The sequence below is a fragment of the Hirundo rustica genome, chromosome 1, assembly GCF_015227805.2.
Source record: "Hirundo rustica isolate bHirRus1 chromosome 1, bHirRus1.pri.v3, whole genome shotgun sequence".
Lineage (NCBI taxonomy): Eukaryota > Metazoa > Chordata > Aves > Passeriformes > Hirundinidae > Hirundo > Hirundo rustica.
The window spans coordinates 7,297,874-7,359,994 of NC_053450.1; the positions used below are offsets into that span (position 1 = coordinate 7,297,874).

At 42.5% G+C, this 62,121-nt stretch overlaps 1 protein-coding gene across 1 annotated transcript; it reads left to right on the forward strand.

Annotated features, from left to right (window-relative positions):
- The first annotated feature begins 17,590 nt into the window (after nucleotides 1-17,590).
- Nucleotides 17,591-56,918, forward strand: NDRG1 (N-myc downstream regulated 1). Its single transcript, XM_040059083.2, has 16 exons — nucleotides 17,591-17,646; nucleotides 30,892-30,970; nucleotides 33,590-33,625; nucleotides 40,946-41,051; nucleotides 42,499-42,619; nucleotides 44,876-44,938; nucleotides 46,484-46,544; nucleotides 46,977-47,063; nucleotides 48,258-48,314; nucleotides 49,261-49,364; nucleotides 49,735-49,791; nucleotides 50,572-50,623; nucleotides 51,392-51,439; nucleotides 52,951-52,986; nucleotides 54,308-54,359; nucleotides 55,076-56,918. Exons 2-16 carry the CDS (start codon nucleotides 30,908-30,910, stop codon nucleotides 55,339-55,341), a joined length of 1,209 nt encoding a protein of 402 aa, XP_039915017.1. The 5' UTR covers nucleotides 17,591-17,646; nucleotides 30,892-30,907; the 3' UTR covers nucleotides 55,342-56,918.
- The last annotated feature ends 5,203 nt before the right edge of the window (nucleotides 56,919-62,121 follow it).

The following is a 62,121-nucleotide window of genomic DNA, read 5'->3' on the forward strand; positions in this document are numbered from 1 at the left end:
GGAAGTAAGGAAGAAGAACAAATGCAAGGAACTCAGTTGAATGTGGGAAGCTCTTGGAACAAATTATGAAATGGCCTGTGAGCAGTTGGAAGAAAATACAGTACTCAGAAATGGCCAGCACGGTTTTGTCAAGAGTAAAGCATGTTAATGGAATTTAGTTCCTTCTCTGATGTGGTAACTAACTGTGCAGGGTTCATGTGCTCAGGTTTTGGTAGTACAGGGTTTACAGGGGAGGACTCTGTGAGAAGGTGCCAGAATCTTCCCACATGTCTAACAGAGCCAATGCCAGCCAGCTCCAGGACAGACCCACCACTGGCCAGGCTGAGCCCACCAGCAACAGCACCTCTGGGATAATGAACTAAAGAAGGGGAGAAAAAAACTTGTGTGCAACAGCACCCAGAGGAAAGAAGAGCAAGAATATGTGAAAAAACAGCCCTGAAGAAATCCTTCATCCTGCAGATGAAGAAGGATGGGGAGGCGGTGCTCCAGTCACTGGAGCAAAGAGTCACCAGAGGCTCAGACTTGGTGAGGCACCTCTGCCCCTGCAGCCCTTGGAGGTCTGTGATGGAGCCCAGATCCACCTGCAGCTCATGGAGAGCTGTGATGGACCATGGATCCACCTGCAGCTCTTGGAGGTCTGTGATGGACCATGGATCCACCTGCAGCTCTTGGAGGTCTGTGATGGACCATGGATCCACCTGCAGCTCATGGAGAGCTGTGATGGAGCACGGATCCACCTGCAGCTCATGGAGAGCTGTGATGGAGCATGGATCCACCTGCAGCTCATGGAGAGCTGTGATGGAGCACGGATCAACCTACAGCCCATGGAGAACCCCCCATCAGAGCAAGGGGATGTGTCCTGATGGAAGCTGAAGCCCATAAGGAGCCCAGGCTGGACGTGTGGCCCAGGAAGGGGAGCCCACACTGCAGCAGTCTGACCCTGAAGGGCTGCAGGCTGTAGAACAGAGCCGTGCTGGAGCAGTTCATGAAGGATTGTGTAATTGGAGTCTGTGTTGGAGCTGGAGAAGAGCATAAAGGAAGAAGGTGGCATTAATTGACTACTGCCTCCATTCCCCATCCCTCTGGGCTTCTGAAGGAGCATGAGGTAGAGGAGTCAGCAGTGAAACTGAGCCTGGGAAGGAGGATGGAAGTTCTTCTTTCACTTCTCAGTGTTACTAATTAACAATAAGACAGGTTTGTTTTGCCCTTGGCAGTAATTGGTGAGTGATCTTATTGCTCTTATCCCAGCCCACAAGATTTTCACCTCATTTTCTCCCCTTGTCCTGCTAAGGAGTGAAAGAACAGCTTGATGGATACTTGCCAGCCAGCCAAGATCAATCCACCGCACTTGCTCAGCTGGTGACAGGGAAGCATCTGATGTAATTCATAGCATTAGTAATAAAGCTTTGGGATAGATGGTCTACAAAAAAATACTATCATGTAACCACAAAATTCACTGATATGACTCATAGCAGGGTGCAATAACTGCTACCCAACAGAGATGGCACATAAAACAGCTCCTTTCAGATTGTGATTTATATCACTAAAATAGGAATCCAATTTACATGAGCAACTGGCATCAGCATGTGCAGGCAGGTTCAACACTCAAACTGATCTCATTAAGCAAGAGAAGTGGCCTAAATTAGTGAATTTATTAAAAACATAGAAATGAGAAAACATGGACTAATTAGGAAAAAAGAGAGCCTCTCAAGGCAGCCTTAGCAGAGAACAGGCTCTACAAACTGAATACAAAAGAGGATGTTATTTGGGAAATAAAGCAAACATCGTCCTGGGCCATATTAGCAGGACTACTGTAAGTCAGACACAGGAGGTAAACTTTGCCCTTCATTTATCCCCTTTGAGTAACAAACACAGAGGACCCTTCAGCACCTCTGACTTCCAGATTTCAGTGCCAGTTTTGGATTCCACAAGTTAAAAAAGATGTAAACAAAACAGAGAGTGAAAAACTACGATGCTGGCAAGCTTGTTAAGCAACAGGACTTAAGAGGAAACACTTTAAAAATAAAGTTTGTTGTGCCTTTTGATACTAAAAGAGGAAAAGAACCAGTAGAAACACCACAGAAACACACAGAGGAGGAAAGCCTGGAAACTGCTGGCCTTCCTGTAATTGGAAATGTTATCAAGAATGCTACATATTAGAAGGAAAGCTTGTTCTCCAAGTGCCCTTAGCCTGTGATAAGAAAGAACTAACAGGAAGAAAGAAAGAAAGAAAGATCTTAAATTAATATATCTTAGAAGAACCTAGAGAACCCCCAAATTCTGCCTCTGGAGGATTTTAAAAGAGGTTAAAAAACTGTAGATAAGCAATGGTTACATTTAATTGACCTTTATTCCAATGAGGCACAGATTCCCGTTTTGAGTTCTCTTCAACTTCAGTTTTCTATAATATATGAAAATACACATTTTGTTCTTTCCACTAAGAGCTGCTGGCAGCATTCTCACTCTAAGGGGGAAAAAAGTAGTATTTGGAACTGCTGTGAATTTCTTTCCAGCTCTGGTTTCCTGTCAATAGACTAAAGACTTGATTTTTACTCAAGCCTCAAGGCTAGTAGCCTCTTTTTTCAAGTGTTTACAATAAGTCAGTACTTCCAGTTGTGTGTCCATCTAGTATCTTTTTTTAATCCCTTTTTATGTAGCACTACATTGCTTTTGGTACCCTTTTTTTTCTTTTTTTTATTTTTTCTTTTTTTTTTTTTTTTTTTTTTTTTCTGAAGTCTTTTACTGTTTAAATGGTTACAAAAACAAGAAACAGCCTGAGCTTCCCTAATCCTCTTTCTATAGGAAGCTGGATGAAAGCCTTCTTTCAGTCCTTTGCAGGGTCACAGCCCATTTTCCAGGATGTCTCAGCCTCCCTTCTCCACATGTTCTGGTGATGTTTATGTTGTTTTCCTTCTTGAAACATTTACACCACTAATAAACTGGGCACAATGCAATAATTAAATATTTGCACTGTGAGGAGGTTGAGCACAAAGGAATAAGCAGGAAAAATCATATTCAGCTGCCAGAGTTTCTTGTGTTTTGTCTACTTAGTATAGTGGTATATGCCCATGTTGCCCAAGGTCCTTGCCAGCTGGGCTACCCACTTCCTCAGTGGAGCTTCCTAGATTTAAATCATCTTAGATGCAGTTCAAGTTTCTAAAACCCAGCAGCTATGCCATGTAGTTATCCTTTAAGTGAGAAACAGCCTGGAGAAAATTAAGTTGACTTTTACCTCAGCTACCAGATCCCTCCCACCCCTTTTTTATCCATGCTTTCTGCTACTACATCCCTCCCTCTTATGAAAAGAAAAACAGGAATCTGTTCCCATTTGGGGTAAAAAAAAAAAAATTAAAAAAAGGGATTGAACAAAGAACAAAAGAACATGCTACAATGCCCAGGTTTTCCTCTTAACTGAAAGCACCTTAAATCTTTGATCAATCAGACTGGGATAGATATGCTGTTCCTTTTCCACTTTTATAAACAAACCTCCTATATTAAGTAACTGATTTAAGTATTCAAAGAGAAACACAGAAACACACATCAATGGCAACAATGAATCATTATTGTTATTTAACTGCAGGAAGGACTTCAGGTGTCATAACACAAGCGAATGTTTATGAGAAAGAGGTGCTTTAAAATAGTGGTTAATCCTAACCTTAAATATTTACCAGACCTGCAGACTCAGTATCACACTCCGTGCCCTGGCTCAGCCTTTCTGCAGCAGCAGGGAACACATGAACTGAGGCCCCTTCAGATTATTCCAGGGAGGTTTGATACCTCGCCAGGAAAAGTCTTGAGTACATAACATAACTGCTGGATGTTGGCAATGGGCACACAGACAATGTGGCTCTAAAAACGTCTAGTTCAGTACACAGCAGCTGCTGGGGGAAAAAAGAAAAAAGAAAAAGAAAAAAAAAAAAAAAAAAAAAAGACACTTCCCCTTTTGGTGAGGAAAGTTCTGCTTTGACAAACTTCTGGCAGCTGCAGAACCCAGAGCACTTTTGGTACCAGCAGTTATCAGGAGACATCGTTTGGGCTTTTTTCCTGCTCGGGCTTTTAGTGTGCTGCTGGTTCTGTGTGATGACCCAGGCAGAGAACACAAGTTATCCTGCAGCACGGAGAGTGGCTGCTTCCCAAGGGCTGGACACTTCTTTGAAGCCACTTGGATATAGGTGAGGATGTATTTTCCACAGCACCTTCCCTAGACCAGAAATTCTGATAATCTACTCTTGCACATTTGCATGAAGAAGGATCCAAACCAAGGATGTGGACGGTCTCATCTAGAAAAAGCCCTGAAGGACTGTCATGAGGCAGATAGGGTTACAAATCTTATCCTCTGGGGACAAACCCCACCAGATTCCTCCATCTCCTGAGTGTTTATCACTGGATCTTCTCATTACCTGAACTCTTGCCTGAGGTTATGGAGGGAGGGTAGATCAGACCTGGGTGGGCTTCCTGCAGGTATCTCAGGAATTCTTTGGGACCTTTCCTGGAAAACCATCATAGGCACACAGAAGGAATGGATGTTGTCTGGCTTTCATGTCTGCATCTGGAGCTTTCAGCATGGCCAAGACCAAGATTAAGATAAAACCTGATGAAAGCAAATCAGGTCTCAGGCACCTCAAGTCTACTTTCAGCCTTTGTCTTGAGTTTCTAATAGTGGCAGACAGAAAAGATGTGGAAAATCTCCTTTCACCATTGAGAACAGACTGTTGAAAAGCAGCTTGACAGCTGCTCAGAGATGTGGGGCAAGAGCTGTCCCTTTTCCCAGCCTGAATCAAACACCACAGAAAGAAGACAAGATTAAATTTGGCTTCTGTGGGCTTTTCTGTCCTGGAACTAATGACAGTGATAACCCAGCAGGAAGAATCATATATGGCATATCTGGTATTGCAGTCAACAAATCAAGTTAAAGGGTTTTATCTATTTCCATGTTACCTTAAAAGAATTTTAAAGCATGTTCCCCATTTTACTGTAATTCCCAGTTTAAAATTCTGCTGGAGACAGATCTTTATGATTTTCAAAATGCATTAACTAGTTATGGTCAAGGCTTCCTTTCTGAGTTAAGAATTGTTTTCAGAACTTCTTTAAGTTTCTAACAAGATGGGTTTGAAGTTCTGTCCAAATATAGCTTGAGATACCATGTTTGAAAATCGACAGTAAAAACTGCAACAGATTTTTGCCATCTTTTAAACTCTGATAATTTTTAAAGAGCTTCTTCTGAGATATAAACAACCTACGATGTGTGGGACAAACAAAGCCATAAATTAATTCCATCAGGGAAAGCATGCTAACAGGAAATCTTATATTCAGTAACAAATATTCTTAATTATTCCCTTATCAGTTTGCTCAGGGTCTTTTAGAGCTGAAAGGACACAAAGCATGGTACAGGCAGTCTTTTCATATACAGGGCCTTTAAGCGTGAAATGTTTTGTTTCAGTATGTCCCCGTTACTCTCCCAGGGTGATGTTGTATTAATCATCCTGCTCAGTTCTCTGCTCTTTTGGCTCACATGTGTCCAAGCTCCATGACACATGGTGCAGTTTGCTGGGATAGATTCTCCCTTTTTGCAAGGCTGCCCAGTACCACAGGCCACGTGTGAGTGGATTACAACACTCAGGCCTTTGCACAAAGCGTGCCTACGTGCACTCAGCATCTGCTCATCCCACAACACTAATATTTGTGCTAGCTCCAATACTTGTAATTACCAATAACCTCAAAGTATTCAAGTCTCTCTTTCTGGCCTTGGTTCTCAAGCAGAAAAGTATAGGGAATTTCCTCACCACTTCAACAGTAATTATTGCCACAAAATGTCTCTCAAGATTAATTTTTAGTAAAATAAACTTAACTTAGTAAATTACCCTTAGCTAACTAAATTAACTCTAATTTAACCAATTAGCCTCAACTTAGTAAACCAAACTTAACCTAACCTTAGCTCTACCCAACTATCTAATTCCAAAACTAGTGAATAATAGTTAGCCATGTTTGTAAAGCATTGCTACACACTATTAAACACCTGTGGCCTTGCACCCATGGATGTTACATCTCACCTCTGGGTGATGAAAAGCAAAATTCAATCCTCAGCAATTGCTGGCAGACAATTAGAAAGTTCAGTGAGATAACAGGGATCAACCTACACTTTCTGAAAAGCTGCTTTTTCCTTGTAGCACCACTGGTGATCAATCCACTGCAGTGAGGACACAGGAAGCAGCAGCAGCAGCCTGTGCTTGTGTAACTCTCTACAGACTGTGGGAGCTCCTGCTCCCGGGCTGTGATCACTGCTGGGCATCACCTGCCATGAAATCAGCTGTGAAGTAAAGAGAAATGTGTCTCAATACTGGATCCTCCACCAGGGCCGTTTAGGATACAAGTCAAAAGGACCGTGCTTCGTAGAAAATGAATGCAAGTAGCCCTTCAAGATGCATTTTTTGCATCTGCTGTTAACACTGCTTTGGTTGTTTCCTCTTACTCTGCTCAGGCTGTGCTTTTTGTAAGGCAGGCCTTGAGATTTTTCTGTCTCTGTTTATTGGATACCGTGCAACACAGCCCTGAAAGTTCCCACTTGTAACGACATCCTTGTCCTCAGCATTTTCACTGGAATTCCTTCCTGCTCCAACTGGTGCTCTGCAGTTTGATGCCTCTGAATCAAGTTTTATTTAGAGTGCGCTCATCTTTCCAGTGATAATTGAGCTGGAAAAAAGCAGTGCAGCCACTCCTAACAAGAACATTAACCAATGTTTTCTGATCTAAAGCCCATCCTTAGCAGTAGTACTGCCAGTGTTGACCATCTATTTGTTAAAAAAACAAATATGATGTTTACAGGTTTTAAATTATGTTGACCTGCTCACATCAACCCTCAGGAGTTTTTTCTATTAGATACTTGTTCTGAACATTAAGAAGTGGGTCAGAAATAACCATTTTTCTTCCAAAATTAACAGAGACCTTATACCTCTTTAACTTTTGCCTTGGGTTTTTAGAACTCTAAGCCTTCCTCCCATACCCAGAGAACATGCTGTACAGTAGAATTTCTGTCTAGAAACTGTTTATTTTTGCAAGTAGGTGGAGCCTCCAGAGTTCACCTTTTTAAGCAATCTTGGCACCCTTCACTGTTCATTCTGTTTTATAGTTGAGATCCCAGCACTGCTGTGTTGGCTTTCCTTTGGGAAAAGTAAAAGCCTTCCTTCCACTGAGCAGAACTTATTTTGGTTTCCTTTAGCTTTTTGTTACTGTCTTAAACATCAGGTTTATCTCAGTCTCCCAAGCCATGAGTTGTATCTGTTGCCCCATTAGATTCTGTGCCACTACCAAAAAGTGTTTGCATTCATCATCCCTCCGGTTTCCTCTCACACAGATGCAGGCTGCTGTTGGACCATCCCTGTGTCTCCTCTTGCAGGACAAACAAGCTCAGCTCCCTAACCTTCTCCTTGAGGATCATCTGCCCTACCATAACTATCTTTGCAGCCTTTTGGTGAGCTTTTAAGGTTCTTGAAAGGGTCCAAAACTGGTCCCACCAGGAGTGAATAAAGGAGGTAATAATTTCCCTGAATCTGCTTCTCCTGATATAACTTCATGTACTGTTTGCACCACCTGTAATGAGAGAAGACTATTACCCCCCTACATGTTTTGGCATCCAGATTCCCTTTTATAAAGTCTCAGCCATTCAGTTCCCAGCCTGTGCTGATGTGTGGGGTTATTCCACCCCAAGCACAGAACCTGACACTTCTCCCTGCTGATTTTCAGGAAGTTCTTGGTACAATTTTCATGTTTCTCAAAGTCCTTCTGGGTTAAAACTTTGTCACTTGGGGTCAATAATTTTCCCTTACTAAGCATCATCTGGAATTTGCTGCAGGGTGCACACCCCTTGTCTCATCATCCAAATCACTGATGAAGAGATTGAAAAATCCTGGATGTCCTTGGTACTCCATTTGTTACTGGCCTTCAGCTGGATGTTAAGCCACTGATTATGACACACTTTAGGCCTGGCATCACAACCATTTTTCAAGCACACTCATGCATCCTCCAGCACTTTCTCAACTTGAAAATAAGGATGCTGTGGGTGACAGTGTCAAAAATGTTACCTGAGGCAGGATATTCACATAGCCAGTCTTTCCACCAGCTGTCCTTTTTCCAAGGACAAATGTCAGGAACCTGCCCTAAATGACATGATGCTTTGCAGATGGTAGACATTGACCTGGCAATCACTCACCTTTGATGGTTTCACTAGCTGGATGATTCCTACAGCAATGAACCTCTCCCCTTCCTTTTGCCTTAGGCTGAGGAAAGTTTTCCTGGAGCTATGATTTGGATTGCAAATATCTTTATTCGGTGGTATCTTGAGAAATTCATTTTATTTCTATATTTGTTTTCTGATAAAAATACAGCAGTTATGTTTTATTTATGGGAGTGTCTGTATTCTGTTAAAAAAAACTTATCAGAGTTGTTCTTGAGTTAACTGAAATCTGTTAAATATATCAAAAATTTCAGTTGCTGTGAGAAATAAGAATACTGCTTTTCTTTTGGCACCCAGTTTCAGGCAGATAGAAGCTGAAATACTGCTGAAATTTCCCAGTTGAAATAGGTTGAATAGGTTGAAATTTTCAACCTATCCAGAGGTTGTCAGCAGAGATGGTGCTTCACCTGCTGCAATTCTTCATTAGTGAGATGTTTTTGAGGAGCACTGAGGGCTTGAGAGGTGTGCAGGGGCTGTTCTCTGCTCAGTTTTTAGCTCCAGGTGGATACAGGTGATAATAAAACTCACAGAGGAGCCTTGCTCAGTTCCTTGGCATGTGTGTAGGCTAAAAGAGACAGAGTGTGAGCTCAATACCAAGACCCTTGCCTGCCCACGTGCTGAATTTCTGTTTTGCTCCCTGGCTCTGGCTTGCCCTCTTCCCATGCAGTATGTGGATGATCACACTCCAGCCTACTGTCCCATCCTCCTGCAGAGCCCCATGCATACCCTGCGGGATGCCACACACCCCTCAAGCTTCAGGCCATAAAAACATCACTCTTGTGGCTTGCAACACCACCCATAGATTTTTCCAGAGCCTTTGTACTCAAAAACACAGCACAGAAATAAAGATAAATCTTAGGACCGAAGAGACGCCACTTGCAGCACAGAAGGGAGCCAGGGCCAAGTGCCACAACAACTTGTGGGGTCAGTCTGACACAGAGGGCTTGCCTGAAGGCTGAAGTCAGGCCACGTCACTCGGTGTCAGGGCCAGACACTGGGGTCTGGCCGTTTTATATTTAGCAGAATGGAGACAGCATCTGTTTGAGATGCAGCTTGTATAGGCCAAAACTTAACACCAAAGTGGGATTTTTTTGTGACTCATTTGCTCTGCTAATCTGAAACAGATTTACCATGCCTTGTTTAATAAGGAACAGCCTCTAAAAGCTATTAAATGAATGAATTGCTGTTTTAGTGCTGGCTGTTTGATTCTGAGCAACTGTTTTGAAATGGCTGGCAAAAAGAGCATGTCCAGTGTTGTTGCAAGAGCTCCAATCAGCTTACCTCTTGCTCTCTTCTCCTGTCCCTACTCCCTCCATTACTTTGTCTTAAGGCTACATGCGGTCTTTGTCAAAAGAAGCCTTTTAAACAGATTGCAATCAGAAACTTCTGCTTGTGTCCTATCTATGCCCTCTCTGGCATCTTCCTTGAAACTTTTCTAAGAAGCCATTCAACACTTTTCTCCTCTGCCTGAACAGAAATCAAGGAAGAAACCTGAAGTATCTGTTTCATTGGTGTTTGTGCTTTATGCCTCGGAGTCCAAGAACGTGAACGTGGTCCCAGTCCTGCTGGTGTGGTCAGCTCTGACTATACAATGCCAACCAACAATATTACTTTGTGTTTCCTTCATTCTGTGTTCAAAGTTCTAAGACCAACATTTGTGTTCAAAGTTCTAAGACTGACAGCTTCAGAAAAAAGCAGTAGCCATCTAACTAATCACAAGTGACACATGTCATTTAGGGTCTTGAGGGACCAGACGTTCTTTTAGTGAATTGCTCAGCTCTGTTACTGCTCTGTAAATGTGATGCTCAGGGCAAAAGGACACAGTTTTCAGTGCACTTTCAAGCAGAGGCACATGATACTTCTATGTGAGGAAGATTAGACAATGATCAGGCCTTTTACCAGCTCCTCCTTATCAGACATCTGTGAGGTTAGAATTCTGACTTGCACTTGCTTAGCTGCTCCTCAAACTGATAGGCACACTTCAGCCTGTTCTGCTTGATTTTGAGCTACCTCAGCCTTGGTGAGTTCAAAAGTTCAGCTGGGATGTGAGCTGGATGTTCCTTCAGTGAGGCTGTGAAAAATGGAATGGGAAGGATTCTGGTACACACAGATGAACTCGTGGCTACGTGTTTGTGTGTATAGCAATGCCTCAGCCAGGCTGAGTGGGAGGAAGAGATGAGGGGGAAGGGAAGTACTTTCCAGATTTCTAGCCAGTAGAGGAACTTCTTTAAAAATATAACAGCTAAAGATGGGGGTGGTAAAAGGAGAGAGGGGAACAATTGTACCTCAGTTTTGAAGCAATTTTGCTCAAACAAATAATGACCACAGAGAATCAAAAAGACGCCAAATTGCATTTGGTGCCTTTTGCCCTGGTCAGCATAGGAATTGCAGTGATCTCAGCTAAAGTGACCTGCAGTAGTGTTTGAAATCAGGAGATTCCAAGTTCTGTGATCTCTTGTTTCTAATAGCCTAATTTATCAGAGCACAGACTTACATCTCCTTGGCCACATTTTCCTGCTAAAGAACAAGTTGATGGAAAGTCTCTTTTACACAAATGACTTTAAAAGTCCCCTTCAAGCTGCTTGTGCAGCCCCCAAGTGAGCTCTGTTTGAACATCCCTAACACTGTGCCTCCAGGGAGGATGTGAGCAGGATTCATGCTGGTCAAGTACATGGAATCCCCCCTTTCTAGTATGTGAAAGCAGCTTTTAAGAAACGACAATTACAACTTACAGGTACTTCTTTAAATTTGCTGTTGAATTTGCAGCACAGGACAGTATTTGCTATGGATGGTCAGTCAGATTCTCACTGAGCAAATCATGGAATCACAGAACCACAAGATATACCGACTTGAAAGGACCCACAAGAATGATTGAGTCAATTGGATGGACTCCTGGCACCCCAGGGTCTTGGCCAGGCAGACTTAGGGAGGATTACAGGTGCAAGAAGTTGTACATGACCAATTGTGAGCATTAGCTGGGTTCTGTTAAAATCTCTGCTCATTCAATCCTTCAGAAGTTTATTTAGTGGTCTGTGCAGCTTGTCTTCTTGGAGTACATTTTGGAAAGAAAAGTTCAAGGGGAAGAAATGTCATGTTAATACTGAAAGCAGTACTTTCTAATTTGCTTTCTTTAGGCAGAGGAAACTGTCTGAAGAACACAAACTTTCTCATTGGGATGGGATAGAGAAGGCCACCCAACTCTGAGAGCTAAAAAAATCCACCCATATTTAAAGACTTTCATATTTCCATTTCTATCACCTCTGACTGCTGTGTAGGACTAAGGCACTGCCTTTAACTAACAGTTAGAATAGGTTTCTGTACTTCCTTGCCTGTCCATAGTTGACCACAAAAAGAATCAACACAAATAATAAAAAAAAAATCTCGTGCCAGCTTGGTAAAGCTACATCTGTAAGGAACATATTGTGTATGTTTAGTGTAGATCACTGAAGCAACAAGCTCTATACAGTTGTCCACACAGGGGTGTACATGTGTGTTTAACAGGTGGACACGTCTGAAGAGCATGACATTCCTCCAGTAGGAGCAAACAAACTTGTGCAAACCCAATTCTCTAAACCCCCAGCAGCCCAAAGAGCTTTCTTTTAGACCATTGGACAAACAAAAGGGTAGGTGAGTAGCTGGTCACCACAAACATCTTGCTGGGGCCATGATCAAGGACAGGGATCTTCATGGGCCACAGTGCATGGCCCTGTTCAAACTTCTGCCCAGTGGTAAGCCAGTGACAAAGAAGGATACACAAAGAACCCATCTGAGCAGCCAAACTGAGACTACATCAATGTATTACACGTTGATTGTGGTGAATTCACCTGACCCTGATTCTGATCCACAGAATCCCAGAGTCAGAGGACCACAGACTGGGTAAGGCTGGAAGGGACCACAGTGGGTCATATGGTCCAGCTTCCCTACTCAAGCAGTGTGATCCCATAGCATGTGGCACAGGATTGTGTCCAGATAGTTCTTAGATTTCTCCAGCGAGGAGTCTCCACACCCTCTCCAGACAATCTGTTCCAGTGCTCAGTCACCCACACAGTAAAGTTCCTCCTCATATCCAGGTGGAACCTCCCAGGCACCAGTTTCTGTCCATTTTCTCTTGTGCTATTGCTGAGCACCACTGAGCAGAGCCTGGTCCATCCTCTGACAAAGCTCTACAGACACTGATAGACAGTGATGAGGTCCCCTCTCAGTCATCTCTTCCTAAGGCTGAACAGGCCCAGCTCCCTCAGCCTTTCCTTGTAAGAGAAAAGCTCCAGTCCCTTAACCATCTTTGTTGTCCTCCACTGGACCCACTCCAGGAGCTCCATGTCTCTCTTGCACAGAGGATTCCCGAAATGCACAGATCACTCCAGATGAGGCTGCACAGGGCTGAGCAGAGGGGCAGGATCACCTCCCCTGACCTGTTGGCAATGCTTCTCCTGATGCACCCAGGATACCTTTGGCTCTCTTGATCCCAAGGACACTGTTGGCTCATGGACATCTTGTTGTCCACCAGGACCCCCAGGTCCTTCTCCACAGAGCAGCTTTCCAGCAGGTCAACTCCTAATGTACTGATGCTCAGGTTATTCATCCACAAATGCGCAGGACCCTGCATTTGCCCCTTTAGTCTGAAACACAGGTGCCACTGAGACCTCTATAAAACCCCATTTGGGCTGCCACCAAATCAGGATGTGTGTGAAACCTCTGGCACACTGGGAAAAGGAGTTCCTCTAGATCCTAACTGAAACCCCATCAGGAATTTCTTTCTTTTGTCTTATCCTGCACAAGTTTCAGTGAATCCCTGCTGGCTTAAGCTTTGCACAATAGATTGATCCAAAAATGAAGGCTCTCTTTGTGAGTTCTTGGTGTGAGAGACAGGTTTTCATCTAGATATTTCAATCAGAGCCTTTTCTGTTTGGAGGAGGAGTGAAAGTATGCAGCAAATCCCAATTCCCCTTCCAACTGTAGCGGGACTTAGAGTTATCTCTCTGTCTTCACATGACATCTGTGAGCTGCAGAGCCAAATTCTTCCTTTTCCTGTTTGGCTTGAAGAACTTTCATTATTTTTACAAAATGCATTAACTCCTTCAGGAGGAATTGCAAGCAAAGCATTGTGCAATGGATGTACACCCACCCTGTAGGCTGTGGCTGGGTTTTTCCTGGTTAGCAGAAGAGCTGTGCTCAAACACAGCTGAGTATGGTATCTGACACCAAGTCCCTGGTTGTCTGCATCCTCTGTGGGTTAGGGATTGTGAGGCAGTACCAGAGAAAACTCTCAGTGACCATAGGTATTCATCTCAGAGGGAACTCACAGTCAGAAACCTTATGTGGAAATAAACATAAAATCTATTTTAGACCTTGTCTCTCTTGGCTTTTTGTCTTGGCTAGCTTTAATATTTACCAGCCATCATGCTGACTTCTCCAGTTCTTAGGCACTTATTTGTCCATGTGCATTGAACCAAAATCCTGAGTGGTGGGGCTGGGCGGCTGCGTCACTCAGCAGCCGAGCGAACGTCACTCACAGATGCCACACCAGCCAACAGAGCTAGAGAAATGTTCCCCTTGCTAAACCTCCTGAAGGACAAACCTGTCCAAAGTGAAACAGATCAACCCCCCCCAGCCCCTCCAGTCATTACAGATAAACCCAATCTTCTGAAATATATTTTTAAAAATCCACTTCCTTTGCAAATGGAAGGAAGTTCCTAATGCAAAACCAAATAAATGACTCACCCCACATCTATGCTTTTGCTGAAGCAGCTAAACCTGCCAAAAGTACTTTCCAAACTGGAAATAAGTACTTTAGTGGGGATATGAATAATACCGGGCAAATCTCTGACAAAGGCATGTGAATCTTCAGTCTGTGGTGTTATTTATTTATATTTTTAATTGAGGTCAATGCCCTTGGTTCAAAGCTGCATTGAATAATTTTTGGAAGGACAACTGATCTGAATGGCTTCATGTCAGCATCATCCAGAGTTCCAAAGACAACAACAAAGGCTATAGTAGAATAAAATTCCCAGTGGACGGGGTGTGATATTTGATGGGTCACACAGGGAATTCTTTTAACATGAACCAGCAAACATCAAGTATATTTTTCATAAAACATGTAGCTTAATCCAAAATTATCCCTCCTGTATTGTTAGCGAGAACAAGGGAACACCCAGTTTCTTTTGCAGTGACTAATAATATTACCACTGCTTAAATGTAAACAGTGTGCAGAGATCTTTCTAAACAAATGCATAATTTTTTTTGCAAAATATAATGCTGTACTCCCACTTTATTTAACTCTTTTTTCCTTCTTTGCTGCTGCAGCACAACCACTGAAATTTCCTGAATTAATTCTGGCATGGCAAGAAATATGTCAATGGAAAGAGGAATAGTCTCATAATTAAAATCTGTTTCCATAGCATTGAAATGGATGGAATTGACACCCTTTGGTGGACTTTGGATCAGGTCTCTACTCCTGTGGTTCTTCATTTGCACCACGCTCTTTTCCCTGGAGCCTCGTTAGCATTGATTAGTTAATGGCTTTAAAGTGCTATTCAAATGCTGAAATATTGTTACTGCCAGATACTGGAACACACAGGCAGGTTTCTGCTCAGCACATCTGACTGGTCTTTCACCAGCATGGAATTATGGCCTTTCATTCTTTGGTTGTGTGGATACCTACAGCAATCAAATTTAGTAAAATAAAATAAAACAGTAAATCAAGGACTTGTTTACTTTACTCTTAAATTACTCAAAGACCTATGCTGTGATCTCAGGTGAAAGCCACCAGGAACACTGGAGAGGTTTCAGGTTAATCCGCACAGCCTCTTTGCTGGAATGGGAATGGAGATTGGTGTCAGGGCAGCCACCCCTCCAGAGATGCTCTTCTTGAAAGGAAAAGTGTGTGCCAGCTGCACAGAGCTGGTTTATTAAAGGAAATAATATTTACAGTAGAAATAGCCATTAGGATTTCAGAGGGCCCACATGGGTGGCAGCTTGTATTGTCTCCCCAGCACAGTGGTTCCTAAAGTACACACGTCTGTACACGTACAGCTCCTGCTACAGGAGCCATTCAGCTGCTGGGGGAATGCAGTGAGAGCAGTCCTGCAGCCTGGCACTGGCAAATTAAGCCTGGAAATTCCTGTTTTTCCAACCTGTCTTCTGCGCAGACTATTTCAAGCAGAGGGGAGTGATGTTCCCCAAGGTTTCGGCTGTGCTTTCTGGCACAGGTCAGAATTTGGATCTCTGAGTACAAACTTTATCAATTACATCTTCACACAGTAAAATACTTCCTAACTTGGATTTTTAGAATTACTTCATTTTCTTTCGCAATCCACCAATCTCTCAAAAATGACTGTAAATCACTATGCTATTCTCAGCCACAACTAGCAAAATAGCTGGGAAGAGTGCTTCAACTAGTGAAGGCTCCGTTTGGATGCACAGATTATCAGGCTTTCCAAGCAACTACTCTTTGAGACTTCTACCTGCCTCTCTGCAGCATTTTTGAAGGTCCAACACTGCATTCGATTCAAATAACAAACTGCAGGGCAAAGCAAAAGAAAACACTTCATTTCAGTTTTCCAGTCCATTCCAGACTCATTGGCTCTTTTTTAACTGCAAAAGTCTGCATCTAGTGAACAGAGAATAGTTCATTCCATCTGAATCTCTGAAGCTTTCAGCCCCTTCCCCAAAAAGCAGCCAAGCACAGCACACTGGAAAACTGCTTGAGGGTGGGCCAAATCATACAATTCAGACACTGCCCCAGATCTGTTTTCTGAAGGACTGAATGTTTTTGAGCTAGGATATTGTTTCATGATCAGATGAAGGAAGGATTAATCTGTTGGAAAATTAGTCAAGTCCATGTTCTCATTCTAGCATTTGCATTTGTTCCATAACTTTGGTACACTGAGTTAGACAAATCTTCCGTAACAAACACAGCATGCCAGTGACCTGATGACATAATTTTGAACATATGACTTCAAAATAGGCTCAGTTGCAAATGAAATTATTTGTGATGGTTTCATTGGTTTCCTGGCATCACAGTTTAAAACGATTATGAAAAAGATTAGGCCTTTTATCATTCAAAAAACAAATAAAGCGCATATAGAACAGTGCTGTCTTAGGATGACAAATGCTCTCTTGCATTGGTCAGAAATACTTTTCATCCTTTCAGACATTAACTAATCAAAGGGAAGAAAACAAGACATTTTCTTTATTCTACACTTGGTAATGCTTCAGAGTTATTGCTGCACAACATAATCTCCCATAATTTTGTGGTGTAAAAGGAACCAGACTTCCAGGGTTCTACTTCCATAGGCAGCAGTTTCTGACTCAGGTGCAGAAGCCGACTTAGGAGGAGAGAAGCTCATATGCATTTGAACAGAAGCAAGCTTTTGTAGAGTCGACTTAATAACCTTGTTATATAGCTGAGAAAATGGAGGCTGAGAGTTTAACAGAGCTTCAGAGTTTGAGGAATTTTTGATTTCCTCTTCAGGCCACTTCACAAGGGGGAATGACAACATGCTGCAGATTTCATGTGTTTGGGTCATATAGTAACATGCCTTAAAAGTGAAGTTTGTTAAGTGAAATCACACACTTGGGGGAAGAGTGTTTTACAGAAAAGTCACAGAAAAAAGCAGCTCAGGCCGTGACAGTTTAACCCGCCTCTTGGCGGATGGCTACGCACAGAACTGTATACAGAGATACTCATTGCTCAGCAGGCGAGGGCCTCTTTTTTGGAATAAACGATTAGCTGCGCTTCTTGCCAAAGGGCTGCTCACTGGGAAACTCACTCAGCACTTGCAGCACCCGCTGCACCCTCTGAACTTCACCAGAAATGTGCAAAGGCATTTCCCTCCTGCAATTACAGCTCCTTCCTAGTAGTCATTTTAATGTTAGAGTACAAGACTTCTCAGCTCTGGTAAAAAGACTTTGTATAGAAGCATGTCCGCAGGACTTTGACCACCTGTGCCAGGCCCCCGCTGTCGCCATCCTCGGCTCAGCCTTTCCCAGGGCTGCTGCTCGGTCCTTGGGCAAGCCCTCGCACACACTCCCTTCTCCTCGCCAAACCGCGGGAAGCCCCGGCTACCCGGGGAAGCGGGACGCGGGTCTCCGCCGCCGGCTGCTCTCCGGCCAGCCCGGGAACGCGATGCCGGCGCTGAGCGCCCTCCGCCTGGGCTGCGCGGCCAGGGAGCAGAGGGCTTGCGGGTGGGCGTCGGGGCTCCTTGGTGACACCCAGGGCCCCTGCCGGGCCGGACACAGGGGCACAGCCGCCGCAAACACCCGCGGCCGCCGGGGCGAGCCCGGAGGCGGCGGGCGGGGCCGCTGTTGGCGGCGGCACCGCCCGGCGGGCGGGGCAGGGGCTATAAATGCACCCCGCGGCCGCGGGCGGCGGCTGGAGCGGCGCGGGCGGCGCAGGGACAGCGGCAGCGCGGCAGGTAAGGGAGATCCGTCCATCTTTCTGTCCATCCATTCCCCTACCCCCGCAGTGTGGGACTTCGCAGTCCCCCCGAGCGCGCATCCTTGCATCACCCTCCTCCTCTTCCTTCAAGCTCCCTCCCTTTCCCCGTCGCTCCGAGCAGCTCTCTGGGTGCCGGGGGCACGGGTGGCTCTCGGCGGCTCGGAGCGGGCAGCGCACGGAGCCGGACCCGGCGGTGCCCGGGAGCGGGGGCTGCTGCCGAAGTTCAGGCTCCCGGGTAGCGGTGGGATGGGATGGAGAGCAGCTGTGAAGCCGAAGCACGGACTTGCTCTACAGAAGTTGCCCGGTGGTGATTGCTCGTGTTTCTCTGCTCTCGCCCCTCTGTGCGGGGTTTGGAGCGCAGGACAGCCTTGGCCGGTGTCCGGGCAGTTGTTTCAGGGGGTTGTTGTCATCGCCTGTGGCCACAGGCACAGTTCTTCTCCCGTGCGTCCAGGCTCGGCTCGGGGCACTTGAGGGCTCTTTGCCCTGGAGGCGCAGCCGCGCACCGGGCTTGATGAAATAAGAGATTTCACTTCTGCTAAGGAGGAGCATTTTGGTTAATGCTTTTCATCATGGTTCAGTTTTCCTATGGAGCAGTTGCAAGTTGGCATTGCTCACTGCATAACCCGCTATTTCACAAATATCTCAGTGCCCTGTTTAGCACCCCATCCCCAGGGCAGGACTTCAGGTAGAAGTATTTATCACCTATGTTATTTTGATGATTTTCTTTCTCAGGTTTAAATAGGAACTGTATTTTGAACCTAGAAAATGCAATTGTAATGACATGGAAGAAGTCAAAGGCAACCTGAAGCTGTCTGTCCAGGTTCTCTGCATGGTGTTTTGATTGTTTTGCTTTCTTCTGGCTTTTTATCAACTTTTTCTTGTGTGTATCCAAGTGTGTCAGAGATACACAGCTGCTGCAAAACTCACTGTTGAGGGCAAACAATGGAAATAACCTGTAGAGTGGAGCTATCAAGTGCTTCAGGTAAACATCTGAGATGCCTGCCTTGCTGTTTTTGCCTTGGCTGTTACAGGTATAGTTTGCATCAAAACTTCAGCCAGTGGCATTAAGCAATGCACTTTGAACTTGGCTCTGGGAACATGTTTGGTGGTTGTTTTTTGTGTTTTGTTTTGATTTTTTCCCTTTTTGGCGGGGGGGGGGGGGGGGGGGGCTCTTTTGATTTGGTATATTTTTTGGTATTTCCATCAGAGGGGTTTTTTTGGTGTGGATTTTTTTGTTGTTGTGGTTTGTTTTGATTTTGTGGTCTTTTAACCAGAGTCTAATGTAGTTTGACATAGAATGACTGTGTTTTTATCAGAAATCCTTGGGTAAACAGCAGGCAGCTAATGCTTTATAATGTTCCATGCATGGCAAGAATTTAATGACTTTGGATGAAATGGTAAAGCTTGGAGTAGATGCAGCACAAATAGTGATTCTTACAGGCTTGTACAGTTCCCAGGGTACTAATGAGGCCCAGGCCCTCAAAGAAGAGTAATTCATGAATGTGTTCAGGAGGAATTGGTATGTGTTTTGATACAGTGAAAGCAGGTTTTAATGTAGTAATGACAGATGCCTTAGGGTTTGGGTTTTATATCTAATATTTTTCAGTAAAAACTGAACAGATGCCACAGCATAATTATTTGGGGATCTGGAGGCCTTAGTTTCTGAATCTGAGTTCCTTGTGCAGCAGATAACTGAATGGGTTTGATTTCAACTTTGAAAACTTTGAACAGGAATTTCTACAATTACTGAACTGAGAGATCACAGAATGGTTTTTTTTGTGAAAGACTGTCTAGTTTAACTCCCCTGCCATGGGCAGGGACACCTACCGCTAGACCAGGTTGCTCAAAGTCCCATCCAGCCTGGCCTTGAACACTTGCAGGGATGAAGCATCTACAGCTTCTCTGGGGAGCCTGTGCCAGTGCCTCAGCACCCTCTCAGGGAAGAATTTCTTCTCAATATCTAGCTAAAATGGACCTTCTTTCAGTTTAAAGCCATTCCCCTTTGTCCTGTCATTGCATGCTCTTGTAAAAAGATGAGCTCTTCCCCTGAGAATGGGCACTGCAAAGTGACTGACGTTGAACCAGGCTGGTGAGGAAGGGTCTAGACAAACCAGGGTTTTCATTTGTTTCCCTTAGAAAGATGGGTTTGTGTTCTTATTTCTTGCATTCATTGGCCTCTTTACCAAGATGACAGCAAGATAGAGATGTCAAAATGTCAGGTGTCCACTGAATTAGGCAATAGCCACAGAAGTGTCACCCTCTGCTGAGGCAGGGCTGCCACATGTGCTGCTTTTGGGAACCAGCACCTGGGCTACCAGAAAACAAACTCTGAAGGTTTTCAGTTTGTGCCTTCCACAATGGCTTTTTTTATTCTTGCCAAAATAAAAGGAACACTAAAACTGTGACAGACCATGTGGGTGGATTGTATGAATGCTCAGTAAAACCAGCAGGATTCCCCTATTGTCTATCCTCCAGTGGGAGGTACCCTGCTCTTTGGATGTTTCTTTTTTGGACTATGACAATTGCATGGGGAGATTACAGGGCACCTTTTGGAACACTTTGGCAAGGGAACCTGGTCCTTAGAGGTAGTTATAAGGCAATTAAGTAATTTGCTCTTGTAGTTCAGGTGAGATTAGCAGTGAAGTGTTGGGAAAAGAAGTCTTTGATTTGGATTTTTAAGCCTAAGTGATTAATTTCTTTGAAGTGTAACATAAGTCTTCTCATGACTAACTTAAACGATTTTGACAAACTTCTAGCTTCCCACAGAAAATACAGGTTTTTTACTTACCCTCGTTAGAGCACAAAACATAGAGCATGTATGTAATGAGACATTTCCTGCTTTTGTTATCTCAAAATAGAGTAAAAGAAATTATACATAAAGGGTGAAGCTGGCTTGAAGCTCTTCAGCATGAGCAGAAACTGCAAAGCTCTCAAAAATAATACAAATTCTAATTATGGTGGGTCAGTACTGTTTACATCATGTGCCCAGCTGGAAGCTTAAAGCAGCAGAAGCCTGTTTGCTGTCAGGGAGAACACAGCTTAATGCTTAGCATTTACAAGGATGAAATACTGGTTCTGGAGATGAAGTAAGACTTCCAGATGACTTCTTAGATCTAATTTGCATGTTCAGTCACAGCATCTAGAAATATAGAAGACCCTGATTTTTTTTTTCCTGTCATTGTTTTGCTAAAAAGATGGCACTGCACTTACAGACTGCCCTTGGCTTCAGCTTTAGGAGTTAATTTGAATGTTTACCTAAAGCAGGATGGTGCTGTCTGTCCCTGAAGCCCTGCCTCTGTGGAGAATTTCCCTGGACCGTTAGGTGGGGGCTGATCTCCAGTTTCAGTAGCTCATCATAAAATCATAAAGGGCTTGGGTTGGAAGGGACCTTAAAAACCATCAAGTTCCAGCCCCTCTGCCATCCAGGGATGCCACCCACTAGATCGGGTTGCTCAGGTCCAGGAGAGCAGTTACCCCTCTGCTCTCTGTCAAAAGCTTTGTCCCAAAAGTTCCAAGTAAATTACTTGCTACTACTGGAAAGTTAGGGAGAATATATTCTGCAACAGTTTCAAAGACTGAGTAAGCAAACTCATTTTCAGGTTCAGTAGTGTGCGTTCCTATGGATGACTGAAATCTGGGTTAGACATCTAGGAAATCAATGGCTGTGAATATAATGGCTATTGAACCTGGTGCTTCTATCAAATGGTGGTGGCTCTTTTCCCCATCTGTGTCACTTCCAGAGCCCTGGGTGACTTCAGTGAGGGACAGCTAGTGGGAGGTAATCTCTCCTGGTAATTTCCTTTGGCTGTGGTTTTTAAGCAGCAGTAAGGAGCCATTCAGAGCTTTTCCTAAGTATGTGTTCATGTATCATGTAAGTACTATTATGACATAATTAAACCCAGCACTGAGAGTCCATGTGAATCAGTAACATCATTTGACATTTAATCCAGAACAGCAAGTGTGGAGTACAGAAAAAAATAGAGCCTGAAATTGTCCAAATGTCAGGCTTGAATGTGCAAGCTCCTGTATTGGATGATGAGGATGATGAGTTTAGTTTTACTTTTGTCTCAGGGCTGCTGCAGGTTCAGGCCTATTTTGTTTCCCAGCTGGCAGGAGAGTGTTGCCTTTGGATAATGCCCAGAATTTGTCGTCAGAGAGGGTGTTTTCCATGCAGAGGTGCTCTGTGGTGTGCTTGCTGATGCGCAGCTGGACTGCCTGTGCTGAAGAAATTTTCCACAGCTGTATCTCTTTGTACTAAGCAGGATGTGTGTCAGTTTTGCTGCTCTTATTTTGTGTAGCTGATCACGTTTCCTATGTTTCTTTTGGGTTTGGGGCGACTTCCTTTCAGTTAGTTGTCAAAATTTTAATATATCCTTTTCATCTGTCAAGCTTTTTCTCTTGGTAGCTGAAAGTTAGTTAATATAGATTGTCCTTTTCAAGGCCTGTTTTTAAAACTGGGTATTCACTACTCTTCCAAGCCATCAGCAGGCTGCTTCCTGCCTGACCTAAGTATAGCTTCAAAAGTATAGCTTTTTCAGCTTATTTTCTACCATGGATGTGAAGGGCCAGTCTGCTAGACCTGTACAGATGATGCAGAGATTAGTGGAAGCACCAAACATTAGGAGTTATTAGGAGTGCGGCATGAGAACCCAACTCACTGCAAAACAAACAAATCATTCAATTTGCTTTCAACCATTCCTTGTGTGTGGTTTTTCTGTCCTTGCCATTTCACCACTCTTGTAACCTGACTTTCAGAAATTCTGAATTTTAGGAAGCACAGACTGAGTTATAAGGATGTTTAATGCCCTCATGAAGACTCTGTAGGTGGGAGGCAGTGGTATTCAAAACAAAAAAGTGGTAACATCTGGTAGTGTGCTTACTGGTGGGCATAAGCTGTATTGGAAAAGCAATCAGCAAAGTAGGATGTAACTTTCAAAGGAACTCTTATTTGTGAACCCAGTAAGCAGACATCCAGATGGGAAATGCACTGTTAAAGGAAGGAATTATTGCTCTTGCTGTGGGTTTTTGGGTTGCTTCCTTCAGGAAGCTCGTGTGTACCTTGTCAAACTAATGATGTCATTTTCCTGCTGCCATAGTTCTGGAGTGCTCTAGATATGGTTTGCTTTTGCTGTAACATATCCCTGCTAGATTTTAAGATGTATTTTTAGCCTGGGACAAAGTTGTGGCATTTTGGCTATGAGAATAATTATGCAGTAGAAGCACTTCAGAATTTTATGATGACCTTTTATATTTTCTTTCCTACGTGATTCAGTTTAAGAGCAACACATATTTTCCCATGTGAAGCAATATGAGTTTTATAAAGTTTTGTGTAAAATTCCAATGCTGTATAAAAACTTGGACATGTATAACTCCAACCCTTTTTGTAAACACAGCCTGGAAAGCGGTAACAAAGCTCTCTGCCTGTGATACCCTGGGTATATGGGTAAGGCTTTGAAATAAGTCAGCTGAGGATGGTGAATTGCCTTTTGGCCACATTGAAGGGTTTTGAAAGGGCTTGTTTTCAGAGGGAAGGAGTATTCTGGTACCGGATGGTGCTGATTTAGACACTCTCTCATTAGTGCCACCTGTTGTGGTACAGGCTGTGTGCTCAGGCCCTGAGAATACTTGGGTGCTGATGCTTGTAGGCAGTGGAAGACTGGAAGATGTAGTCCTGAGTAATATGAAAATTACTCAGGACTAAGCATGTGAAAATGCTTAAATTTGGGTAATTTTATAAAGGGACTTTCTTGGGAAGAATGAAAGATGTGTCTTAACACAATGGCCACTTGTGTAAAGTTTGAGTGCAGATTAAGCTCTAGAGGGCTAAAGTTCATCCTAGAAAAGGGATCTGGCCATGCAGAATAATATCCATAAATTATACTTTTCTCCTCAACAAACATGCAAAAATCCTCATGCACCCATCATGGAAAACTTCAGCCAAGACATTTTGGCAGGGAAAGAACTTGTAAAAGCAATGACCAAGCAATTTTAATAGGTGCTAGAACAAGTGGTCTATATACTCAGAAGCTGCAACCCGTATAGTACAACCTCATGAATAAATATAAATTAAGAAACATCATCAACCTTAGCTGTGATGCTTTGTAATTTAAGTCCTCATCATTGCAACATCAATGTGAAAATGCAGAACATATATAAAGAATCCACTATATTCTTGTGAGGGTGCAACCTAGAGGGCCAGAAAACACCCCTCATCTCTGAGTATACTGTGAGCCTCTCCCTTCTGGAATAATCTCAGTATGTTTTTGCCTCTGACTTTGACAGAGCCACCCACTTGTTGAAGCGGCTGCAGCTGGGCAGCAGCTATGAGCTATTAAAGCATGGCAGATTGAGAATAGGAGGGGGCAGGGAACATGTCCTGACACTGTGAGCTGCAGGAACAATGGCTTTTTTCTTGTCTGTTTAGACCGTAATCTTTGCGGCAGAAGCTGACTCTTCCATGTTATGAAATGCCTAATCCATCTCTGCCCCCTCATAACATCTCTGTTATTTCCTCTGCCCCCAAAGCCCAGCCCAACCCTGCACAGCAGGTGTCAGGTCCTGTATCAGTGCATCACCTTCAATCTTTGTTTCGGGCCTTTGTGTGTGCAGTGGGATGGATGCAGAGGAGGGTGCTGGGGCACTGGAAGGAGACAGGCTGGCTGGGGGGGTGGGTGTAAGGAAACAAAGCCTGGGAAAGCAGCTGATTGCTGTTCATCCTTTCCACCCTCCAGTGCTGCCACGCATGGCCTGGAGCCCTTTAAAGCTAAAGCACAACACTGGCACCAGTGTGAACGGGTGAATCTGTTTTTTTGAAGGTCATTTAGTTCCAACCCTTCTTCCACTAGGCCAGGTTGCTCAAAGCCCCATCCAACCTGGCCTTGAACGCTTGTTCTGCATTATCAGACAAGACCAGTTGCCACAGAGGTATGACCTGAGGCAGTTCCAGGTGCCAGATGCTAAAGAAGCATGAATTTTTGGGAACTGCATTAGGGCTTGCAATCTGTCCCTCACTGAGCTGTGATGTTACAGTGTAGGTAGTATTAGGGAACACTACAATAGGAAAAAGCCCTAAGGCATTGAAGTCTTTCCCTGCCAGCTAGGAACAGATAGCTGCTCATTATTTTGGGAGGGGGTACGCAGCAGGGGTGTCCAGCAAAGCGGCAGTGGGGACAGCAGACACCACACACGTCCTTTGGCCAGCTCACCAACCCTTCCCACAGCCAGCTCCTACTCCTGTGAAACATGGGAGGACCTCAAGCTTTCTAAGGAGCATTCTTCATCGCATCCCACAGAGAGAGGGTTGTGCAAGCTCTATTGCAACAGTTTCTTGCTCAACATCTGCAGGGCAGACGGGAGGGCTGCTCCCAGCTCCCTGTGCTCTGGTGCTGCCATCCATGTGCAGCTGCCAGCACGGGTGGTGCCTGTGGAGAGTGACCAGCCCCTGGGCTGAGGAACTGGCAGCTCAGAGGCTGTGGCTGATCCCAGACTGACCACAGCTGAGCTGTGTCTGCCATGCACTGGGGCCAGTGGCACCAGTGAAAACAAGCCAGGGGGGAGGTGGGCTGGAGCTGAGCCTGGAGATCTCCCTCACTGCAGGAGAGGGTCCCAGCTGCTGGCAGGTGGGGCTGGGGGAGATGCTGTGTCCCCCCAGCTGTGCCTTTGTGCTGGGTCAGCTGCTGGCTCTGTCCCTGCAGCTGTCTCCCTGTGGCTTCACCCAGCTGTTACTGGCACAGGGAGAGTTCTTGGCTGAAAGGTTTCGGTTTCCTAATCAGATTGATTAGCACATAGCATAAACTTAAAAACGGTTTAAACTTAAGGCTCTTCTTGGTTTTTTGGCTTGGAAAAAATCACTGTTATGCTACATTATCCTCCTAACAACCCGCATTTATGTTTTGTTGTTTTTTTTTTTTTCTTGGCTGCCAGCTCTCATTTTCAACTAGAGCCTTCATGAAAACATGCTGGTGGAGTAACTCACAAAAATGGTTGAAAGAAAATAAAAGCAAAATTGTTAGAAAATGTAATGAAATTGAGTATCAGCAGTGTACTGTGCTTGAAGAGGGCTAGGTGATAGCAACTCCTAGGACAGCTGTGAACTGGAGACCACCAGGCAGTGTAACTGTTTCACTTCCCTGATAATACTTGATTTAATGCTTTGATTCCTGACCTCGTCTCATTTGAAACTTCAGGCTATTTAAGGGTTCTGCTTTTGAACTTCCTTTGTCTCAGGTTATTAACTTTTAGTTGGAAATTGAGATAATGTGTAACCAGAGGCTAAGGAAGCCTGGAGCGTCCCAGGTAGTTGAGGGTCTTCAACTTTTGGCACTTCCTGCTCTCTGTTTATTCAGATCCTACTTAACTGTCAGAAGTCATTTGCCTTTTTTTAAAGGGGAGGAACTGCTGTAAAACCTCTTTCGTAATTTATTGTGTAGAACAGTGTCAGAGAAAAGCAGTAACTGTACACAAAGGACCTTGTGATCCCAATGCCTGTAACAAAGAGTAGTTTAAACAGGGCGGAGTGGGGGCAGACGCTTATGCATGAACTGTTTGGATGCTTGCAAATGAATCATTTGATTCACAAACAGGAAGGGTAAATTTGTCTACTTTGTTATAAAATACCCAAGATGTAAACTTCACTTAGATATGCATTATGGCCCAATACTGCACATGGGTGCTATGAACTGGCTTCTCTTGATGTCCACTTGCCTCTGTTTAGTCTCTGCTTAGTGGAGACAAGTTGTTTTTTTTAAGCTTTCCTCCAGTTTGCAGTAACCATGTTTATGTTTGGCCAGTCAGACAAGTTTACAGCACTTACTGTTAATGACTGGAAGAGATCTAATTGACTGTGGAAGGCTCAAAGGCTGTTTGAGCATCACAGTAACTTTTCTTGTCAGTGGTCTGAGAGTCTTGGTTATTTTTTTGATGTGGCTATTTGCCCGTCAACTTTTTCAGACTTTGGAGACATTTTAGCTCTCTCCATCCTTGTCTCATCCTTGCATAATTATTTTGGGAGCTGCTACAGGTGCACAAAACCTCTGCCACCCCTCTCCTTCCTACCTTCCTTCGTGACAGTGCTGGTGACACCTGTGGTTTTCCAGGGAGAAAGTGCAGGGTGATGTGGCTTGGAAACACCTTTTACCTGTGGTCCTGGAGCACAATTTTCACATGGTCCCCTCTCCAAAGAGAACAACACCAGTTTTTGGGAGCTGGGGCCCACAACTGTTTCCTCTTTACCGTTAGATGCTCATGAGTATTTAATCCCACATGCAGAGTGATTGCTGTCCCTCCTGCTTGCACAGCTTGCAGAGATGAAAATGCCATCAAGATGTTCTGGTTACCCTTCTACACATCAGTACTCAAAAGGAGAATAATCTCTGCTGCCAGTGTTTAAGCAAGTAATTTTGAGGAAATTGCCTTCTTTCTGAAGCACTCAGGCAGGAGCCTTTTGTTGCCCTTTGTTTTCTATGATAACACATAAATAGAAATCTGTGGGGTGTGAGGGCAGAGAAATCCTGTAGAGCTGGTAGCAGTGCCCCCAAGCCCTTCATGGGTGTGAGGCTGTTGTGTTTGATTGTGCACCCCAGGGCACAAGCTTGGACAACCCTGCATGTGCCTTCAGAAATAGGAAGTTTGGAATGGGGGCTCTTGGAACTTGATTTGCCTCTGTGCTTGAAAGGAATTCAGTCACACATATGCATAGTACCTAACGTTTGGTATTTATGATTGCAGCTTTGCTGGGGTCTGAGGGTGGCCTGATGGGTGCCTTCTTAGCCTCTTTGCTGGGATCTCTGTTCTGTAAAGCCAGGTTGCACATTTATCCAGTACCTTCTGCTACCAAAACAAGGCTGCAGCAATGATTGTCCCTCCAGTAATGATACAGAGGGAGAGGGGATGCATTCTGAACTTTTAATATCAAAATAATCAGGCTCCTGATAGTTTCCTGAGCTATTAGCCTTGGTTATGACACTTGCAGCAGTGGTTTTGGAGCAGGTTGGGCCGGAAGGGATATAGAAAAGCCTCTGAATGAAATTAACACCATTGCACAGATGACCTCACCCTTACCCACACCTTGCTTACTTCCTAGTCTGATGCCTTCCCTACTACATGGCAAAGATAGATATGCCATCAGTTTTAAAGCATTTTGCCACCTCAGAAAGTGTCTTAAACATTTAGTTTTCTCTTCAAAGTATAATTATTTTAAAATTTAAACAAGTGAGCAGCAATTGCAACAGGTATCTGGGTACGGGGTGGTGGGTGGCCACTGCGTGGAAGTGTTTTTTCCTGGAGAGGAGAACTTGGGACCTCTCAGCAGGCTGAATTGGCCAAACAGAGAAAAAAAAAGTGGTTTTTTTCCAAGTTGGCAACTTTACGCTACTGCTAGCAGATATAAATGAACTTTGTCTTTGGAAGGCATCTGTGAGGCAAGTGCTTTGAAATGTCTATAAAGGGATGCTTGTACGGTTATCTGTTTAGGAGAGCTATGCAGATGCATTAGCTTTGAGCTGCCCTGTCACATAACAGAGGGCAGCACAAAGCACCTATTTAGAAAGTATAAAATTTGTGCTGGACAGGGATGGTACAAAGCCACTTCCCCGTCCTTCTCCTTGGAAAATAAGATGTTTTTTGCAGCGCTGTCAGATAGTGGGGCTTTGTTTGCCAGCTCCTGTGAACAAACAGCGTGGTGTTATCCCGCCTTAAGGCAAGGTTGACGCTTGATGGGAATGTTTCAGGTATTCCTGATGCACAGAAAGAAAACCCAGAGCTTGGAAATGTCTGATCTGAAAAGATTGTGGCTTTGGTATCTTTCCAAAAGTGAGAACTTGGTGAAGGTAGGGCTCTTGTTCAGCAAACTTGGTGGCAGTCATGCAATCTGCTGGTCAGCACTTCCTAATGCCGGCTCTTTCGGAAACATAGAGCAGTAACTTTGAACTATTATGGAAACAGGATTGTTTTTAAGGCTATAAAAAGCATCCATCTTGTTCTTTCTTGGCACAGTTTTCTCACTGATTTGTAGTCAATGCTCTGAGTCCCTGAAAGTCTGAAACTACCCCATGTAAACATCTCTATTCTACGAACAGTGGCTGTGGCTTTGTTCCCTGAGCCACTTCTTACTGGAAAACTGCAGGGGACCTGGCTTCTTACTCTCTTCACCTATGGGAAAACTACAGAAAAATCCCTTGCACTTCTAGTCCCTATTGCAGAATTAGGTGCAATATTAAGGTATTTGTCTTAACAGAACTTGCTGAATTTAAAAAAGTTTATAGGTACAATTGCATATGAATATTTTGACCTCCAAATGTTGCAACAGCATTTATTTTTTCCTCTCTGCCATGCCCAGTGGCTCTCTGTGTAGAATGGTAGATGGCTGCAATCACAAAAACATTTAACACTTGCTAATATGTCACTTGCAGTTTCTCAAAATTTTGCAAATTTTTTTTTTTTTTTTTTTCTCTGCTTAGTCTTTGGTTAAAATTTCTAATGGGTAATGGAAAACCTGGAGAAAAGGGGGAATCAGAGTCACTTGAGTCTCCTGACCATTCAAGTACCTCTGATGTCATCTTGTACATTTGAAGTATAAAGCACTGGAAATGGGGTTAGTTTTGGTCCTGTCTTCATGCCTCAACTGGTGGTGTAAAATGTTAATGAAAAATTTCTCTAAACTTAAAATCTAGAGTCTAATTTTTACCAAAAATCTCCCCAGTTGAATAGCTAGCAAGAAGAGTTCCTAAAATCCAAAGTTATTTGAATGTGAATGGGCACTCACATTTTTCCAGCGCTAACTTGTAGTCTGAGTGTGTCCCTTTGTAGCTTTCTGCAGCATCCAGCTGTCCTGCAAACTGTCACCAGAGCATCTTTGCCCAGGGACAAATGCATCGAGTTGACCCATGGGGCAGAGTGAAAAATAATGCTGCTGTCACTGCTTGGATGCTCCTGTGGGCTTCACAGCCCTTCCTGAGCCACCAGGTCATTTATGTAGACATCATAATGGACTTAAATCAGATTTAAGTCAGGAGACAGGGGATCATGCTTTAAAGAATCAATCTAAGTTATGTTGTGTAGTTCTATGCTTATCTTCAGCAAATAATTAAAATGTGTTCAGCTACATTTAATCAATAATTCCTAAATATGTTTCAGGCTTTTGGCTTGCTTTGAGTGCACTTACTCATATGCTTTACTTGGGACCATTCTAAAATTTACTTTTTAAGAAAATATTTAATTTGATTTATAATTGCACAGATGGACAAAATTGGAAATTTATTAAAGATGCCCGAACCTCACACGATATGCATTTCTCCAGCAGGCTGAAGGATATGTAATAAAATGACTTTGACTTCTGTATTTGCTGCTGCAGCAGTTCTGGATCTCTTTTGAGAACTGTTTCTGGTCATTCATCAGAGCTTCACAGAGAACTGCCCTGACCCTGGTACCTTATCTCTGTCAAGGGAGTGAGGAGATGCTGCTCTCAGCTCCCAGTCTGGACCAGGGCAGAAGGTAGTCTGCCCCTGAGCCATGGCCCATGACTCTGTTTCCCTTGGCAGTCACCTCTCCTGGGTTTGCTGTGTCTGTGTTCCCAGTTAAGCTTCCTGCAGCTGAGGGCTGGGCATCACAGTGCCAGTCCTGCCCAAGAGCAGGATACAGCAGTCAAAACTTCCTTTGGCAGTTTTGAAAATAGCATTATTGCATGAACCTTGTTGGTGTCTGCTTATAGGAGTAACTGATTTTTCTGTCCTGAAGAATGGAGCACATCAATCTGACAATTAATTGATGCGTTTGATACTTCTCACTGTAAAAATCTGGGGGATAGTGAGGGAGCCTTGCATACACAGAAGAAAAAAAAAGCTTTTCAGATACAACTATTCAAGCAAATTTCAGTAGGTAGTTGTGTAGATTTGGTTATGCCTTCTTTTGCCTGTAAGATGACAGTTTCCATGGTTCTCTCTGCTGTCCCTGCCCTGTTTCCTTCAGCATTCCCTGCTTTGAAGCTGTCAAACTTCTTTGATCTTGCAGCTTTAATATTTCTTTAATCTCATATTGTGCAGGATTGTGTATATAAATAAACCAGGGAGGCATTTTACAAGAGATTTATAGCCTTTTTGCAGAGGTCTTTTAAACTATAACCTGAAAGAGTGGGTCATTGTGGGGGCTGGGTGGAGCAGGATCTTTACTTGTTCCTGTATTTAATCTTTGATGCAAGCTGAGAACAAATCTCTTTTCCTCTTTTCAGATATCAGCTACTGACCATGTCAACAGAGTTCCAGGATGCTCACCTTGCAGAGGTGAAACCTCTGGTAGAGAAGGAGGAGGTAATTATTTCAAAGTTTTTAAGAGCTTATGTGCTCTCTGTAAGGACTGCTTTTGGAACTGTACATGTGTTCTTAGATTATTTTGAACATATTGTATGGAAGAAAAGAAGAAAAACTGGAGATGGAATAAGAATAGTTCATTGGGTTGGATTTTTTTTAAAAATGCAAAACTGACCCTAAATTTTTGTTCTTGTTTGGTTTTGTTCTTCTAATATGATGGTGACATTTTTTCTTCTCTGAATAATGACAGCTCTGGGTGTTTTTAGCTGTACCAAATGATGCCAATTGGGCACTCTCTTGTACATGCCTCTATAGCTACACACTTCTCAATGTAAAGACAGGCTTTCTCTGTCAGCTGCCTCTCACAGAGGGAGCCTTTACGTTTCCTTCTTTACATTTCCTTTGGGCAAGCTGAGTCCAGAGGCAGGGCTGAGCCCTTGTCCTCTGAGTGCACTGAGCCATGAGTTACAGCCAGCTGGCTGTGTACAACCCACCTCCTGCTGCAGCCACTGGAGTTGCAGCACAGAAACATCCTAGCTTTTATTTTTTAAACCTTGTTATACTACTTTCCACTCTTTATTGGACTTAAAAAAACCCCAAATCTATCAACAACATCTGGATTCAGTGGCTGTCTGATTCTTCAGTTGTAGCCATACTCTGTGCTTTGGTATGTTCATGGCAAAAAATTCACTGTAGTATTTGAAGGAACATTTCAACATTTTGTATAAATAAAACTAAGATTTTTCTCTTGTTCCCAATGGCTTTTTTCCTTGACAATTATGTATATAAATGTGTTGGGTTTTTTCTGGTCCTATACGCTAGAATTCATTGCTCTATCTGCTACTTACTTTTTTATTCCCTCCCTCTTTTATGTAAACACTTCAGAAAACAATTTCCACTTGTGACTGCAGTGAAATGGCTAGAGAAACTTTAAACACAGCTCCTTTGCCAAGGACATTGCATGAAAGCAGAGCTTGTTTGGGTACCACTGAATGCAGCGCTCAAACTTTTCAGAAACTAAGACCCCTTTTTAATGCCCATATTGTGCAGAAGTACCAAAGCAAAGGAGATTCTAAGCAGAAGTCCTGTTAGTATTGAAATATTTTTGCTTCAAAGTTCAGAAATATCTTAAAATACTGATTAACTTCCTGGGTTTTGGTAGCACTTAGGTCAAAAGTTGGAATCTTGACAATGAGCCTTGTATGCTTTTGTTCATGACGTTACCTTAAATTTTGTCTGCATGGGGGAAATTAGGATGGAGTTGGATTTCCTCTGTGGCCAATGTAACATACACGAAGGATGCTAATGTATTTTGAGAAAGTGGAAAATATTGCCCTGAAGGATGCTCAGCACATATTGAGATGAACAGTGGAGTTGGTTATTGGGTGAGGCTCTCTGGAGTTGTCCTGGCTTGTTGTGCTTGGGTTTCTGCTACAGCCAAGTCTTTTTTTCCTGGGCGATGATCACCCTTATTTCGATTTCATATGCTGTTGGTACAGATGCCAAATGTATTTATTCCTTTCAGCTCTGGGTCCCACTGGAACAAAAGTGGCTGAAATGCTGTGTTTAAAAGGTCATGAGACCAACAGCACAGTAAGAGTAAAACACAGCAGATTGTCTAAAGCTAAAGCTGTGCAAGATTGTTTCTGCTCAGTCAGATCTTAGGCAGTTGTTTGCATGTCCAAGACTGTGCCTAATTGCCTAAAAGTCACAGCTGTGAGAATTACAGGTTGTACTGCAGTGCTTTGAGGGTCCCCTTAGAAAGCAGCTATGGTGCTTCTGACCTTAATTTATCTGGGCTTCTGAGGCTGAGTGATCTCTTTGCCAGGATTCTAAGCTTTCCTTTTCATCTCAATATTATTTTTCAAGCTTTGCCCTCTTTTGCACTTTGCAGCATAAAGTGTTTGCTTGGCTGCTCTTCCCTGTTTTCAGCCTGCAGTGGAAATAAGATTTTGACTTTTCTTCCTTAAAAAGAGTTATAAGACATTTCCTCCTTTGAAGCTATCAGTCTTGTAGGCTATTTGAGGTGGGGAGGTTTTCACCTAACTCCTTTCCTCGTGGAGACCCTGGGCAGGTGCAGGAGATTTTCAGTAGCAGTTATGGCAAGTTGGAATGGACCTCTCTGTGTCCAGCCAGCTTCCTAAACAGTGCAAAGACTAAATGTGGCTGGAATAAGACCCTTCCCACTTTCTACATCATGTAACCAAGCCTCAGTGATGACTGCTGGACTGAGTTGCAAGTGTTCAGTGTGTTCTTGAACGTCCTAGGTAGGACTGAGGCTGTTGGCTGTTCCATGGCTACAAAGGATGATGCAGAAAAGTTCAGTTTTACTGCTCCTTGTGAGTGTATTGCTCAGAGATTTAATGATAACTGAGGATGCACCAGTTTCTATCCTTCATTTTGCCAGTCTGTAATCTAGTATTTTACTGCTTTCATTTCTCCATGAAGATTAGGGGGTTTAAAAGCTCTTGGGTGAATATTGATGCTCATCAGAAAAGCTTTCATTGAATGGACAGAGAGAACTCTCAAATGCAGAACTGGGGGGCTAGAACACATATCCAAGCATAATTTTCCATAGATGCAAGTTACTTCTATTAATGCTTTCAAATCTCTTCACAGGCTATCACTCGCCTCCTTCCAGACTTCGATGTTCAGGCAAGTAAAGCTATTTTTTTTTTTTTTTCCTTTTCTCTTTTTCTTTTTGCACGAGGAGAGATTGAATTGACATTTGAGAAAGCAGCGAGATGTGACCAGAAGGGACTGCCTGCTTGCCAGGAGTGCTGTCACCGTGGGAGAGGGTTCTGAATGGGGCTGTGCTGTCATGATGTGAAGGGGACCGCAGGGGGCCTTTTCAGACTGGAGCTGAGAAAGTTTCAGTCAGAGAGGGTGGCTGGTTTGCAACAGTTCTATTCTTGCTAAGAGAATGAGAATCTTCAGCAGTGGGAGTGAAAACAATATATTCCCCTCCCACATGGACACACACTTTCCCCAGTTAATTTGCTTTCATTAGCAGTGTGCACGCATTTCCTCAGAGGAAACGTTCCTCTGGATGCATCCCATTATGCTGTTGAAATTTTCCAAAATATTCCTGAAGTCTGTGGGGTGGTGGAAGGTGCTAAGCAAATCAGTGTCATGAGTAACAGGAGTGATGGTATTTCTATATTTTTATTTGGAGACAGAATATACAAGTTTGTGGCACACCACTAGGTCACATGGTGGCCCTTCACTTCCCCGAGTGTCATGCTTTTGAGAGGTGACTTGGTCATTCTTCTGGCTCCCCTTATTTTATTGCCATTTGGGCTTTTGACTGAGAAGTTTGCCCTTGCTGGTCCTTAGCTGAGACTAAGGAATTGCATGGCTGCAGGAGCCAGGCTGGATTGAATGAGGATGGAGATCAGGGAGGGTGTACCTGCCTCGAGCAGGGTGGGCAGTGTTTTCCCACTGCTCAGGACAAGGGTTAGGTACTGGAAAAGAGGCTCACGGGGTGTCTGATTCTTGTCAAGGTGTGTAGAAATGGAAGCAGACTGAAAAAATAGGGAAAGCTATTAAATTGTTCTAGTCTCTGTTCATGTTCTTAAAGGAAATTACCCTTCTCTACTTTATTGCATTTTGAGCTTTATTAGCACCTGTCTATATGTTTGTATTCAATGTTGTGCCAATTGCTTAAAAAATACAGCACAAATTCAAGACTTTTCCTTGGAAACCAAGTGAGACAGCTATCTTGGACCTTTTTTCATCTTTCAATGGTTCTTACTTCTATAGCAAAGCTCTAGTTTACACTAATCCTGCATCTTCCCCCTCATTTTTTTTCTAATGAAATCTACTGCCTGAAGTCTTGATAAATTTAAGTTAGGATTGTCACCATACAGCTTCTTGCAGGATTGTGCACAGCATGGGAGAATCTGTTTGGCTCCGGATTGATCACTTGGTCTAAATGAATTGAATCCCAGATTAAGTCTGCTAACAGGAATACTACAGTATTTTGATTAAGAATCCAGAAGTGACCCATATTTCACTTCTATTCTTGGAATAAAATCCTTGGTTTGTAAACCATGTGTATATATAGATTTTTTAACTTGCAAGATCAAATTCTCTAAGCCTTTTTGCTTTTTTTTCCCCCTCCATGTTTTGGATTAACTGTCGCTAATCCAGAGCAGTGGTTCTTGTCATTTAGCCCTGTTCTGCCAGCTCTTACTTTTTTTAATGATCTGTCTTTGTTAAGAGTTTAATCTTTAGTTGTTCCAGTTTAGGAAAAATGTGGAAGAACAGTCTCAATGCATTTTGTTAAGAATTTTGATTGCAAAGGAGACTTGGCTTTGGTCCTTAAAGCCAGAAGTACCCTCCCTCTGTTTCTTTAAGTTCTTTTGTGGTTGATTTGTGGAAAAAGTGGTTTGGAACTGCTGTGAGAGATTTGGTTGCTTAGTTCATTAGAGAAATTCATGTGTGGCCCCAGAGGACCTGGGTCACTCAGGAGTGAGGTTGAAGTGTGGTCTTAGTGAGCAGCGTCTCCCATGAACTACTTGGGAAGAGGACTGACCTGGCCAGGGAAGGAAATTATTGGTACTTGTTGATGGGGCTTATTCAATGCCTGTGTATGGATGTGGGTGTCCACTGCTAGTTCCTCCATCCTTCTGGGAACAAGTTAAGCAGTGTTCAGTTAATGACTTTATTTCTGCCACTAGTAAAAAGAACTGTCCATGAGGTATTTTCCTTCCAAGAGTAAATTTTACCTAGTTTCTCAGACTTGGAAAGAAATAAATTCTTATTTCACATGCAATTCTAGACACACTAGAGTTAAATATGGCTTTCTATTTTTAAAGTAAGCCACTGTATAGTGGTATATTGCCTTTCTGAAAGCACATTTCACAAGATGTGTGCATGGTTATTCTCTGGAGGTAAACCTTTGTGAAGCTACCAGGGGATGGCCAAGACAAGATCTGAAAGAAGTGACAGCTCTGAGCTGCCTCTAGTCAGTAATTTGTTACTGTGTCTGTCTGTGGCCCCCACCTGAAAATTGAAGTAAAGGTCTCCTGTGTCTCAAGAAGGGGAGTGTTCCTGGCCAAACCTGTTTTAGGATGATTGATGACAAACCAGTGCGGGGCACTGTGCCCTGGGTGGCTTTGTCTTCAAGCCAAGCACATTCTGATTGCATTTCCAGTTTGATGTATGTGCACATTCTCCAGCTCGGTAGCTTTGGAGCCAGTGGAGCCCTGGCTCCTCATCACTGTGCATATTCATCCTCCCAGCTCTGTGTTTCAGTCCATCAGCACTCTGCTTTCTCGGTAGCTCAGCAAAACTTGAAGCTGTGAGGCAGCTGTAGGGAGCAGAGACGGGTTTGTCCCTTGCAATTCATGGCTCATGGCTATCTGCATGCTTAGGCACAAAAGATCCCTTTCTGCTTTACTTTCTCCTGTTCAGGGAGAAGGGAAGAGCTGCTCTGCACGGGGAGATGAATCAGCTGGTGCCTGTGGCAGGAGGGGTGGGATTCCCAGTGGGTTTGGGACATTGCAGTGTGCTCTGTGGACTTCCTCATCCTTGGGGATGCTGAAGGAAAGGGATGGGAGTGGCTGTGGTTTTGTACTCAGCAGAGCAGGGTGACCCAGTGCTAATCGGACTAGGAAGAATCCCTGGGCAGAGCCATCACAATAACCTGCGTCACTTCCTGCAAAAAAGTTTTTGTTCTTGGCTTCCACCTTAGCAGGGTAACTTACATTTACATCTGAAGTTATCATCCTTATTGATATACCTGACTCCCAACCTAATTTGAGGAACCCTTTTCTTAATATTGCTCATTCAGAATAGAAATGTTAACAAATTTTTTTAAAAAAAGAAATGTGGGCATTGGGGATTTAGGGAATAACAAGCATAAGATTAATTGAAATTCTATTTTAGAGTAGAAAAAGCTAGTGAGAAAATGCTAAAGAACTTCAGGGCAAAGGGATTTTGAAACTCAACATTGAAATAGCATATTTAAAGCTCAAATTATTTTAATCTCCAAGAAACTGAAAAAGAAAAGTGAAGAAATAGCTTATGCAGGTATTACTATTATAAAGTTCTTAAGTAATATGATTTTAAAAGGCACTATCTCCTAGAAATTTAAAAGCTATTTAAATCTTCTTTAAAAGCTCTGAAGCTTTTCCCTCAGTTCTGAGGTAAGAGAAGGGAGGTGTATTTAACAGTCATAATATTATGAATTAAAATAAAAGCATGAGATTGTAATTGAGGATTAAGTATATTTGAAAGCTTTAAAATAATCTTGATGGAACGTGGTATTTTACTTAAAATATAAAACATGACGTGTTTAGCAAAACATTCAGTGTGCGTGTACAGTTTTCCTTTTTAGACATCTGAGATATTTTGGTTGCATATTCCCTACTTCAGGAAACAACTTGTTCATAAATATGTTTCTCAATCCATGTCTTACTTACCCAGGGTGGAGAGGGCAAGGGATAAATGAGCCATGTTTGTGATAACAAATTGTCTTCCTCTTCTCACCTCATGAAAAAATATAAAGGTCACTTGAAGCAAAAATAAAATCTATTTTAGGATCTACCAGCTCCCCCAAACTGAGACAGCCTCGCTTAAATTCCATGTTTTGGAAGTATTTTTCTGTGTGTGTTTAGTGCACTAAGACAAGACTGCACCTCTGTTGAAGTGAGAGATGTGAACAGATGGTGTGTTTGTCTTTATCCTTCTATCGGATTAGTGTACCTTGGATTTTTTTTCCAAGATAGTGTTTTAATACAAATCAGTTGGTGAAGAGCCTCTTACTATAATGTTGATGTTGATTGGGATGTGCTGCCATCTGTTTTCAGTGCTCTGCATTTTGAAAACATCCATCCCTACATCACGTAGACAAATCTCTTGATCTTTAATAGGATCAATAGGGATGTGAAGTTGTTGATGTCACCAAACAAACTGGTTTGAATTGATTGTATTTTTGGAACCTTGTGTGCATTTTCCATTAAGAATTTGTGCTATGGGAAAATAGCACAACCCTACTGAATTAGGGGAATCTCACTGTGATGATAATGAGGAATTGAGCTAATTGTTAAACTGACTGTGTTATGCCAATTATTGGGAGCATGGTCACCTGTTGTCTCTGAACTATTTTTAGCTGGCACTGAGTTTGAACTAGACTCAGCCTTCCAGCTCCGGAAGAGTTGTCTGTGGCGGTCAGTGGCATGTGCAAGTTCAAGGGTTTGGTTTTATCTACCATGAAAAGACTTTTTCTTTCATGCATGAAGGAGGATGATCCTGAATCTTGAAGGCACTCCCTGCAAAGAAAACAAGTTCTGGATTTTGACTGTTGTCACTGGAAAGCTCTAGTAATAGAAATATGATTATATGAAATGCCTATTAGTCTCTAACTGAGGAGAAAATAATTTCAATATTCCACACTCAGCAGGAGGTGTGTTACACAATAATGCTTACACTCATTACAGTGCTGAGGTTGCCAAATTATTATTTTTTTAATTAGCTAAGCGTAAAAGAGTAGAATGTGGAAAATATTAACTGCCATCATTATTAATTTTAGATTAATTTTAGCTATTATTAATTGCTATGTACTGGCACTGCAAATCTCTTCAGGAGTATTGTACAATGACAGCGCCCAAATATGTATTAAAGACACAGAATGTATTGGGACCCTGGGCAATCTGATTTAGTGAGTGGCATTCCTGCCTACAGCAGGGGGGTTGGAATTAGATGATCTTTAACATCCCCAACCCAAGCCTTTCTATAGTTCTATTTTAATAGTATATGTTAATGATATACCCAGTTTATAATGTACAATACCATATTTTCTGCCAAAAGCTGAACTTAGTGACATCAGTGTGGTGATGTAGGAATACTTTAAACTAAGTGTTGCTTATCTACTTTGGAAATATTAAATATCAAATGTTTAAAAGGTCTTGGTTATTTTGTTCAGAATCATTGTGACTTACACTAATTTTTTAGTCACTTGTGTTTACTGGGAGCTTTAATTCTGTTTTTTAGGAAATAACTCAATTCTGATTTAATTTAGCCTAAGTTTGGGGTGTTTCAGCATTTCAGATAACGAGATGTGAAATGAAGCTAAACTTCTCAAAATCTGATGGAAACAGCAGCAGGAAAGACTGCTAAATCCCAGGTCTGAAATTTGGCACTTTGTGCATTGTGTGGCAAGGACTAAGTTCATCTTTGATGTCTGACCTCTGTTGAGTACATTCTTCCCCTGGTCAAACCTGGTTCAAATCCTATTTAAGAGTGACATCCTCGTGAATTAGACTGTTTTGGTTTCCCCAGCTGGGCATTATGGGAGTCATAAGCCTATATAGGAGAGCAGCTTGTCTATATAACGCAGTTCCCTGCTGGGACAAAGTAAAAACCTGCCACCCGTCCTCTGTTTGACTCACTGGATTTGTCACCCTGTTTTGCCTAAGGATGGTCCTAGATGTGGAAGATACAGCTTACCTGATAAGTAATGCAGTGAGTATGCAGAGGAATGAGTCTCTAAGGAGATACAGAAGCTGAAAATTTAGAGTTTTGGTGGAGTATAGCTCAGAGAGTAGAGATGCTTAATTTCTCTTATGTACAAGGGGAGATAGTTCTTGATTCACTGCCTCAGATGTAACTTAAAACTGATGTAATTGTGTAATTAAAAGGAAAATAGATGAAATGAAAATAGAATGGTGTTGCCTAGAACCTTTATTTGCAACAAAATGTGCAGTGCATTCCTTGTATCAAATTAAGGAGCTGAGATTTAGATTGAATTCTTACCTCAGATATTGAAAGGTAATCAAACCTTTTAAAAGGTTTTTGCAGAGGCTTTACACCTCTGATTTCTAATTTTCAATAGATTTGAATTTAACTTGGACTTTGCCTCTGAGTGTTACTACATAAAACAGGTCAAGAAAGCCCTGCAGCAGCAGGCTGCGCTGAATGGCATGGATTATATCTGTGTCCTGTGCCAGTAAATAAAGGATTCTGGTGAGATGCAAAGACTGGCTACTGACTATATAATTTTGATTGTTACGTGAGTGTAACCATACTGTAAATAAGTGTCAGAAATAACTGTTAGTTTGTGATTCCCTTTATACATGTTGGCAAAGTACCAAATTGTTTATATCCATCTGAAGTTCAAGTGGAAAAAGAAACAAAAAACTGTTCAATCTTTTGTGTAAATCACATCTAACTTAGAGATCCAAAAGATGGCGTTCAAGGGAACTTTGGTATGTTAATGAAGGTGTCCTTGGCTTTAAGATCAGTAAGCAGTATAAACTCCTGTTATGCCACATAATAGAAGTTGACTTCGTAATGTTTTTCTGATAAGCACCACCATAATGTTGTGCTATTAGCAAACTAATTTTGTTCTATTAGCAAACTTTAGGCAGTTGCATTTATGATGAGGTCTGTACCTCACAAGCCATAAACCAAACAAATCTGGCTGCTGATTTTATTGGAGAAGACTACTGCAATTGCAAAGCTTCACCATGTAATAAATCCTTACGGCAAATAAGGATATACAAACTACTTAATGCTGCTTTCATTGGGGCATAGTGGTTATTTTCTCAGCTAGAGTTCTTTTTCTACAAATCAGAAATATTTTATCATGGTGACTTGCACTTTTGCAGATGTTGAGAGTCATCATTGTAAGCTCATGTTTTTCTAGGTGTCGTTACAACAAAACTGCTTTGTTTTCTTAACCTGCCTTTTAATGTGGTTAAAGAACTGTTTAGCTATTCCCCTCAGCATCTGGTTACAGCTAGCAGCTTGTGTGCTTCTGTACTTGTCTGTGGACTGGAGGAGGTGACAGTCAAATGTAAAATGTCAGCACGGAGTCCCGACCATGGGGGAGAACAGGGGGTGTCAGGATGGGATTGAGAGCAGACCCTGGGATGGGGCAGGATGTGTGCTTGTGGTCCCTCAGGGTCTGCTGCAGCAGATGTGGAGCACTTGGACAATCCCTGACAGATTCTTGCTGTTCTCTCCCAGGAGCAAGATGTGGAGACAGTGCATGGCTCAGTGCGTGTCACCATGTGTGGCACTCCCAGGGGGAACCGCCCGGCCATCCTCACCTACCACGACATCGGGCTGAACCGTGAGTACTCTTCGTTTTACCAGCACAGCTTCTGGGACAGCACTGCCAGAGTCAGAGCTGTGACAGCAGCACTGGTTAGGAAACCCTTCCCAGGTCCTTGCTTGTTTGTGTGCATTGGGAGCTGTTAGATGGCACCTAGCTCTTCTCTTATAGCAAGTGTAATTCTCAGACTTTCTTTATCATCCTTGCTTAGTAAGTAATTGCAGTGTTTCAATTAAAGGGGCAAAAGACCTCTGAAAGTTTGCAGTGACTGTGTATGAATGTAAAAAATCTCAAGGGGAGGCTGATGATGTATTGCCAACAGGACTGTAAAAGGAGCTCTGCTGGGGCTTTGGGGCCTGTCTGATAAGCAGCCTTGTGCTGCTTGGGTTTATATGAATTACTTGTCAAATGAGTATGAAGTGAGTGCTGGCTTTGTGTCCTTAGCTAGCATTAGGAAAAAAGACATTAAGTGCCTTTTTATCTTATCTGTCATATAATAAGTTAATATCCAGACCTGCTGTAGTTCGTTCTTTTGTCAGTCCTATTTGTTGCACACAGTTCATGGTTTCTTAATCAGTTATCAATATTTAAAAACACCTGCTGATCTTTACAGTCTGGTTATTGCAATGGGTTGAATATTACTATTAAGATTAAAAAATGCTTCCTTGCCTGTATTTTGCGGAAATGTCTTTAATTTTGATTTTCAGTGAATCAGGGCAGAGAAAATCTGGAACTTAAGTTTAAATTTAACCTTTTTCTTTCCAGAGTTACAAAGTTGTTCTGGACTTACATATTCTTCTAAAGTTGATTTGAGCTAAAAGTATTTTATATTCTGCCAATATTTTGCATGTGTGTTGTGTGAGGACATTCAGAAACACACAGAATATTGAACAATTTTCTAGGCATCACAAAGATGGTGCTTTCCACACCAGAAGGAAAAGATGCTAATCCTCTCCCTGTATTAATATTGCTTAAAAATCAGAAATCAGATCACCTCAAGCCTTGGAACCTACAGCACTGAGTAGCCCAAAGAGATGATTTTCTCTTGACTTGTCTTCAGCAGTTGATCACATAAGGTTTAACTTGTAATATTTGGGCAAAAGCACAAGCCAGAATCTTAGCCTTGAATATTTTTTTTCCTTCATTTATCTTGACACAATTAAAGAAAAAAAAAGAAAACTGATAAGGAAATGGATAATTTAATATAAGACAAAACCTAAAGGATGAATACCTTTGGCTAAATTTTGTTAGTATTTTAACTTTGCATAAAGAATAATTTTTTTAAGAATTAGGTGCACCAAGCAAATACTTCTAGTAGGTACAAAAATAAGATGGAAAACCTTAGCTAACCTGATTGATTCAACTTCTCGCTAACCTGCAGAATAAATTAATAAAATTTTTTTGTAGCTGCAAACTTAGTATTTCTTTCAGCATAATTAGTTCATATTTTCTTTTCCTTCCCAAGATAAAACTTGCTTCAATCCTCTCTTCAACTTCGAGGATATGCAGGAAATCACCCAGCACTTTGCAGTCTGCCATGTGGATGCACCTGGTCAGCAGGATGGAGCACCATCTTTCCAGGCTGGGTGAGTTGTCAGGGAAACAACCCATGCTTTCATAGTTACCTCTTTTAGGTAAAAAGAGTCTTGATCTGCAATTTCATTAAAAAGTACTTGCACCAAGCACAGTAGTTGGCTTTTGAACTTAGATTCTGACACTATTTCTAAAGTACTGGAGTTTTGGGTGCTCTGTTTTGTTGTTCACAGCAGACTTTGGGGCTGCAATTTTGTGTTTTAGCTCAGATAACTAGACTGCTTGTAAAGCAGTTCCTTTAAAGATATCTATATCTTGTCAATTTAAATATTGAGTTAGCTTGTTTTCTATTGATATCCTGAATATAAACACTAAATGAAGACTAAATTATTACTATAAACAAGACAGGCATTAACCTCTACATAACATCCCTCATAAATCTGTGATCCTTATGAAATGGCAGCATGGTAGATATTAAGTTGATAACCTACCTGGAAAATCCAGGTTTTTGGGCAGCTACAAGGTGGTGAACCCCCACAGAAGGTTGTGGATAGCTGCGTCCTCCTGACTGTTCCACAAACAGTGCTGTAACTCTTGGAAACCTTGTGTGCTACAAGCACTGTCGTTGCCAAAATTCTTTATCTGTTTAGGTCAAATGAGACAGGTTTACCTTGAGATGCCCCTTGGACAAGAATCAGCTTGGCTGAGGAAGGGACCAGCCAAGGGGAGGATACAAGGCAAGGACCAGTTGTTCTGGAAGAACTGCGTATTAAGGAGCTTATAAGTACCCTTATTGCATGAGCCAGTCTATTTCCCTGCTTAATTTTTAAGCTGGTCTGATGCTGTCGTTAGCTGCAATGGCCCAGTTGTCTATCAGAGCAGCCTACAAAGCTATTTCAGTCACCCTGTCTTTGCATTTGTTTAAATCATGAGCTTTTAAGTGCCTTAGCCCACGTGTCCTGAACAAGTGTTAACGCTTCTGAGTTGTCAGCTGCAGACGGCAACCATCGTGATCTGTGGCTAGCAAAGACTTGATAAAATTGTGATGGCTGTGTAAGAAGCTTTATTATCACTACCTGCCCTTCAACTGGGAGACCAGCATGCCCAAGTTAAGTCACACAATCATGGTTTGGCTTAGAAGGGAAATTTGTGGGTTACCTAGACCAACCCCTGTGCAGCGAGCAGGGACAGCTTGATCAGATTGCTCAGAGCCCTGTCCCCCTGATCCTGAATGTTTGCACAGATGGGGTATCTACCACTTCTCTGGAAAACCTGTTTTCAGAGTTTACCACCCTCATTGTAAAAAAGAAAAAAAAAATCTTCCTTAGATCTAATTTAAATCTAATCTTTCAGTTTTAAACCATTACCCCTTTTCCTATCACAACTGGCCCTGCTGAAAAGTTTGTCCTCCTCTTTCTTATAGGTCTTCTTTAAGTACTGAAAGGCTCCAATAAAATCTCCCAGACCAAAGCTGTTTCAGTGACACCAGCTTTTGTCATGTTAAGGTTTAATTTCCCAACAAGAAAATCTAAGAAAATAAAATGTTTCACTGCCCTTGGTGGTTTTTGTTTGGTTATATTTTGGAGGCTAAACTAAAGAATAATTAGGTGTAATTCTGATGGGAAACAGATTTAAATACATCCTAGACAGATGTTTTCCAGCTCTACTCTGGATAGATTTTTTCCACAGGCTACTCAGTGGAGATTTTTCTCAGAATCTCCTTCTCTCAAAGTTTAATTTCTGCTTTTAAGAAGACCAGGAGCATTAACAAACAGGTGTTTCTTATTGAGCCTTCTTCATCAACTTCATAGCCTTCCTTATGCCTTCGTTTTCTCCATCAATATTAATGGAAAGCTGTTCTCATTTACCCTGTGATAATGTTTGTGCCCTTGAAAACATGCATGTAAGTTTTTTGCCAAATACCTAGAGTTCATTTCTCTAGTCTCTTGATTATGCAATACTGGGAAACTTTTTTTTGTGACGGACTAGAAATACAAACATTGTGGTTGGAAACTCATCTCTCTTATTCAAACTTTTTCATAAGTTCTAAGTGTTAACTTTCCTTGGGAAAGAGTCATTGTGGTCTGTTTTGTTCTTAACCATCTATTGTCTCATAACATGTAAAATATATATAGATTATGCTAATATTTCTACAGAATTACTTGTGCTTGCGCCTGATTTAAATTCAGCTCATACACTCCATGTTCTCATGATTTGGTACTAGCTCTACAGCGATCACTGTCTCTAAACATGCCAGCATACACTGCTGGACGTGGTGTAGCAACTCCTCAAAAACATGTTTGTTTTAGGTATGTGTATCCCTCCATGGATCAGCTGGCTGAAATGATTCCTGGAATCTTGAAACAGTTTGGGTGAGTGAAGAATTGTTTACTTATTTTTCTCCTTCTCTTTACGTGGCTCACAGAAAGAGCAGGCATTTGCTTTGGCTTGGCTGTCTGGCATTTTGTTTCCTAGAACTACATTTGTGGTTGTTTTGGATTCCTCTGTCATAGATGGATTGCTTTTGCCTTGGTTTCTGAAAGAGCTTATTTTTTGGCCCTTTTTGAAATGTTTGTTTTTAAACAGGAAGCAACTTGGGAGAAATCCCATGTGCCTAATTTAGGGGCTTCCTCCAGTCTTCTCTGTGCATCGCCCTCGCAGGGGCAGGGCACAGACAAATCTGTTCTTCCCACTGTAACAACCCACGTTTTCCTGTGGTTAGGCAAGAAAAAAAAAAAAAAAATCAGTCCCATCTGAAGACATTTACTGTTTTGCTTCTGTGGCTTGAGTGTTCTGGAGGGTTAGTCTGACCTCCCTGAGCCTCTGGCATCTACACTTGGTAGTAGAAATGTTGAAAGACCTAGTGTTCCTGCATTGTCTACCTGCACCACGTTTGGGGACTTGTCCTCCCCTTAGAGTTCAGCTTTAGCTGGAGCTGAGAAAGATTCCTTTTCTGTGGAGCTCATGCTCCTGGTACACAGTGGAGAGGGCAGGTAGACACCTCCAAGGCGTTTTTAGAACAAGCAGAGAAAACTTGGCATTCCAGGAGTAGGCAGCTTTGGAAAACACAGGCTGGAGCATCTCCCCAGATTAGGCATTGCACAGTTGCAACCAGCTCTTACAGTACTGTGGACCAGTTTACCTCACTATCTCCTTAGGGGATGTGCATTTTTTTGAACAGCCTGATGTCAGGCACAGGGTCATCAGTTCTGCTGCACTGTGGAAAAAAATGTGACCAATAACATCAGTACCTGGAATATCGATTAAACTGAAGTGTATTTACAAAGTCTTGATTTAATATTGCTAAGGAGAATCAAAACTATCAAGTATTTTCCTAAAAGCATTGAATAACCTGTTTTTCTCAGTGGTTTTGTCTAGCCTCCCCTTCCGTGTATTTTCTAAGACCTTGAAGGTGATGCTTTAAACCTGATTTCAGTTAATGCAAATATTTGGTTTGTCTCTGCCCTGTTTGGTTATGAAGTTTAAACTTCATCACCCCAGTGACTGGCTAGCAGGAGATGTTTCCCTGCCAGCCTCCTGTTAGAGAGGAACCAGTGCCCCAGTTGGATAGCTGTGGTGGGGAGGGGGCAGCTTTGTATTTAGGCTGCAGGTTTCAGGTCTGTATCTTTTACGTTTTTCTGGCAGAGACTAATCGTTTCCTCCCAGGATCAGAACAATGCTGTGGTTGCTCAGTATATTTACTTAAAGATAAGTGAGGATAGCTGCTGCTCTTCTGTGCATGAGGACCAGGGTCCTGCAAATGTTACTGTGGCCACTGACATTGCTGAGGCTCCAAAGCTTGCCCGAGCTGAGCCCATCCTGCAGACACACACTGGAGTGTGAAAGAGGAACACCACTGGTGTCATTTATTTTCAGCACCATTCCTCATTTGTCTCCTCTGTTTTATTGTTGTGCAGGCTGAAGACCATCATAGGAATGGGAACTGGAGCTGGTGCCTACATTTTAACCAGATTTGCTGTAAGTTTTGTGGAGTTTCCCTTACATGTTGTTGTCTCCATAGTGTGCATGGAGAATTCCTGTTCTGCTGTGCCCAGTTAAGTATACAAGCCAGGCTTTTAAGTGAAATACCACAATCTGCAGGACAGCTAATCCAGAAGACCTCGATTTTCCATTTTAAGGCCTGGGCTCTACCCAGTTAATTTGCAGAAGGTTTTTATAATGGGAGTTCTCTATTTAAACTGAGGGTGGAGAAGAAGTTAAATTCTAATGTTCTCCAGCTGCTCAGTTGAATTGCTCTAATGATTTTTTCCCATACATATGCTTCTTTTCTGCAAGATAAAACTAAACCTACCACTTTCTTCCCCATGACATAATTTGCTAATTTAATTTTTTTGCTGACTGTCAAGTTGCAAAGGATATTTGATGAATCTTAGAACTTCTCTTTTGCAGTTAAACCATGCAGATATGGTGGAGGGATTAGTTCTCATTAATGTAAACCCTTGTGCTGAAGGCTGGATGGACTGGGCAGCAACTAAGGTAAACATCTTTAAGTTAGAAAAAGAAATCTTACTGCAAGCTTGAGGGACATGAGGAGCTTGGCAGTCTTGGATGTCAAGGTGTGGATGCAGATACTAAATACCCTGGGTGTCCTAATTCCTTTGGGCTTTATTCTTCCATTTGCAAAAATACATCCTACAGGGCTAGTGATAAAAATATGTAGGGAAAACAGATACCTGTGACATGATGGAGCTAGTGGGACAATTCTTAAGAGCTCATAACTGTTGGGGAGAAGAGTTTACCTGGATATGGTAGTTTTGGGAACATGTTTCAAGAAAACTTCAAGTTTAGTGTAGCATTCAGTACTTTCTTGTCCATGGCTTTGTTTACCAACAGAGTCCAAAATACCGAGCAGAGCACAGAAAAATGTCCAGAACAGCATCCTCCATGTTTCAATCATCTGTGAGTCTTAGGTGCCAAAAGGACTCAGAAAGAGTACTGGTTACAGATTGTTCATCCAACCAGAAGATGTTGACGTAAAAGAAACTCCTAGAAGAAACCCACCATACCAGGGTGCGGCATTCCTTCAAGGCTTAGTTACTAAATATATTCCTATATCAAACATCAAAATAAACTGATAGACAAACTTATTTAAATGAAATATATGCTTTTCTATGCTAAAATGAACCTCATTACCCATTTTGATTCTCACCCAATGCCTCAGTGCATTAAATTTTTCCATATCTGTGCCTCTGCCTTTCACCTCTCAAGGTGAGAATTGCTTACCTCAAGAGCACAGCACGTGCCTTATGTTCTTGTGTCCTTCCAAAGCAGGAGTGTTTACTGTGGGTTATAAGCTTGTGGTCCCAGTTCCATTGCATTGTCAGGATGGGTTGTTGGGGAGGAGAGTGGGCAGTGGGGTTAAATGGCACCCATCTGGCTGGTTTGCTTGGTGTTCCTGCAGGGAGTGATTCCCTACACACCTATGCCCCTAGCAGTGTATTTATTCTCTGTGTAACTGCATTAGTGAGGACACCTGATGAGAATGACTCAAAACATTAACCCCTAATGGTGTTCTAGTTGGGTTGAGGGGGGGAAAAAATATCAGTTTAGGGTATTGTACATGTAGAGAGAGCAGAGAAGCATCCATTGGTCTATTTATGGGTAATTGGAAGGTGTCCTTTGTTCAGGGGCTGTGTTAATAGCAGATACTTAGATAATCTTGCTGTTCAGATTTCAGGTTGGACAAATGCTTTGCCAGACATGGTCATTTCACATCTATTTGGAAAGGTAATGTTCAAAAGATTCCTCTGATGTATTCAGTCATCTGTCTTTACCTCCTGGGGCTTGGAGGAGTGCAGAAGCATTCAGTTAAACAACAAAAGACGAAGTTAAACTGTGAGATAGGATTCATACTTGTGCCCCCAGCATTTTGGGCAGTATTCTGCCATGGGGTTTTCTGTGTCCTGAGTGTTCAAGTGCATCTCAGGTGTGAGAGCTCTAATAGGGGTAGCTCCCTGTCTAGGCAGCCAACACTTAAACACGAGTATGAGAGTTGTATATGCTCGTGTTCTGAGCTGAAAAACCCCACAGATTTTTTTTTTATATATAATATACTTGTAACTCTGTGACAGCTGGTTATCAGTATTAATGATGCTCTCCAGTGCAAGCCTAATGCAAAGTGCTGCACTGTTTTCTGAGGCTACTTTGCTATGCTTGAAATTTTTAGTAAATGCAATGGAAAACTCCATTCCAGCAGAACAAGGAACTAATCTATAAAGACTTTAGAACCCAAATGTTTGAAAATGTTACTGATTGAAGTCCTCGAAGCTTAGTTATTTACTATTGTGAAATTGAGTTCCACATTGTGTTTTTAAGCTTTCAACATCTGCTTTAACCTGGCAACATTTATTAGGCTTCTTACCCTGAATCATCTTCTTTTTATTTGCTTTAAAACCTCACACTTGTCTGACTGTAACCATCTGCACTACAACATGTTTTGCAATTGTGAGGTTTTAACATTACAACATACTGGAGCTTTCAAGTGAAAATAGTGGTACTGCAATCAGAAGCTAGTATTATTTCTGGGTGACTTCACTGGGTGCTGAAAGCTGTCCCTTCCCTCGAGGTGCACTCCTGTTGTGCAGATGTGAGTCTGATACACAGCTGCTGTGCCATGTTTTCAGATCCTTTCAGAAAATAGCTCCTGTTCTGAACAATTCTGTCTCCACTTTAGGAAGAAATTCACAGCAACCATGACCTGATCTATACTTACCGCCAGCATATCATTAATGATATGAATCAAACCAACCTTCATCTCTTTGTCAACTCTTACAACAGGTAAATACATTTACCTGATTTCTAATTGGAAACTTTTAAGAGGCTGTCCAGCTCTTTAGAGACAGCAATTCTTGTGTGGTGGGATTACATGTGCTCCCCCAGTATGAAGCTCTGCTCAGTAGTGCCTTTAGGGACCTCAGGTGGTTTCCCACAAGGGGAAGGACCTTGTGCATTTGTGTGGTGAAAGGTTGTACACTGGGACTGGACTATGACATTGATCCTTCAGTCTAAATGTGGTTCTACGTCAGTTCTGGAGGCCACAACATATATCAGATTAAATTAGCATGTGAGTCTGTGCTTTCTCTAAACTAGAAGTATCTATAAAAGTTCAGTGTATCAAAGGCTTTTGTCTTCTCTATTTTTTTTTTAGTCGGCGAGACTTAGAGATTGAGCGCCCTGTTCCCGGAGTGAATGTTGTCACCCTTCAGTGAGTATTTTATTTGAGAACTTACTGCTAGTCAGGGACTGCCATTAGGAAGAACTCCTCTCTTCAGACCTGGCAAACATAATAAAATTGAAAGGTAGTTCCTGCCACTGTGCATCTGAAAATTTGGGCTTACAATGTATTTGAAAATTAGTGTATTTAGATTCACACAGAAATACGTTATAGTTAATGGAAATTATAGCTCTGAAGACCCTTGAGCTGTGCTTATACAAACAAAAAAACCCAGCCTAAAACAATTTAGAAGACCAACCAAACAACAAAAACTTTCAGGAAGATAGAGCACGTATGAGAATGACTGTCAGATTTGCCTTTTGCTTATGCTGCAGCTTGTGCAATGTAAGCTGTCAAGTCCTTCCTAGCTCATCTGCTGATGGTTCTACACAGGAGACTCTGTTCCTCTAACAATCTGCTTGGAATTGGATGGACAGATCCAAAAGTTGGAGCTCAGGGGGCTGGGAGGCGTGAGACTGATGCTGATGCCCACATTCAATTTCTTACAAAGCAAGGAAGGAATAAGAGAACTGGCAAGGGCTGATTTGCTGCCAGCTGGGGAAAAGAATGGGTTCTCAGGCAAGGAATCAGAGCATGTCAGTAGATCTGCAGCTAGTGCAGGATTTGATGTATCTTTAAGGTGTCTGGAATACAAACCAAATCTTTTCCTCATGCTTAACTGTCTCCCCCTTCCAGTGACACAAAATGCAGCTCAGGGCAGGTCTGGGCTGGGTGGCAGAGGTAACACCACTCGTGTGTGCTTCTTTGCAGGTGTCCTGTCCTCCTGGTGGTCGGTGACAGCTCCCCAGCAGTGGATGCTGTGGTGGGTACCTCAAGCCATCTTTGCCACCCTGCTGAGGATGGGTGGGTGACCCAGGGGGCTGTGAGAGGCCAGCAGAGCCCCTGCCCCACAGCAGCCCTGCTGGCTATCAATCCAGCCCAGTGGCTCTCCTCTTCCAGTCCGCAGGAGAACTGCCATTAATTCCATGCTGTTTGTCCCCTCTGCCTGTGCACTATTATTTAATAGCTACCACGTTAGGAATAATCACCACAGTAGTTCCAGTGAACCGCAAATATTTTCCTTTAGAGAGGAATCTGCTGCTGGTATTTTAACTTGCTGTGTGGTGCTGGAGCTGTGCCCTGGGTCACTCTGCAAGTGAAGAGCTTCTTTTTGCCCATTATAACTCTCCCCAGATGGCTGGATGACTTCAAATGTTGTGCCTAAATGGGCATGCCCAGTCTGCTGGCCCGTGGCCACATGGCTGCTCACCACTTGGGCAGCTACCAGATGACCCCAAATCACAAGATAAACAACACTTGTTGCCATTGAAGTCCCAGAAACAGATGGAAAAAAAAAAAAATCTCCAGTTCCCAACTATGGGTTTGTACATGGAATAAATGCAGTTTAAAATGTGAGCTGACTTGCTTGGGATTAAAGATGTGTATATGCATAAAATCTTGACACAGAATCATAAGATGCTCAATTTAGTCTGTATTAAGCCACAAAACAAGGTGTTGGATCCGTTTTCGTACAAGATTTCATACTTAAAATTTTGTGTGCATTGCCTTATGCTGCTCTTCTTTTCTATAGGTTGAATGCAACTCAAAGCTGGACCCAACAAGGACCACACTTCTGAAGGTAATAACAAAAACTGTACTTTTTAAAATAAACATTCTTCTCACATAAAGCCAGTTGGATTAGCTAAAAAAGCAGAACTAGAGTGATGTGTTACAACACCAATGATACAGTGAGAATCCAGTTCTGACTTAAGAAAACAGTTCCTTCAGGGTTGAGAGTATTTTAGTGGGATAAACAAGACCAGGGGCTTCTTGTCAGAATTAACAACAGGGAATTTCTCAGCTCCTCTATTTTAGAGTAGTAGGGATGAGAGTTGAAATGTTCAGTATTTCACATACCCATAATGAATTTGACTAGAGTTGGCAAAGCAGATCTTGAGACATTTTGAAAGGTTTGAAAAGTTGTGAACAGAGTAGGAGTGCAAACCAGTTCATTCTGTTCCTGTGCTTGCCTCTCAGCAGCAGTGTCAGGTGAATCAACAGCTAATCTATCAGCCACAGTTTGGTCAACCTGCCTTTTATGAGGGTACAGTCCAGGACATCTTACTGCTATTTTCCAGAAAAACTGATAAAATGCACTTACAAACAGCAGAACATCTTGCAAAGGCTTTGGCTGATATTAGGCATTCAGAGTATGAGTGCAATCTTCAGCTTGTTACTGATGGAATAATAGCATGCAAACAGTGAAACAAGTTTGGTCATGATTTGCTGAGAGCTGCTATTTCATCTCTCTTTAGTGAACTAGTCACTGAAAATGATAATAAATAATTATTTTTTTTCCTCCTAACTTTGAGGAGTTACGCTGCTGCCCTATAACGTGGGTGTGGCAGACACCCTAACAAAGTTTCTGGCACTGTCTCAGACCTTGTATCAGTGGCCAACCTTTTGCTCAGTCCAGGGATATCCTGCTGCAGGCCTGTTTTGCTGCTAACTAATCCTAGATAGGATTTGGGGTTTCCTGTAATTTACAACTCTGCTGTTTTCAGCTTGCAGTGTTCCTTGGAACAGGACTGTTTTTGTTGGGTTGACTTTGAGGGGTGGAGTGGCAGGAAAAATGAAAGGCTCCAAAAATATTTCATGCACTCAAGATAGCTTCTCTCATTTGCCTTTCCCTGCTTCCATCGGCAAGTAAGGCTGATGCTTGCCATCAACAATCTCAGCAAATAGTTTTTCCCTATCACCTCTGAGCTTTAGGTGTTTGTTTTCTCTACCCTGTTTGTCATCCAGGTCAATATAGAGTCATTTTATCGTAATTCAGAGCTGAACTTGCAACCAGGACTAATAAGCTGGTTTCTAAGAAACTGGCAATTGCTGCCCAGCAAAAAGCATTTGTAGCTACAGCTGATGCTTTTCCTGAGCATCAAGACACTTCATGGTTTTCTGGGGTGCAGTCTTTAGCTTTCATAAACATTTAACAGCTTGCTTTGATACGTTCATCCACGTGTATGTTACTCACACAACAAAAGGAAGTGTTTTCTCTGCCAGATAGCTGAAAAGGTCGTTTCCATATATCCTGAGCATAAGTGAGTTCCTCTGGCAGCAGGCTGACTGGCTGTTCTCATCCCGTTTCAGATGGCTGACTGCGGTGGGCTCCCCCAAGTTTCCCAGGTAGGCTTTGGCTGGCGGAAATCCCACTAACAGTGTTCTGCAGCGTCAGACTGCAACAAATGGGTGTTTTCCTGTAGGGTACTTGCTGTTCCTAAATGTCAGCCAAAAGGATGGTTATGATTTCATGAATAATGATGTCAGTTGGTCATGTGAGCTTTCTTTTTTTCTTTAAAAAGCAATGAAGCGCAAAATTAAGATTGGGAGGGGACATTATTTTCACTAATAGTCTTAACCAAGTAAAGAACTGAGGTGGGAATGCAGAGGTATTATTTTATGCCTGTTTACTAAGATAATGTGGATTAAGGCTTGAGCCACTGACATTTTAACAATATTCTTACTTGGACTATACATAGTATACATCAGGAAAGTGGGAGGCAGGAAATAACAATGCTAAGTTATTGCATTCACTGGCTTAGCTGGACTGTGGATGAACTGGAGTTTTTAAAACGCATTTAGGCATAACTTCCAAGCTGCTAATAAAGCCAGGCTGGCAAAGTTAGAATTTACCTATACACTTGTGTTGCCTCACTAAAAGAACTGTTTTGTAAATCTGTTTTGAAATGTGCTCTAACATTTAAATAGATTTCTGAGCAATATAAAGTGCTGTTTGTGAACTTCAGGAAAAGTTCCATTTGTAATTGTCTGCAGCTGAAGTCCCTGCACAGGCAGTGTATGCTCCAGCAGTGGGAATTGGGAAAAGGCTTTTTTAAATCTACGTGGTAGTATGTGCATTGCTTCTGTTATAGAAGTCCATTCTTTGCAGTGGTTCAGAGAATTACGCAAAAAATACTTTCATGTGAAATAATTGAGACAGTGAAGCTTATGTGGCCACTGTTTGCAGAGGAGAAAAGCAGGGAGTGCCTCATTGCAAGAATGTCAATTGTAGGCAGTTGTGCTTGTATATTCCTAGTGAGCTTACTTGCCCTATGAACATAACTATCAGCTCTGGATAGCTGAATTTGTTCTCTACTGATTAGGAATTACTCAATTGCTAGTCTTGTATGAACTGTCTTGTACATTTTATGAGGCCAGTTTTACTTTGGTTCATCTGCCTCAGTAACTGCACAAGTCAAGTTTTTAGCCAGGTATAGACCACTTGTGTTCCCTGGATTTCAAATGCATGTATCCATTTTGTAAAATATGGGGAGACAACTAGGGATGGGAATGGTGGAATTTTCTTATAAATGAAGTTTTCATACGGTCAGTAGAGCCCAGAGCATATTTAATATGTGCCTGTTAAGGTAGGGCATCTTTGGAGTCTGTAACATTGTAATGTAACCTACTGAGCACTGCCTACGGTAACTCTGTGTCTCTTTTGCAGCCTGCCAAGCTTGCTGAAGCTTTCAAATACTTTGTTCAGGGAATGGGATACAGTAAGTATTGATTTTATTGAATGGTTGATCTTGCTACCAAAGTTAATTGGGCATCTAAGCACTCAAAACATCTCTGATCCCCGATATGTCACCTTTTCCATTTTGGATATGCATTTGCAAGGGGAAAAAAATACATGTCATATCTGGGCAAAGGGTTGTCAGACCAAGTGAAGTTATTAAATAGTAGAGCTTTGTAAATACCTCTTTTACTTTATCTCGATGTTTTTAAGGTGGCTATTTATAATAGCATCCCCTCATGGCATGAAAGGATCTGGTTCATCTACTGCACACAACATTGGAAACCTCATTTGGCTCAGAGACTTCTTTGAGTTGTGGCTGTTTGTTTTTCACATATTTGCTTCTGACAGCTGCTGTGAGGATGCACTATGAGCCTGAGCTGCCAGCAGAGGTTGAATATTGAATAGTAATGGGGGGGCTGATGGGTCTCTTCAATTTCCCTCTGGATCCTTGCAGCCACAGCAGTGTGCCCTAAAGTTTCTTGAATCCCTCAGCCCTGGCCACTAATTCCACTGTAGTAATTTGGTCCCCTTAACTATATGCCTGGCGCAGGGGAGGTGCTTCTGCATGTGCAGGTACCCTGAAAATTACCGGTTCAACCATGAAGGCTCCTCTGAGAGTGGTTAAGGCTGAGAGGAAGGCGGGGGCTTCCTTCCAAGTCCATACAGCGAGGTATTAACGAAAGGCTCTTCTTGCAGTGCCCTCTGCTAGCATGACCAGGCTGATGAGGTCCCGCACTGCTTCTGGCTCCAGTGTAACCTCTTTGGAAGGACAGAGGAGCCGCTCTCACACCGGGGAGGGAACGAGGAGCCGCTCTCACACCGGGGAGGGAACGAGGAGCCGCTCTCACACCAGGGATGGCTCCAGGAACCGCTCTCACACAGACACGCGGATCGAGCTGACGCCGAACTCGGCAAGCAACGCTGAACAATCAAGCCCCAAGTCCATGGAAGTGTCCTGTTAGATGGCTGTGGGAGGTTTTAAACTGGTCACAGTGTGAAAAAGTAATGGATGCCCCCTGTGTATCACAAAAATGTAACTGGTATTAATCTCTAGTGATTCTGTAGGATGAACTCTGTTCACCAGGGTCTGAGAGGGACCAAAGAAAAGAAGCATCTCATTTGCTCTGTCATTATTCTTGCATCTCAGACTGCTGCTGCTATTGTGCCCTCCTTCAGTGAATGCCAAATTCTAAAGGATACTTGCCAAAAGCTGATGTGGTTGTAAACACTTCAGAGTCAAACCAGAATTGCTCAATACTCTCCTTTAAAATCAAAGCTGTTACAGGCCCCTTTATCTCTTATTCTCTTGAAGTAAACTGGCACAATTTGAGATGAGTTTCAAAGCGGGGGAGAAAAAGTAACTTCTAAGGATAACTTCTAAGAAAAGGAAATGAAACAAATGTGTTATGGCCTCATGTTGAAGCTGGAGTTGAATTCATTGTATATAGCTTGACTTCAAATGATAGAGAAGTTAACGTATCGTGCATTTATAGGCCTTCTAATTCATTAGTATTCAAGCCTGTTTTCCTATGTACAATAATATACTACTAAAATAGGCTATTTTAATGTGACTTTGAGATGAACTAAATCTTTAAGGTTTTTCATTTCACTTTTTCGAAATTTAGTTCCAGTCTTCCTTTCCTTCCCCTCTCCTAGACCCTAAAACCTGCTTAGCCAAATGAGGACAGGATTTAAATTTGGTAAGCAAGGTAGGATTTCCTGTTTGGGAACTTGGGCCAAAGGGTTTACCAAACTGGAGAAGCTGGTGTAGTTGTAACAAGTAGGGTAGTTGTACATGCCAGCTAAGCAGAAAGAGCTTGATATTTCCTTCAGAAAAGCTTATCTTTGCAGCTCGAGTTCTTTTGTGTCCAGCACAATTGTGATAAATTTGGAATTCTGTAAGCAAAGACAGATCCAGCTGTTCTTTGTCAGGAGAGATGAATGACTGTGGGATGGGCATGTAATTAGATACTGTACATTCAACTGCCACTAATTACTAGATTTGAATCTGATGAGATCTCACTGGTGCTGAAAAGTGTATTCCACAAAGTGGTGGAGCAGCAACACTGTGTCTCTGGAATACAGTGTCGACTTCATTAAATGTCATGATCTGCTGGTTCTGCATCTTTGCATAGCCTCCTTGGGTTGCTTTCTTTGAAGCTAGTGGCTTGATACCTTTCTGCCACTCAGAATGTCACAGTTGGGTGTTCTGAAGTTTGTCCTTCCATAGCTAGTGGGACAGGATTTCCGGAGCTCCAGTGCATACCTGCTGAATTGCAGTCCTCACAGAAAAAAAGCTCAAATGCCGAGCAGTTAAATAGCCAATGTTAATACTTTGGGATTGCTTGTTCAGAAGAACACCATCTAGGTTCCTTTATACTGACTAACTTCAGCTCTTGTGTAGAATATCCGTAACATTTTGTGGGAAGAACAGACAATTTACAGAAAGAATAAAGCTATTGTGTAAAGTCTATCAAGAAAAGTTTCTTAATGAAGTATTTGTATTTATTTCAAAACAAATAAATTTGTAACTTTGCAATGTCTGGTGTCTTCATATTTTACCAGGAGTACAATAATCTTTTTCAGTCCAAATATATTATTGTCATCCCTTTGTTACAATGAAGTTTTTTTTTTTTTATTTTACTCAGATCTGTCATTCCCTACTTTTGTGCTCAGAGATTTCCCTCATCCAGCCTACTATGCTAAGAAAGCACTTCACATTTCAGCATAGTTGCTGACTACTTTAATACTAAAGGATATAGAAAAATATAGAGCCATGATACAGGGTACTATTTGCTGTTTGAACTTTTTTGTCTCCCTGGATAAAGTACTGTCTAGTGGACAGATCTGTGATCTGACTTCCTCACTGGGGTTGGTGCCACATTCGTATCCCTTCTGATCTTTAAATCCATTGATATGATGGGTTCCCCATGAATAGCTGGCATTTTTCAGGCCTCCTGATTGAAATTGCAGATGCCACTTGGATTTTCTAAAGGTGGTTCTTTTTGGAACTGTCACTAGAATGTAACTTCAGGAATGCAAAGATTAACCTAGTGCCTTATTTAACATACTGGAGTTTTCAGGGACAGGGTTTTTTGATGATTTTGCTGGGACTATTTTGGGCTTCTCATTCCTCCTGTATCTCAAAAAATCCTGTGATAGGAAGATGCAAAAGCAAATATTTGTCATGTCTGAGCCAAGGCTCTACTAGATGTGATGATTCAGCAGTCCAGACTGGACTGATCCCAGCAAAGGGCTTGACAGCCAGTGCCAGTGAAAACAGGAGTAACCTGTGCCAGCTCATCTTACAAAAGAAGGGCAAAGTTACGTTCTTTGCTGAGCTTTTCTGGGAATGGCTAATCATTCCTTCCACAAGGACACTATGCTGTGCCTGTCAAGCCTAGGCAGTTTATTTTGGTTTAATGAGGAGGAATGCATCCATGCCTTATTGCAGCACAAAAGGATCTGTGAGCACTTGTGAGCTGCAAGGAGTTGCTAGGATCACTGTAAATGTCGGCTTTGCAATCAAAAGTGTTCATTTGGCAAAGAACACTGTGTTCCTGTGCATAAAAGCTGGAGGGCAGCACAGAGGAGTGGTGTCTTACCTTTTACAAGGAGTTAGGATTCCTCTTTCCCTGCAGTACTGGTCTCCTGGCATCTTTAGCTGGTGTTGTAACTGAAGAGATGCAAGTGGCTTGCAGATTTATTAGAAATTTTTATAAAAACCCTTCCCAGACCTGCAAAAGCTGTCTTCTGCATTATTGTTGGAGGCAAAATTGGCCTGGATGTCACAGAGTCATTAATCTGGAAAACAGGAGCTGGGGTTTCACTTTTTTTCCAAGTGTGAATGGCCACCAGGGAGCAAGGAGCTACTGTGGCATAGAGGAAATTCTGATTAGGTAACAAGAGGTTTCCAGAAAATAACCAGTTTGCCCCTCATAGTGCTTTGGGGGCTATAAAGAAAGAAAACAGGATGGACTCCCAGGGACCATGAGGCTTCCTGATTGCATTAGTATATTTCAATGCCAAAACTTTGCTGCAGTGGTGCTCTTCAAAACCACTAATAGAAAGCATGTCATTGCTGGAATCCAACTTATTTCCACCTCTGCCTGGCCCTTGACATCTACTGTATAAAAAATCTGGCTAGACTTCATCTTTCCCCTTCCCTGTCTTTGCAGAGGCAGGGTGGAAGAGGATTTGCCAATACCCTGTCATGGCAGCAGGACTTTTGTGCTGAAGGATGCTGCTGCTTTCCTCTTTAAAAGTCTCTATTGACTAAACAGCTGGAAACCTTAACCTAGATGTGTTTTCAAGGTTTATGATTAATGTCATGTATTGTGAGTGATGGACTGAGCTGGAGTGAAAACTGTTTATAGCAAAGCTGCTTATTTTTTCTCTCCCGTGCTGGAATCCTCTCCCTGTCTGCTTTTGCATCTTGGGCTGAGTATCTGCTGCAATCCTCAGTGTGCCTGTAATGGGGTCTGTTGCATCCACCAACACAATGCATTGAGCAGTGTTGCTTGCAGCTTGGCCCTCCCCCTTCCCACATGCTGTCTGCTTCATTTTTTTTTCTTTGCACTATTTTGCACTATTTCACATTCACAGGCACAGAAAACCTCTCCCCATCTGTCTATATGAACAGCTGTTTTGATGTGTGGATTTAGCATTTCCACTGAGCCAAATATAGACTTTATGTTGGTAGCTGATCACTGCTATGACTGATGTTTAAATAACTGACAGAAAGGATGTCAGGGTATTTTAAGAGCTCAACCCTTCCCCCTCAGCCCTTTGTAACAGACAGACACAGCCTCTCGCTGTTTCTCTTGCTTCATTAAGGGCTCCATTCATTTTATAAACAACACAGCTGCTGACCAGTGTTAGGGGGGAAGAAAAAAGGAAAAAAAAAAGGCTTCTGATTGCAACTGCCAGACAGCTCAATGTCTGTTCTCTCCAATTCAGCGTGGGGATTGTTCGCTTACCCAGCACTCCTCTGGGCTGGAGGAGAGTTATTATTTTGATGTCATTAAAGAGGCAGCCCCACATCCCATACACCCTTACATATTTTGGCACTGGTGGGATGTACATCAAGCACTGGATGCAGACATCACCGGGCATGTCCAAAAGAGCCCAAGAGTTGGGAAAGGGGATAGCAGGTGGTTTTCCTTCACAAACAGCTGTACCATAGTGAGGTGTGACCTGCAGTACAGCTGCAAAAAGTATCCTTGGGTGACCTGCCACTCTCTGCAATTGCTTATGGCTGGAGTGGATTATGGTATTCAGGCCAAGGTCAGTGTGTGGAGGGGGCTGGGGCAGGGCAGGGTTGTTTGCTGGGCAGCAGTACTTGAGAAGACCTGGGGCAGCTCCAGGCAAAGCCTACATGAGCCAGGGCACTCAGAAAAGAGCAGGATGTGCCACCAGCCTGGACTTTTCACCCCCTGGCTGTGTGTGTGTATGTACCTCCGTGTGTGCACAAGTCCCCACAAGGCTTAGCACCCCACGTGCAGCACGATGGGCAGGGGAGATGGGGCTGCTGAGCTGTGGGTCTGCCCCACCCATTGGACCTGGCAGTGCCACAGGAAAATGCCATTCTCTTTGTAGGGTTTGGCAAGCCAGCCCCATGCAAAGGTGCCACCCAGCCCCTCACACAGCGGTGAGATGCACAGTGTGTGACCAACCTGCTGGACCTCAGACCCACACAGACCTCCTCAGCCAGGAAATTGTCATTTACTGAATGACTGCAATATGTTTTCATTTATTTTCAATGATAATATGACCAAATTTAAAAAATATAATTAATCTTATTTCTTTATCACCAGCTGCTGATGTTAAACATTGATCTGATCCTGTGGTGATTTCCTTTCTGCTCCTTGTGTGTGTTTGGGGCAGAGGAGATCCTACAGAATTAGAGCCTTGTAAAGGGTCAGCACTTCATTTGGAAAGCTCAAAGTACTGAGGAGATGATGGTATTCGCAGACTAGTGAAAGCAGCCAGGGTGCCCTTCATGCAAGATCGTGTGCTAGGCAGCTGCCACATGAGTGAGCAGAGATTGCAGAGGCCAGATGTGGCTTCTAGTGCCTGTTGAGACAACAAGGAAAAATGGTACCTTTGTTGAAAGCTATTGCCAGAGGCACAGTTGGCTGGAAAATGTTTAAAAATGTAGAGGACGGCCCATCCTGGAGGGAAAAAAAAAGAAAAAGAAAAGAGAAAAAGAGTGAAAAAAAGGCACACTGGAGGGAGGATGAGGAGAAGGTGTTTTCTTGCCATAAGCAAGCCCAACCAACCCATCTCAGTTGGCAGGACAGGAGATCACTCAAAGTGTTTAAGTTCCTATCAAGGCAAGTGACATACTTCAGGTTGGAAGGCAAGCTCAATTTGTGGGAAAACATCACAAGAACTTTTTTCTGAAATTGAAAGATCCTTACTGGGGTTAGCTTAGGTGGTATGTAAATGAAATGACACAAAACAGTGATTCTTTAATTTAAATGCTTTTCCCCATGTCTTTAATAACCTTATTTGAACAATTTCAGTATGTATGGCTGTTGCAAACAAGTTACTCCTGCAACTTCTCAAGAGAATCAATAATGAAGGCACGTTTAGGCAGGTTGAGTAATACACTTCACTTTGCTCAAAGTCTCTAGACCTGTGTCCCAAGTCCAATAAGAGTGTTGAAAAAAAAAAAACCCAAAACAAATGAATAAATATTGAGCCAGAATCAGACTGGCAAAGAAATGTGAATTGGGAAACAACTGGGTTTTCCAACGTGCCAAAATATTCAAAATTAAGGAAATGCTCTCAGACCAGCCCTTTTTACCACATTACAGTACAGGCTCTTTACTTATATGTGTCCTCCAGTTCACGGCTTTGTCACAGATTGCAAATGCCCACTTGGACATTGGCCAGGCAAGAAATGTCAGTCACATATATTTCTCCTTCATTTGCTTGCCTAAACTTCTAAATGAGGTGTCAGTCACAGATTCATTAACCATTTCCTACCTATTTAATATCTTTAAACCGCAGTCGCAACATGCCATCACAAAAAACCTCACTATGATGCTTTACAAGCAAGTAATGTCTTATATAGCTGGAGTAACTCAGACTGCCAAGCCAATCTGGTTTTCCCATTAATTTTTCATATATTTCAGTATATGAGGCTTACAGAAATAACTCTATAGAAGTGTTAAAACTGGAAAGTCACAATTTGAGAAGGTAAATGTATGGAGATGTGCCTCTAGATAGAACATTGTCTCTATCAGTTTAATAAACTGTTTCAAATTTCCTTCAAGAGAGCCAGGACAAAAATAATCCCAGGGTTTAATTTACAAAATGACACAGCCCTTTTAAATGTCGTAGTTTTCCTGGAATATTGCATATACACAGCACAACCCTAGTGAACGCATCAAGAAAACTGTCAGCTGCACTACCCCCTGTTCCCAGTTGCATGCACACCAAAATGGTGTTTTAAATTCCAGCCAACACTCCATGGAAAGGCATTTTAATAACCTTCATGCCTGCTACTTTGGTGAGTTTTCTGGGGCTCCCAAAACAAGGTGGCTTGAGCTACTGTCCTGATTCTGGAGAAGCCTCCACAGAAGGCAAATGACCACTGGAGATGGCTGGAGGTTTGCTGTTCATACCAGCATGACCAGACCTTCAAAATCCCATCCTTCATCCTTGACCCAGCCTACAGGACCAACAGGATGATTGCCATGAGCTGAATGTGTGTCAAACTGTCTTGGCTCAGG

Bases quoted from the DNA above. Each gene is read 5' to 3' on its own strand.
- NDRG1 (XM_040059083.2), top strand. From the start codon at position 30,908: ATGTCAACAGAGTTCCAGGATGCTCACCTTGCAGAGGTGAAACCTCTG. The intron at 42,620-44,875 runs GTGAGTTGTCAG...TGTTTGTTTTAG, and splicing joins GCACCATCTTTCCAGGCTGG to GTATGTGTATCCCTCCATGG. The intron at 50,624-51,391 runs GTGGGTACCTCA...TCTTTTCTATAG, and splicing joins CCCCAGCAGTGGATGCTGTG to GTTGAATGCAACTCAAAGCT.